Below are 72,089 nucleotides of genomic sequence, written 5' to 3' on the forward strand. Positions count from 1 at the left end.
TTGTCGTTGAATCCACTTTTCTGTGTCAGGTATGTTTCTAGTTAACAGCTGACAAGAGTGTCAGATCATAATCAAGACGACACCTGCTGGGCCTACCCAGAAGCCCCTGCTCATATGGGCCGCATTACCGGTCACTCTAATTGGCTGGCCCCCCTGTGAGAGCTAACACGTGTCCACTGTGATTGGTCGAGCTGAAATGTTTTACAGTTTTTCATCTGTGTGTCCTAAAGAGGAAATACCCAGAACAGTATGGAACATGCAAAGTTAAAAAAAAAAAAAAAGTTCTACTGAGTTGGGTTTCATTATAGAAAGTATGAACACGGCCTCAATTCATAGATATATAAATACAGATAGACTTAATTTCAAACATAAGTGGGCAAAAGAAAGGACCAATTTAACCCATAAAGACCCAAACATCCACTGTCGACTAAAACCGTCTACTAAAGTGAACTGTTTAATACCTGTTGATTCATTAATCCTATGTAAATAATTGGTGTAAAATACAGTTTGTCATCTTTTCATGGTCATCAGATATGACCCTTTTGGACATTCAGAGGCTCCACAGTTACCATGGAAACACCGTCATCTTCTACAACATTGATTCACCAGTAAAACCCATGAAGCTGGATTAATGACAGTGGATGGACACACTGGATATATGTTCAGTTAATGAGAGATTTTACTAAAAAAAAGTCATGTTTTCTTCTGTTTTCTCTGTTTTTGACATAATAACCTCAACTTGAATTTGAGCTTTTATGGATATCAATCATGATCAGTCAGTTAAATACAGAAAAATACATGATTTTCACGTAAGAATGTAAAAATACTGAGCATAATATTAGAATAAATGGTGATAAATCTTTTTAGAAAAATTATAAATACAGAAAAAAAAAATTTACATACACCGGTGACCAAAATCCTTTACTGATATAAAAAGTTAAATAACTGTTGATCCATTAATTCTATCAACACGTGTAAATATCTGGTGTAAAATGGTCATGGTCATCAGATATGACCCGTTTGGACGTTCAAAGACTCCGTAGTTAACCATCAACTTCAGTCTGACCTTTTATGAACATCTATACCAGGTGTGGCCAACCCTAGTCCTGGAGAGCCACTATCTTGCAAGTTTTAAATGTTTCCCTCTTCCAGCACACCTGACTGTCGTTATCAGGCTTCTGCAGAGCTTGATGATAGGCTTATCATGTGAATCAGGTGTGTTGGAAGAGGGATACATCTAAAACATGCAGGATAGTGGCTCTCCAGGACCAGGGTTGGCCACCCCTGATTTATATAATCAGTAAATTAAAAATAGGAAAATACCGGATTTTCACTTTAACCCTTTCATGCATGAATTATGAGAACTTTAATTAAGATTTTTTTTTTTTCTGGAGTGTATTCCTAGTTTACTCCTCTTTAGGCATGAAAAAAAATATCAATGCGATTGATTTTTTGTTAATCTATTTTTCATGGAGTTAAAAAAAATGTTCACTCAGCTGGACACCATGTGTTTAATTTTAGGGTACGTTTACACGGCAACACTCCGCAAAGATTTCTCCTTTGCGTTATAAACTCATTCCGCGTTAAGACGAAGCCGCTATGATAACGATCTGCATTAACACGAGTCTGCGAGGACGGCTGAATACGCTGTAGTGGCCATGCCAGACCAGTAGCTGGCGATGTAGAGCTGTAGTGAAACAGTGGCGGTAAAACATGTGCCTGGTCACAAACGATTTCCGGTTTAGACAGCCTTTAAATGAGGAGAAGAAGAAGAAGAAGAGGCGGACAACACTATTTACAAACAACAATGGCGAGTGGTCGTACAAAGACGCAGGACTTCTTTGTCTGGACAGATGAGCTCAGCACAGTTAGCAGCACGTATGTTGTTCTGAAACCGGCCATTGTTGTTGTGGTTGTTCCTTCTTTTTCTGCAGCTTTATTGTGTCATAGAGGCTGGCAAACCAGCTTGGAGGTGCATTACTGCCACCAACTGGCCTGGAGTGGGTTAACTGGCGGTTCTTGGCTGCGCGCGCATGCGGTGATGTCATATTTTACACCGGAACGCTCCGATTCGCATTAACACGGAGCTGAAATGCGGAGCATATCGATAACATTCCACCCTGGACCCTGGTATCAAAAGTTTCCGGATTCAGGCACTCTAGGCACCGTTTCCATGTTAAAGCTCTACCGTATGATGTGGCATTTTTACACTTTTCTTTTGTCATCTTAAAATGCTCCTAATAAGTGTGTGTCAAACTAAAATGTAAAAGAAATCCACCAGGTATTGAAACTCAAAAATGTTTAATTCTCATATATTTCTGATAAAAGTCTGACCAATCATTTTAGTCGGTCCGAATAAAATAATTGGCCGAACCTGACTGAGCCTCCTGCCAATCATCCATTACGGCCGTCCAGCATCCGATCCATTATCTCCGTCTCACATCCGATATGTGTTCCTCTGAATCTGATGCTTCACTGGCGCTGCTTCTCCTGTCACTGACCACAGTCTACTGTCTAGGATGTGTTTGGATAGAACTGACATGCACATGTGGAAGGTAAAAAACAGATTTATGAACAGAAACGACAACTGAGGGGAACAAACGGGAGTCTGATGAATGAAGGATGGAGATAAAAGTCCGGAAGTCAGCTGTACTGGACTGAACAGGTCTGCATAAAGCTCAGCTTTTATGACGGTGGGACTCATACAGGTACATGTACATGGTGTCACACATGTAAGATGATGTAGGATGATAATTCTATGGACTATGAAACCTCAAATGTCCACGGAAAATTCGTGGAGGCCGCACGTTCACAGTGCGTGCGCCCATCCCCTGGGCACTGCAGTGAAGACACTGACCCAGTACTGCACAGACCAGGTCTACTGATGGAACAGGAGCCACGGGCCCGCGGCAGGTGGATGATGCATCTGATTACTGAGGGAGGGGTCCGCGGACACGCCAAAACAGACCGGACCTTCGCCTCTGCTTCCTCCTTCGTTTCCATCGCGCATCAGATCAGAGGAGGAGGAGCCTCAGAGCTCAGGCAGAGGGAAGGGGGCGGGGCTTTGGAGGGAGGCGGGTTGTTCATGTTCAAACTTTTACTAAGTGCTGTGAGATATGACACATCGGTAGGTAGAGCTTTAACAGAAGGCTAATACGCGATGAAATCTTCCCGGAGTCGACTGAATCCTACGCCGTGTAAACGGCCCCTTAGAAGCAAAGAAACATGTATTTACAGATATACTATGTGAAAACTCATTCATTCATTCATTCATTTTCTGAACCCGCTTTATCCTCACTAGGGTCACGGGGGTCGCTTGGAGCCTATCCCAGCTACATAGGGGCGAAGGCGGGGTACACCCTGGACAAGTCACCAGTTCATCGCAGGGCTGAACATATAGAGACAAACAATCACTGTCACATTCACACCTATGGGCAATTTAGATTAACCAATTAACCTATTAGTGCATGTGTTTGGATGGTGGGAGGAAGCCGGAGTACCCAGAGAGAACCCACGCAGACACGGGGAGAACATGCAAACTCCACACAGAAAGGTCCCACCCCCGTCGACTGGTGTTGGAATCGAACCCAGGACCTTCTTGCTGTGAGGCACCAGTGCTAACCACTGCACCACCCCATTATGTGAAAACTATGAAATAAAAACATTTTTAATGCTGCTAATCTGATGTTTTCTCACATTTTAACATACCTGCATGCTGATAATATGCCAAAAAAAAAAAACTTTTATTTTAAAAAAACAAACAAAACAAAACTGTTTATTTCAGTCTAGTAACAGTTATCAATTTTTTACACTCAAACATGTTACTGCAGATCAGGTTTATCTAGAAGAGCAAAGTTACAGTAATGGTATGAATTGCAGTGTATGGGATGATGCACAAAACAACAAATCCATAAATATACAAAAAAAAAACACTTTTGATCAGCTGTCCACTGTAGCGACCACTATGCATGAAAGGGTTAAAAAACACACAAATGCAGTTGATAATATTATAATAAATGGAGATAAATCACTGTAGAAAGCATAAATATAGAGAAAATTTAACCTTAAACTTTAACCTTGCGTTTCCGTTAAAATCATATAATTTTTGGTGCATTTATAAAATTATGCAGCTACTTCAAAGAAAATAGTTTATTTTTTAGTAAGGAACGAAACTGAATCATTGCATAATGGAGAAAAAAAATACACTGGCATGTGTAGGCTTAGAAACAAGCAGATTATGAAGAAACTATCGCGCTGACCTGTGTGGATCCACAGGTTGTAGATGTGGTAGTTTTTATGCTGTCGTGTATTCATGCATGCTGTACCGCATTTGTCCAGCAGTCACTGCCAAAGCCTTCTGGGTATAGCGATGTGATTGTAAGAATATTGTACTCCAAAATTACTAATATCTCCCAAAATATTGGTCCTATCAGCTTGCCGTTTTTGCTCGACTCTTCCTTGACCAAAAATACATAAGTATGACAAACTGCAGCTGTGAACTCTTTCTGGATTTTGTGTGAATCCTGAGACACACATACAGGCACACATGCACGTACACAGAGGCCGCTTGGCTTTTATAATATAGATGCAAATTAAGTTTGTGTTCATTTGACAAAAAGGCACAAGACGTCAGTGCAGTGTATGATACTCAATTTGACTGATGAAAAAGCAAAAAAAAAAAAAGGGGTTGAATGTGTGTACAGGCTGCACATTTCACACAGATGGAAAATCTAAGAATGGCTTTAGGTGCACAACAATGATGGTGAAATGTTCAAAAAATATTTGTTATTCATTTCCATTTCCATATGTTCTTTATGGTTTTTGGCAAGACAGCAAGGATCCACTACCGCTGGTCGACAAATGTGTGAGAAATTATTGAAATCCATGAGGGAGGGATTTAAATATTTCACTCTCTACATCACAGAACACAGTGAAGCAACGTGTAACAGACAAAGGCACAAATCTATTTGTACTAAATCATTTTTATAATTAGGTGTTCACATTTAATGTATTAATTAGTGTTTTTGGTCTGCTTTGTATGTTTGTTTGTTTCTTTGTTTATTAACACTACAGTATAGCAGCAAAACTACTGGTTGAATTCATACCAAATTTGGTTTATAGATTGCCAGTGAACCAGAATAGATATAATTACATTTTGGGTAAAGTAGGTTGAAGTTAAAATTTTGTATGAATTTTTAAAATCTTTTTTCTTCTCCTATTTACTGATAATGGGCAAAATTTCACGTCTATAAAAACATCCATTTTTTTCAATTTACTTCAAACTTGGCACATATATAGAGGCAATTGATAATTGCCGTAAGATTGTGATGAGAAATATAAAGGAAATAATATAACCAACGAGGCTGTGATTGATCAATAATAGGCCTAGATGATCTTATTATTAGGCTCTAAATGTTGTCCTAGGCTAATGGTTCTAGTGTTGGTGTCGTGCTTGTTGAACTGAGGGGATCGAATGGACGAGTTCGAGCCCTTTTTTTAACCCTTTCATGCACGAATTATGAGAACCTTAGTCAAGATTTTTTTCTTCAGTGTTTAGCCATGAAAAACACAATGCGATCGAGTTTTTTTTTTCTATGGAGTTACAAAAATATCCATGCATTTAATTTTTGAAGTAAAGAAACAAGTTTAAAACCCAATATCAGAGAGTGATATGAAAACAATGAAATAAAAACATTTTTAATGCTGCTAATCTGATGTCTTCTTACATTTTAACATATTCTAATGCTAGTAATTACTCACTTCATGGAAATACAGGGTGGGGAAGCAAAATTTACAATGAACATTTAGTTGTTTTTTCTCAGCAGGCACTACGTCAATTGTTTTGAAACCAAACATATATTGATGTCATAATTATACCTAACACTATTATCCATACCTTTTCAGAAACTTTTGCCCATATGAGTAATCAGGAAAGCAAACGTCAAAGAGTGTGTGATTTGCTGAATGCACTCGTCACACCAAAGGAGATTTCAAAAATAGTTGGAGTGTCCATAAAGACTGTTTATAATGGAAAGAAGAGAATGACTATGAGCAAAACTATTACCAGAAAGTCTGGAAGATACTATTAAAGAAGAATGGGAGAAGTTGTCACCTGAATATTTGAGGAACACTTGCGCAAGTTTCAGGAAGCATGTGAAGGCAGTTATTGAGAAAGAGGGAGGACACATAGAATAAAAACATTTTCTATTATGTACATTTTCTTGTGGCAAATAAATTGTCATGACTTTCAATAAACTAATTGGTCATACACTGTCTTTCAATCCCTGCCTCAAAATATTGTAAATTTTGCTTCCCCACCCTGTAATATGCAAAAAAAAAAACCTTCTTGTCTAACAAATAACAATTGATTTACACTCAAACATCTTAGTGCAGATCAGGTTTATCAAGAACAGCAAAATTACAGTAATGATCTGAATTACAGCGTATGGGATGGTGCATAAGCGTCCACTGTGTTGGCTGATATGGAACTAAAACAACAAAACCCATTAATATACAAGAGAACAGCTGGAGTGGACAGTGCATGAAAGGGTTAAACTATGCGATACTCGGGAACGCCCCCTTTTTCTCGGTACCTTCGTGCCGCTGAGTTTATATTTGATATTCAAGTGTGTGTGGGAAATTTGCTGCTACTATTTGATTGGGTGGAAATTTGCATATAGGTGGGGTAATGTTGATTGGCAGGTCAGTGAATAACGCTCTGATTGGTTATTCGCTCGGACATCAGAACAAGGCCAAAACTCGTAATTCGTAACTTGTATTTGGTGATCTGTAACTTCAGTTTCGTAACTCGTAACTTCAGTTTTGAAACTCGTAACTTCAGCGTTGCACCTGAGGATGGCAAAGTTGTGCCTCTATCAGATTTAGTTGTACATGTGAACAAAACATTCCCAATGATACAAATATGGTCTACACTTGCACAAATTATTTTTACAACCTCTTTTTTTTTTTTTTTTTTTTTACGTGTGTTCAAAACTTTTCCTCAGCTACAAATCTGATGACACGGACTTGCTTCCATAATTGATATGCAGACATCAGCACATGCATAGACATGATGACATCAGCTGGATCGATGCCAAAATAAGCTACAATATGTGCAAGGGGCGGGGTTTGTTGTGCCCGGAACCACCTGTTATAAGTTAATATTAGTCTTAAATTTTTCTTGTTCTAACTTTACCTTACGTGTGTTGACTGTCAGGTATGGATGTAAATTAACCTCAAAAGACAAAACATCAAATATGTGCTCATACTGTCTACAGCAGGGGTGTCAAACTCATTTTAGTTCAGGGGCCACATTCAGCCTGATTTGATCTGCAGTGGGCCGAACCAGTAAAATAACAACAGAATAACCTATAAATAATGACAACTCCAAATTTTTTGTCTTTGTTTTAGTGTAAAAAAACAACAACAAAACATTAAATTATGAAAATAATTACTGTTATAAATTATCCCCCAAAAAAAATAAAATAAAATAAAATAAAATTGAAAAAACTGAAATTTAAATTAAAAAATGGAAGAAAATTTAGTGCAATTTTAACAGTATTCTGCCTCAACTTATCATTTCTACATGTGCATTATGGATCAGATCTACAAAGACACTAAACACTGAGGAACAGGCAGAAAACTGTTAAAATTGTGCTTAATTTTCTTTAGACATTTCAGGTTGTTCATATTTGTTCAGGTTATTCACATTTAATTGTTTCAGGATAGTTTGTAAATATAAATATTTTCATATTTTAATGTTTTCTGCACCAAAACAAAGAAAAAAAAATTAAGTTGTTAATTCTAGATTATTTTTTTTTAGCTTAATTCAAGATTTTTTTTATTTAATTGAAGATTTTTTTTTTTGCTTACTTCAAGATTTTTTTTTTTTTTTACTTAATTCAAGATTTTTTTTGCTTACTTGAAGATTTTATTTTTTTTTACTTAATTGAAGATTTTTTTTTTTTTTTTTGCTTAATTCAAGATTTTTTTTTAACTTAATTGAAGATTTTTTTTGGGCTTAATTCAAGATATTTTTTTTTTTTTACTTAATTGAAGATTTTTTTTTTTGGCTTAATTCAAAATTTTTAGCTAAATTTGAGATTTTTTTTTTGGTTTATTTGAAGATTGTTTTTTACTTAATTGAAGATTTTTTTTTTTGGCTTAATTCAATTCAAGTCTGGAATTTTTGCACTTGGCAAAAACATCCCATGGGCCGGATTGGAACCTTTGGCGGGCCGCATTTGGCCCTTCCGGTCGCATGTTTGACACCCCTGGTCTACAGTCAAATACAAGTAGACGTACATTTAGCTGCTTTCTCCTTTAACCCGTAAAGACACAAAAAACCCTGGCGATCAAAATCATCTACTAATCTGAAATGCTTAATAACCTCTGATTCATTAATCCTATCAATACATGTCAATAATTGGTGTAAAATACAGTTTGTCATCTTTTCATGGTCATCAGATATGACCCATTTGGACGTTCAGAGGCTCCGTAGTTACCATGGAAACACTGTCATCTTCTACAACATTGATTCACCAGTAAAACCCATGGAGTTGGATCAATGACAGTGGATGGACACACTGGGTTTATGTTCAGTTAATGAGAGATTGGACTGAAAAAGACACTTTTTCTTCATTTTTCTGTGTTTCCGATATTATGACAAGTAACTTTACTCTACTCTTTACGCTTTTATGAACATTTACATGATCAGTAAATTAAACATGGAAAACACCTGATTTTTACTGAAGAAGTGCAAAATACAGAGGATAATATTATAATAAACAGTGATAAAGCACTTAAGAAAAGTTAAATATAGAGAAAAATTAATTTGGGAACCACTGCAAAAGTAGCACTGGGTCTTTATAGGGTTAATTTGCATTTTCCATACTGTCCTAACTATGCATCTTATTTGGGGTTGTATGTGTGCATGGGTATTTAGCATAAATAAAATGAAAGTACAGCTTGGAAAATTTGTTTTGAGGGAAAAAAAAAAGTGTAATTTTCCAAATGGAAAGACATGGCATCATGCAGGAAAACATTCTTCATATTCTAATAAATGAACTCTAGGCCACTTCCTTCAGGCTGCAGCCATAAGCTTGTGGTTTCATAAAATGCAAAATGTTGCTACATCATTTGTTTTCTGAATGTTTTTGCACCCCAGGATGAGGTCTGTGTAGCGTTCTCTGTAATTTAGTCGCTCTGCCAGCCTCCTCTGTCAATCCCATGATCCTAAGGGAAACATTCTCCTTTACCCCTCAAACAATGCCGTGCCCTTCTGGTACATATTTTACAACCAAATGGTGTCACGGGCATGCAACAATGCCAGAACACATTACACAGGAAAAAACATAGAAAATGAAATGCACGCACACGCTAAGACAAATACACAATAAAAGTCAATAAAAGTGTTTTAGGACACACAGGAGAGCAGAGTTTTAAGACTTTCTTCCTGTTTTCACCTAACTTTTCAATTACTATCACTGTTCTCTGTGTGTGTGAGAATGTATATATCAATGTTTAGCGCCACATGCTCGTTTCAGAGCGCCGACCCATCTGTGAACATCTGCGAACATGTGTGTGCGGTGAGTTCCTACAATCGAGAGCACAATTAACGACCTCTGTTCTCTAGTAGCCGGCAGCAAACGTGGAATGTTTCGAGTTAGAAGGAGAAACGGCGTGAAAAGAAAACTAAAAAAAAAAAAAAAAGGAAGAAAAAAAGAAACACTAAGCGTACTCTGGCTCCGTGGTAGTCTCTTGCGACAGTGGAGGTCAAAGCTCTTGCAAGCCTCATTTCCATTCCGGCTTACACACTGAATTTAATGCAACACTTGTGGAATAAAGTGATTTTTTTTTTTTTTCCCCCTTACCTCGTTGAACTTTGATTCTATTAGAGCTGCCTTTCTTCAATCTGGGGATCCAAACGGGGACAGAGCTGTTTTTAATTGGGTCGCCAATTATCACGGTAAAATACATGACAATAACATGATATGTGAATTCATTTGCTTAATTAAAGGAGAAGAGTGTGTCCCTGGAAGAGTTTATGAACCCTGACCTCAACAAAGCAATGAGAAATGCAGAAGAGAGGTGTCATTTGTAAGAAAAAAAACAAAAACAAAGAAAAACCAAAATGTGATGAAAATGATGTAAATGAAAATGAGACAAAAGAACACAGTTTCATCTGCAGAAAACTCAGTTGTCTTTACATGTTCAATTTTTTTTCATGTCTTTTAGTTGATGTCTGTGTGTTTCTGCTTTATGTATTTATCACATTTTAATTGCATTTTAAAACTGTATTTTATTTTGTATTTTTAATTGCTTTTAATTGTATCTTGCACTGTAAAGCACTTTGGGACTCTGTGAAAAGTGCTCTATGAACAAAACTTACTTACCTACTTGCAGGTAACATTACTGAGTCATGTCAGAAGGGATTTTTGTGGTATATATATTTTTAGTGACTGACATTTTGTCATTATAATAAAATATGTTTAATTCAACAATGACATGACAATGTAAGAGTCAGTAAAATATAAGCATTTTAAGACATACTTGGGTCCTGAGGAGACATTAAATAGATTTTTTTAGAGTTTGGTTCTAAAATGAAACCAACGTGGAAGTATTTTTAAGTTGTAATACTACTGATGGCTTCCATAGAATTACATTGGACTTACATTTAATTCATTCTGGTTTCATTTTTTAATTTGGAACCTCTAATAAGGGTTCATCTTTAAAATTTTCCTCAGTTAACTATATCTTAGGCCAAATGGAAGTTTTAATATCTGCTGTGGGCTTTTGGAGTTTCTATTTATGTAGCCTCTTAAACAGTGCTGTTCCATCTTTGTTGCCATGGTGATACTAGATGACACTTGTAGCAATATACACTATTTTGCTACAAGTATTTGCTCACCTGCCTTGACTCACATGAATTTCAGGTCCATCCCATTCCTAGTCTATGGGGTTCAATATGACGTGGGTCCACCCTTTGCAGCTATAACAGCTTCAACTCTTCTGGGAAGGCTGTCCACAAGGTTTAGGAGTGTGTTCATGGGAATTTTGGACCATTCTTCCAGAAGTGCATTTGTGAGGTCACACACTGATGTTGGACAGAAGGCCTGGCTCTCAGTCTGCGCTCTAATTCATCCCAAAGGTGTTCTATGGGGTTGAGGTCAGGACTGTGTGCAGGCCAGTCCAGTTCATCCACACCAGACTCTGTCATCCAGGTCTTTATGGACCTTGCTTTGTGCACTGATGCACAGTCATGTTGGAAGAGGAAGGGGCCAGCTCCAAACTGTTCCCACAAAGTTGGGAGCATGGAATTGTCCAAAATGTCTTGGTCTGCTGAAGCATTCCCAGTTCCTTTCACTGGAACTAAGGGGTCAAGCCCAGCTCCTGAAAAACAACCCCACACCATAATGCCCCCTCCACCAAACTTCACACTTGGCACAATGCGGTCCCACAAGTATCGTTCTCCTGGCGACCGCCAAACCCAGACCCGTCCATCAGATCACCAGATGGAGAAGCGCAATTGGTCACTCCAGAGAAGGCTCCTCCACTGCTCTAGAGTCCAGTGGCGGCGTGCTTTACACCACTGCATCCACCGCTTTGCATCGCACTTGGTGATGTACGGTTTGGATGCTGCTGCTCGGCCACGGAAACCCATTCCATGAAGCTCTCTGCGCACTGTTCTGGAGCTAATCTGAAGGACACATGAAGTTTGGAGGTCTGTAGCGATTGACTCTGCAGAAAGTTGACGACCTCTTCGCACTCTGCGCCTCAGCATCCGCCGACCCCGCTGCGTCAGTTTACGTGGCCTACCACTTCGTGGCTGAGTTGCTGTCGTTCCCAAACACTTTCTTAGAATACAGCTGACAGTTGACTGTGGAATATTTAGGAGCCAGGAAATTTTGGACTGGACTGCACTGGATTTGTCGCACAGGTGGCATCCTATCACAGTTCCACGCTGGAATTCACTGAGCTCCTGAGAGTGACCCATTCTGTCACAAATGTTTGTAAAAGCAGTCTGCATGCCTAGGTGATGATTTTATACACCTGTGGCCATGGAAGTGACTGGAACACCTGATTCTGATTATTTGGATGGGTGAGCTAATACTTTTGGCAATATAGTGTACGTCCATGTAACCAGCAGAACGTCAGCTAAAAGCAAAACAAAACCAAATTTTGGAAAATAGAACAGAACTATAGCACATAAACGGACAAATATATAAACCAAGCTAACAGTCTGAGACCAGCGGATGTCAGGAACAATTTCATGAATCAAGACAAACAATAAGACAAACTTTGCTGCGCTAAGCTAACACTAAGCATATCCAACAGTACAAGCACCACTAAAACTCACTGAACAAGACAAAGAAGAGTAAAGGTCACATAGATCACATTATGAAGTAATTATTATGAATGTTGCCTTAACTTTGAGGTTTTCTGATCAAAATTTGGTTTTATACGAATGTAGTTTTGCTATCAATTAATCCATTATTTTGTGTTCATGCCGACTAGAAACCAATGGTAAACAGGTTAATAAAATACATTTCCATTGTAGCTGTGTGTGGTGAGTGGATCCCACCAAAAAGACTGTAAAATGACTTTGTTACACAGAGCTTCATTAAGCTAGCACTTAGCATTAGCTCACTCTTCAGACTTCCTTGATCCTTGATCTTTTGTTCAAATATGGTAACTTCGGTCTCCAAATAGCCAACATGGTGACATCCAAATTGCAAACAGTCATTCATTCATTAATTTTCTGAACCCGCTTTATCCTCACTAGGGTCACGGGGGTCGCTTGGAGCCTATCCCAGCTACATAGGGGCGAAGGTGGGGTACACCCTGGACAAGTCGCCAGTTCATCGCAGGGCTGACAAATTGCAAACAACAGGCTTCAAAACAAAATTCAGAGACCAGTGGGTGACATCTGGCTCAACAGTTAGGCCAGATTCTCGATAAGTCGGAGGGGAAGGGCTAAAGGGGAGGGCTGTTTGTGTTTGGCCCTTGAGACGGAAATTTTTCAGGACCACACTACAAACAGAAGGGTATAAGAAATCTCCCATAATACTGTTCGAATCATTGGCAAGATGGAGGTAAACACAGCAAAAAAGTGCAGCAGCGTGATGAAAAAAAAAAAAAAACACGCAAATGTTCGTATTTTCTTCGTAAAAAACATAATCTTTTGTTTTACCGTTTAATGCCGTTTCAATGTGTTATAGCTCGCATTTCTGCAGTTTGGGGTCGATAACCATTAAAAGATGACCACAGCCCATGGAACAGAGATGGTTACAGCTACTGATGGCATGGTGAATTATTTCGGAAACAAAGTTGTCACATCTGTTTATAGCGGCATCGATGACTGCTGATGACGTCACAGGTCTCCAAGGGTTGTCTCATTTCAAACCCTACCCCTTACAACTCCGGTTCAAGGGGTAGTGCCAAGTGGGTGAACTGGGATTGGGCCTATTTCAAATTGAATTAATCAATGTTTGGCTTTCTAAAAACCATGAAAAATGCCTGGAGCACAAATTGAGATTCTTCCTTGAGCTGTAATGCTTCGTCTGTATCACCCTTATCTAAGCTGATGATTACTAATTAACCCTTCACTAATTAACCCTTTCATGCATTAATTGTGAGAACCTTTGTCAAGATTTTTTTCTTCAGTGTTTTTATTCCTCCTTCGGCATGAAAAAAACAATGCGATCAAGGTTTTTTTTTTTCTGTGGAGTTACAAAAATATCCATGCATTTAATTTTTGAAGTAAATTAACGTGTTTAAAACTCAGTATCAGAGAGGGATATGACAACAGTGAAATAAAAACATGTTTAATGCTGCTAGTCTGATGTCTTCTCACATTTTAACATATTCTAATGCCATTAATTCCTCACTTCATCGAGATAATGTGCAAAAAAAACCTTCTTGTCCAACAAATAACAATTGATTTACACTCAAACATGTTAGTGCAGATCAGGTTTATCAAGAACAGCAAAGTTACAGTAATGGTCTGAATGTCAGGATATGAGATGATGCATAAGTGTCCACTGTGTTGGCTGATATGGAACTAAAACAACAAAACCCATTAATATACAAGAGAACAGCTGGAGAAGAACTGTCCACTGGAGTGACTTATGCATAAAAGGGTTAAATACAATCTATAATTTTGACACAAGAAATGGCACAGAAATCTGTATGTGTTTTTTTTTTCATCATTAATCACTGAATGTTTTCCAGAGAAATATGACTTATGTAGAAACAGGACTGTCTGACTTTGCAAAGGGATGTTTTTACTCTGCAAAGGGAAGAAATTTCCTATCAGTAAGCCTGGTAGAATGTGTGTGTTATTTTCTGACCCAACGACTGAGGCAATCTATGATCCAGGAAAGTAATTTATTTGATTAATCGACTATCAATCTGTTCCTGAGAGGACACATCAGCTACTCTGGGTAAATGGAGATCATGTTTGCGATTGCTGCTCAGACTCTGAAGCCGCATTCCAATTCTTGAAAACGCTGCCTGCAAATCGTGACCTTGAATTGAGTTTACAGCAGTGGGAGCGCAGTCAGACTCAAACCACAGTCAGTGAGCTGCACACTGAGTTAATGACACTTTCTATTAACTTTTATTGGTTACACACATGTAATGATATTTAATTGAGTACAATGTACAAGGTTTAAGGCGCTTTTTCCTTTTTTTTTTTTTTTCTTTTCTTTTTGGACAGTGTTCTATGGGCTGGTACTTCTGTCAGAACACTATGTGAGGAAAAACATGATTAGAATGAGTAGAATGTGTAGTGAGTCGTTTCACAGGGACTACAGGAACAAACAAAAAAACAAATGCGCCTATTTCTTATATATTACTAATAAACATGTCTTATTTTTGTACAACTATGTAGAAATCAAAGTGTATTTTACAATAAATGTGCTGCCAGCCTTATATTTTGCTCCAATTGTAATCATTACATTGATTTTTTTGCAGTGTAATAATTTGTCATTGATGGATCTGCTGCTCATTTTACCCCTCCACAAAATCCAGGGCTTTGCCTCCAGAGATTTGAGTTTGTATCCAAACTCTGGTAGATTTTAAGGTTTTAACAATAACAATACTTTGGCGAGGGGTAGAGGAAAATAAGTCATGGTCTGGTTTAAGTATTAATAGATACGATGGATCCATCCAAAGCCTCATATTAAGTACTACACACACAAGAGCTATAATAATGTTCAGCATCAATTTGTGTAAATAAGTAGAGGGAATCTCCCAGGGTGTGAATACATCAGTGACGTGCAGTGGGGTTCATGGCTGGGGAGGCACTGACTCTTTCAGAGCCAGATCTACAAATATATGGTGGCCTGAGAAACTGGAATAGAGAGAGTGAGCAAAAGGAATGGCCTGGGTATATGGGTTCTGCATCAAGTCAGCATAGGTAGACTGGCAGGAACTCAACAGGAAACCTTCAAAAAGAGCCATTTCAAACTAAAAATAAAAAAGTTTATGGTCTTACCTTTATTTGCACATGAAATCCATGTGCCGATCCTGGGGAATTAAAGTGTATAAAAAAGAACGAAGAAGATTATAAGCGCATGAATCTGTGGACTCACTGGCGCCATCTATCATGAGGCAGGGGTACTGTTTGCCTCCCCTACGGACTTTTTCACTGCAGTTTTATGATTAACCTGCGAGCCTAAACACATTACGGAAATACATTCCATACGTTATGCAGATTATGGAAGGATAGAGCATATAATCAGAGTGTTTGAAAGCATTTTAACTGCGATATACAGAGGGACAGCGACACAATATTTTCATCGGGTACCAGCAGAGTTCATGAGGGGAGGAGACAGTTCTGCGGGAGGCACAGCACAGCGCTACCTCACAACGCATCTCCTCCCTGTATTTGAACAGAGCATGCGGAAATTCTGCTATTCTAATTGACAAAAAAAATAAATAAATAATAATAATATTGGATTCGAACGGAAAATGAGTTTATAGGACATACCAGCTGACAACTATCAACATTTATTATATTTTATAGTCAAGTTTTTTTTCTTTTCAAGATTGACAAGGAAGGCTCTGCCTCCCCTGCCTCCTCTGACAACGTCACTGGAATACATAAGCCCCTCCCCCAAGTGGCTACTGTCCAATCCTATTTAGCAACCGTAACTATAGGAGAGCTATCAGAGGGGTCCGAGCTAAATAAGGACACACTAGTCGCTTTTCCATTGGACATCTGTGCAAAACTTTACTGATATTTACTAAATGTCAAAAAAAGACAGAAGTGCGTAATGTCGGTTTTTCCATTAAATCTCAAATACGATGATTTGTTTATTAATTATCGCAAGATGACACGAGATGTCATTCCATAAACATGGTAACGAACGTAAATATGGTGTTGATTTACAGATATATTTATTATTATTATATATTACCCCTCTATTTCGTACTCAATTAAAAAATGATTGGGTTTCCTGTTCTTCTTCTTCTTCGCTTGTAACATACGTCAAGATCCGTTTTTTTAATTCACCTGACTCTAGTTGCGAAAAAAAAGGTCTTTCCATTGCAGTTTTGCGTGACATACCATTTGTGCTACACCTGAAAAACCACCTCTTACCAGCGCAAAAACTTTTAATCTAAAAATGAGACTTTTGGTGAAATTGTCGTTTTTCCATTAGGTAAATTTTGATGCGTAAGTTATATTTGCGCAATTTGAGGGTCAACTGAAAAGTGTCTAGTGATGTAAAATACTGTCATGCATAAATTTATAATTTCATTCCTACTTAGATTATCTGTCATGGAACCCCTGTGTCTGACAGCAGATTTAATACATGTTTATATGATGGTCAAAAATTTGTTTTCTTAATGTGAAATCTGCTGAAATGCACTCATATCTGAGCATTAACGACCTTGTTACCTTTTAATAACAGACAGACTGAAAATTTAGAAGGTTCATTATTAACTTAGACACTAAGAATAATATGTTGTGTATGCTTAGTTTTAGGGATGCTCTGATACCGATACGAGTATCGGCATCGGCTCCGATACTCAGTGTGTGTACTCGTACTCATACTCGTAAAAGATATCTGATACAAATGCTCCGATACCACTTACAGCCATGTGACATTCACAGTTCAGTGCAGCAGGTACGTGGCAGTGGAATAATGTGTGTGGAGTGTGAAGAGTGTGGAGATTTTTCAAAATAAATGACGGTGATAAAAGTAACGCTGACTGCAAGTAACGTTAAAGACACAGACAGATACAGACGCAGCGTTCTGTCCGTCCTCTGCGTACATTCCATCCGTTTTCCAGGTGCTGGCGGATGCGTATGCAGACAGAGAATACCACTGGGAGTACGGAGCGGTGCGGACCGCCGCCAGCGGAAGTGAAAACAAAACTTATGGCTCATTTGTCATTTCTCTTCCTGCTGAAGCTAAACTTTTAAACCTTACCAGTGAAAACGCTGCAATATTAGTATCACATTAGTGTTACCTCTGTCGTCTCCATGTTTGTTATTACTGACTTTCTTCTTCTTCTCATCAAACTTTCCTCTTCTTCCTGGTATTTGTCCAGTATGGTTAATTCAGAGCGGCGCCCCCTGGTGGATTAATTGAGAAACGCTCATTCCAACACATTAAATGTCGGTAGCAGCACTTTGTTCCAGTCAGACTAATGACAACGACAATAAAGCACATTTACAAAAGGAACTAACAACTGGAATGGGATTATTAAGTACTGGTATCGGTACTCGGTATCGGCAAGTACTCAAATGTAAGTACTCGTACTCGGTCTGGAAAAAAGTGGCATCAAGGTTCAAGGTGACTTTATTTGTACCTGTGGGTAGATTTGTTTGCAGCAAGCTTTCACTCACTGCCGGTCGCTACTTAGTTTGGTTATGTCTGAGAATTTATTTTATGACATTATAATAACTAAACAGTCAGACATGATTAGCTATTCTCAAAAAAATAATATCTAATCTGTAGTAATAGTTTTGAAATATCAGAAAGACATAGATATAAAGGGCCACAATCTGCATTTAGAACTAATTTTATAATCTGGCCTTAATAAACATCAATAAAAACTTATTCAGTTGCTATAAAGTACGACACTAGGAACATCAGCTAGCTTAGCACACAGCCATTAACAAAAAAAAAAAAAAAAAAAAAAAAGGAAAACATGTCTGAAACCAGTGTTTTTGGTGTTTCTTTTTTGCAATGTTTAGTAGATCCACAGCCTTAACTTATACATAACTATCTAACTTAATGTAAATATTAATAACTTGAGATAAAAATGTTCAACCATCTTTTCTTGCTAACAACTGCATGCTACAGGAGTTAACATTAGCTAGTGTTGATCAAATTAACCCTTTCATGCACGAATTATGAGAACCTTAATCAAAACTTTTTTCCTGAGTGTTTTTATTCCTCTTTAGGCATGAAAAAAACAATGTGACTGAAAACTTTCTTCTTAAAAATGCATTTAAAAAATAATAATAAAATAAAAATAATTTTTTAAAAAAATTAAAAAATACATAAAAAAATAATAATGAAAAAAAAAAATATATATATATCTTATGAACCTATTTTTTATGAAGTTGCAAAAATATCCACTCAACTGGACACCACACGTTTAATTTTTGAGGCACAGAAACATGTATTTACTGATAAATTGTGTGAAAACTATGAGTAACGCTTGTAATTCTGGGGGTTTATGCTCAGAAGAGATCTACATAATGTTACCAATTCATGTCAGAAAAGATATGTAGTGTCTTAAAACTCTGATAAACATATGTGTAAAAAAAAAAAAAAAGAAAGAAAGAAAGAAAGAAAAAACAACGAAAAGAACAACAAAATCCATGAATATACAAAAAAACAGCTGTAGAAGAGCTGTCCACTGGAGTGACCAGTATGCATGAAAGGGTTAAACAATTATTGTGAAGATAGCTCTTCTAGTCCTCTCTGTAAACCTCACTCTGCTATTTAGTAACTGCTACCACAGATATTTGTATTTCGTTTCCTGTGGAATGTCTCTAATAGGCGTGATGCAGAGTGCCAAAGCTTGACAGGAATAACAGCAGTAACAATAGAGTGACAGGACTCAGCAAAGGGTCAGTTGATATTCTGTTGCTTTCATACCGAACATACTTAGGACAAAAGATGAAATTTCAATCTGGCCCATTTAACTGTTGATGACAGTATAATGGATAACCTGTGGCTAATTATTCTAAGCTTTAAGCATGTGTATCACTGTCAGTCAGCTGTCTTAGTTTACGGACATCACTGAATGTTCTCCTTATGCCTCTGATTATTAGTCTGTGGTTTAACAAAATGGATTATTTAGCCGTGATGAGAAAGATTTGTGACATGCTTGGTGATTTTAGTGATTTTTTTCCTTTGGCTTTGACTGTAAATAAAAGATATATAAAATTATGTCCATGGTTTGACTGTAGATCTGACGAAAATAGAAACCCTTAAAAATGTCACATCTCTCAAAATGATCAATAATTTCATGTTAGATCTAATCAGATGGCATCACGATTTGCTAGTCTATCGATAAGATGTTAAAGATCATCACAGATGTCGTGTGATTATTAATAGTTTTCACTAAGCCGTTGTTTATCCAGTGATCTGAGTCCCTTTTCCCATGAGTCTCCATTCAGACACATCAGACTCTGGTCTCCATTCAAAGACCCCAAGGCCATGACATGGTTATACCCAAAGATTAGAATCATGCGTCTGTAATCAGAAAATCATTGTTCACTTGATGGCATCAGATTTACTAAAAAAAATCCTGTGCAGGGCCTAATGTTTTACTAATTTACATGTTGGCATAGAATTTCAGACGCTGTCATTGTGATACATTTTTTGTCACAGCTTTACAGATTTCTCCCCATTTCAACCCAAAACCTGTTTTCTTTCCCAAATTCTCACCAAATAACTAACCCTAACCCTAACCCTAACCATAAAAACAGAGATAAATCAGATGCTTTCACATGCCATCATAATAATCTGTTCTCTCAGTTATGAGCAGTTATGGTCAGAAATGTGTTTTTATTGATTTATTTAGAAGCCACAGTAATATTGATCTTCGGAAACCACAGTCTAATGAGTTCATCCAAATAACAACAAAAATCCTTAATACTCATGAGTATAAACAGACATAATAATAATAATAATAATAATAATAATAATAATAATAATAATAATAATAATACAGATATACCATATAATGTAGATATAGATAATATACAGTAAAATCATAAAAACCTTGACCTTTGACTTCCTCCTACCATCTTTTCAGTTCATCCTTGCTCTGAGTGAAGGTTCACACCAAATTTTCTGACATCTTGTTAACTATTATTGAAATATAACATTTTAAACACAATGTGGAGCCAACAGACAGACCCATCTTCTTTTTTGTCGGTTGAAAATCTACAATCACCAATTATTTATTATGTTGAAATAAGATGAAATATTGACAACATTATGATTGTAAACACAATGTATTTGCGGTAAAACTTAGTCAAATATTCAAGGTTTTGTGTGTCAACTCGTGTAATCACTTACAAATATTGATTAAAAAACATCGTTGATAAAGAAGCTAAACAGTGAATCAAAAGCTCTGATATATATATTTTTTTATCATTGTATTGTCTGGATATAACCGTGTGTGGTTTCGTAGTGTCTCTCCAGGCTTAAAAACACCTGCTCACTGTTTCCTTTGACTGTATTTATTTAATTATGTGACCACTCTTCTCTTCCAGCTCTTGCTTTATTTAAAGTGGTTCAGTGAACAGTGTGGCTGGATTATATCAAAACTAGAAAGTCAGTTCACTTCCCCATTGGGTGTGGAGACAACCAAGTTTGGAAACACTTAAACTGTCTATCTCAGTCTCTCTGGACCCTCATCAGAGGACGTTTACTCCAAAAAATCAGCCTTTGTTTGGACATTGTGGAGGAGCGCTTTGCTCACTGGACAGGAGGAATGAACAAAGCTACAATAAATAGACCTTTTTTTGACCTGCAAATATGCAAACAAATGTATCGGCATTTACTGTCAGTGGTTTATTTTTAATGCAAGATCTTCAGAAACGAATGCGAGATTTTATATTATGCTGAGACAAAGCATCATAATAAGATCTGGAAACAATTGTAATGTTTTCAGAAATGCTGACTATAGGCAAAAAAATAAGGTTATTTGGATATTTTGTCCGTATCTCGAATTTCATTCATGCTGTTCTGATCAAGAAAAATCCCTTGGTTTTTTTTTTTTTTTTTGTTTGTTTTTTTGTATAAATTTGACAATGAAAATAAAATAACCACTAGCTTTTTGACTAACACATGCCGAAGACGTGGACTTTTGCTATATTTAACCCTAAACACGATCTTTTTATAAGCCTTAAAGGTCTTTGCTCTTTTCCCGGATGATTTTCATATTAACTCTCAGCTCCGAAAACGTATTTGACAAAACATCAAATGTGTATAAACCTGCAAAGAGTCCTGTTATATTTCTTTTTATTTCACACTTCATTGGTGATAACAAAAGCCGCCGAGGAGGGTTGGAGTTTTTCTAAATGCTGTAGTGCTTCTTTGATGGCTGGAGTCCAGAAGAATCATTCACATCCCGAGTGATTGGAAAAGTAAAGAGTAATTTGCTCCAATCAGCCGTGGTGCTGTTACAACAGCCTCCTGGGTTCTGCTCTGTCATTTGCAATTCTTCACCTTCTCTCTTCTTCTATCTGTCTTATTCACCTCTCGGCTTCCTTTTTTCAATTTCAGCCCTGACATCAGTTTTCAGCTGCTCTTTTCCTGTTTCTTTGGTGTTGTAGACATAGCAGATTCTTTTTAATATAAAACCACATCTGCATCCCTGATTCTGCTCTCTGTTTCCTCCTTTAATCTACTTTACATCACTTGCGTCACTGCTGTTTTTGTCTGCATGTCATTTTGACTCTTCCTTCCCCTGAAACCCTTCTACTTGATGATTCTCAGAAAATCAGCCATTGTTTAAACTTAGCAGATTGGCTGTCGTACAGAGTGGTGTTATACAGCTCGGAGGTATGAATGAAACCGCCGACCACATAATGACACAGAAGAATGCGATGTCTAACTTAAGGCTTTCCTATAAATTCACTTAAAGGGATACCTGACAGTTGTGTACCATATCCGTTTCAGTGCCGTCATCTCCTTCTGTCTTTCAAACTCCCTCCATCTTCCTTTAGCCAGAAAACATTGCTTGAAACACTGTTTTTAAAAAGCTATTTGTTTGTTCTTTCTTTGCACCATCCCTCTCTTTAGATGATTTATTTGACTGCAATGCGGTGCTCAGCTCCAGTTTCAGGCAGTTCGGCCAACGTAAACCTTGTCACAACTCTGAATTCCTGACTAGGCTACAGCTTCCAGGCAGAGCTACAGTGGATCAGCGATGGATAAATACACGAGATAAGCCGTGGAGAGTCATGCATAGCACACAGGTTGGGTAAAGGCCTCCTAACCGCAGATGATAAAGCATGATGGGATGCTTCATCTGACAGCGATGGGTAAGTCGAAGAGGTGTTTTGCCAACATTGGTTCCATGCTATGCGGAAAAAGTGCAGCGGCAAGACTTTAAAACTGAGTGTACAAGCAGACCACTGTTATTTCTTCTCTCAGATGTTACAAAGTCTTAGTTTAGCGCAAAAAATCACACAAAGCACCGTTTTAGTTTAGTGGGTCGAATGAAAGGCAAATGAAACTGGAGCAGCGATACTTCAGCCTCTTATACTGACTTTGACAGAACCGGGGCCTGTTTTGTCTACCAAAACTAGCCGCAGGAATCTAATCACTTTTAACAGCTGGCATTACCGTGATTGCACACAATAACACAACTGTCGAATATCATTAATCATAATATCTCAAATCATGCGGTCTTTGTTTCACACTTGTCTTGACTTGTATGAGCAGCTCTGGCGAGGAGATAGAAGTCAATTGCAAAAACAATTTTCACATCAGGAGAAACTGTGGAGCAGTGATCCGGACTGTTATAGTTTGTTGTTCGAATTATTGGCAGACGCTGAAGAGAAAGGATCACAATGTCATTCAGCATCACATTTAGTGGGATAAGTTTTAAAGAGGGAGAGATAGTGGACTATGTGGGGAATCTGAGGGTGGATTCACACCTACTTTGTCTGGTCCATTTAAAACGGGCCAGAGTTCATTTCCCCTAAATGCTTGGACTTTCTTTTAGGTGTGAATACAAACATGCAAACTCTGATTCGAATCAAACAAGCGGACCAAGACCACCTCTTCTAGGAGGTCTTGGTCCGTTTCCAAACAGACTCTGGGCCAGTTCACTTCTGGGGGGAATATAACTGGCCTTGAGCTGAAACAAACCAAGGAACCGTGCAGTGTTTTGTGCTTGACGAGCCACCGTAGCCATGTGGCAATGTGGGTAGTCAACATTGTGGATGTAGCCAAGCTGCATGGGTAGGCAGAGCTAATAGCAGCAGCCATGAGCCGTGGACGGACGTGGAGCCATGAGGAGATCGAATGTCTCATTGACATTTGTTTCGTACTGCCTGTAGGACCTCCATGTTTGTTTTCATCAGCACCCACTGTCTCTGATTCACGCTGTCCCCATCTCTTCTGTCCAGTGCCGTTCGTCACATGCTTCATTTTACAAATTTTGGTCCACTAGCAAAATGTGCAATTAGAATGCGATCCAACCCAAACGAAAACAATAAAGTCCGCATTCGATCTGAACCAAATAAGAGGACCAAAGATTCAAGATTCAAGAGTTTTATTGTCATATGCACAGCAGAAACAGGTAGTTATACTATGCAATGAAATTCTTATTCTGTTCATCTCCCTAAAAAAACACAACACACTAAAAATGAATAAGAATAGGGGAAACAATAGCAATAATAAAAATCAACTATAAAAAAATTAAAACAGTAAAACAATTAAAACCAGCAGTAGAGTGTTCAGTGCACCAGCAGTAAAGTGTTCAGTGCATCAGTATGTGCTTGTGTTGTGTGGGGGATGTTTAAGTGATTCATTGAGAAGCCTGATGGCCTGTGGGTAAAAACTGTTTGGCAGCCTTGTGGTCTTAGACTTCAAACTCCTGTAACGTCTGCCTGATGGTAGGAGTGTGAAGAGTGAGTGTTGTGGATGTGTACTGGGACTTTCCAGTTGTGAATACACCCTAACTTGACCAACATAAACACCAGTGTCACATGGCCTATCATCTGCTTTATCATTGCTCTGAGGTCAACAAGGTTATCATGATGCTTTTTCATCATCATACATCAGTTATAGAAGATGCATGGTCCTTCTCCAAATCATCTATCCAGCTGTCATAAAGTTTCTGTTATGATTTTCATGGAATCATGTGGAACTATATGACAAGAACCAAAGATGAACCCATTAAGCTTTGGAACAGATCCATCAAAAAGGACAGAGGCTGGAATATTGTTCATTTTCTTTTCTTAACACTGGAACAACTTAAACCATGGCATCCAAGCAGTTAAACAATTAATTGGCATGGATTAATGGAGCTTTATTACCATGGTAACAGCCAGTTATCACCCCCCACTGAGTGACAAAAATGAGGACAACAGAGGTCAAAATGTGCGGTTTATTTGTGGTTTAATACTATTGTTGGAAGAAGAAATGAGTAAAACAAAGAGCTTTGATTGCCAGGAACTGAAACAAATCTGTTTTTCCAGCTTCATGGGCTGAAAGTTGTCCAAAATGCACCGCAGCGTTGTCTTTGTCCTCTAATATCTGTGACTATAGGCCTTGTTTTTACTGCCACATAGCTTATATTGATAAGATGTAAAAGCTACTTTTTTTCAATGGTAACAGTAACTATGGACCACCTAAGCCATTCACTATAACACACACTTTAACCCTTTCATGCATGAATTATGAGAACCTTTGTCAAGATTTTTTTCCTGAGTGTTTTTATTCCTCCTTAGGCATGAAAAAAAAAAAACTGATTGAGTTTTTTGGGGTTTTTTTTCATGCAGTTACGAAAATGTTGAAGTAAAGAAACGTGTTTAAAACCCAATATCAGAAAGTGAGATAAAAACAATGAAATAAAAACATTTTAATCCAGCTAATCTGATGTTTTCTCACATTTTAACATATTCTAATGCTAGTTATTACTCACTTCATGTAGATAATATGCAAAAAAACAACCTTTCTGTCTTACAAATAACAATTGATTTACACTCAAACATGTTAGTGCTGATCAGGTTTATCTAGAACAGCAAATTTACAGTAATGGTCTGAATGTCAGTGTATGGGATGGTGCATAAGTGTCCACTGTGTTGGCTGATATGGAACTAAAACAACAAAAACCCATGAATATACAAGAAAACAGCTGGAGAATAACTGTCCAGTGTAGTGACGACTATGCATGAAAGGGTTAAATGAGATACCAGTCATGCTCATAAAGGCTTAAAGAAAGTTACATAACTCCACTTAAACTCCACACTGGTTTCCTCCAGTTTCCCCCACCATCAGAACCAGGTATTCATAGATTAATTCTCCTGTCAATGTCTGTGACCAACGTACTGATGAAGATCTGAAGTTGGTCCCTGAGCACCTTCAATGGCAGCTCACTGCTCCTAATGTGCTAATGTGCTAATGCTAATGTTAATGTTAATGCTAGGTGTTGTGTGTAATGAGATGGGCAAAATGCAGAGACTGAATTTCCCTACAGGGATAGTGAAATGAGTTACTCTAATATAACCTATATAACATAAATGCAGTGATTAGAGTCGTTTTCAATTGTCAGTGTTTCACCTGCAGTTGATCATGGTCTACAGGGACACATTTAGGAAAGAGACACATCAGAATTATCACAGAATAAAACCATGACAATAATTTAAATATAGCCTACAATTAAACTGATATTGGTGATATTAATTCATACTTTTTATGGGCTTAAATGCTTTTAAATGCTTTTTGTGTGTTTAAATGCTGATTTCCAGCTGTTTATCACTTCATTTTGTGCAACCCTAAAACAGCTACTTAGACATAAATCATTCTTTAACCCTTTAATGCATGAATTATGAGAACCTTTGTCAAAATTTTTTTCCTGACTGTTTTTATTCCTCTTTAGGCATGAAACAATGCAGTTTTTATTTATTTATTTTTTTAATAATAAACCTATTTTTTATGGAATTACAAAAATGTCCACTCATTTGGACACCATGTGTTTAATTTTGGAAGCAAAGAAACATGCATTTAAAACACAATATCAGAACGTGATCTACTATGTGAAAACTATGAAATAAAAACATTTTTAATGCGGCTAATCTGATGTTTTCTCACCTTTTATCATACTATAATACTACTTATTACTCACTTCATGGAGATAATATGCAAAAAAAAAAACTTTTTGTTTAATAAAAACTGTTAATTTCAGTCTAATAACAATTAGCAATTGATTTACACTCAGTCATGTTACTGTAGATCAGGTTTATCAAGAACAGAAAGTTACAGTAATGGGATGATTTACAGTATATGTAAGTGTCCACTGTGTTGGCTGATATGGAACTAAAACAACAAAACCCATGAATATACAAGAGAACAGCTGGGAAAAAAAAAGAAGAAAAAAAAGGAAAAAAAGAAAAAAAAAAAAGAAAGAAAAAAAAGGAAAAAAAAGAAAAAAAAAAAAAAAAAAAAGAAAAAAAAAAAGAAGAAAAAAAGAAAAAAAAAAAGGAAAAAAAGAAAAAAAAGAAGAGAAAAAAAGAAAAAAAGAAAAAAAGAAGAAAAAAGAAAAAGAAAGGAAAAAAGAAAGAAAAAAAGAAAAAAAAAGAAAAAAAAGAAAGGAAAAAAAAGAAAAAAAAAGAAAAAAAGAGAAAAAAAAGAAAAAAAAGAAAAAAGAAGAAAAAAAAAGAAAAAAGAAAGAAAAAAAAGAAAAAAAGAAAAAAAAAAAAAAAAAAAAAAAAAGAGAACAGCTGGAGAAGAACTGTCCACTGGAGTGACCACTATGCATGAAAGGGTCAATTGACCTTCCCCTGACCTGGACAACACAGATAAAGTTCTGACAAACAAAACATGAAATGGAAGATATGAAGCACCTCATGAAAGCCTGACTCTACCTCAGGGAAATCCATAAATGTTCAGTTTGACACATGCAGTGTAAACTAATACTGGCTAGCTATAATAGCTAACATGCTAACAGTAGCTAGCACCACAATTCACTGTTTTCCCATTTTTTTAAGACTTATATCTTTTCTCATTAACATCTACTTCTGTTCTTTATCATTTCATATTATTAAATCATGTCTGCTAGTTTTTATATTTGAAAATACATTAAAGGGGTCATGTTTTGCTAAACCCACTTTTATTAGTCTTTGGTTCATTTATTTTTGCCCCGTTTCCACTATGTGGTATCGGCTCAACTCGGCTCGGCTCGGCCTTTTTTGCGTTTCCATTACGAAAAAGGACCTGGAATCTGGTACCCGGTACTACTTCTTTGGTATCACCTCCGCCGAGGTTCCAGGACTGGGGACCAGATACTAAAACGTGATGTGTACACACTGCAGACCACTGATTGGTCAGACAGTTTTCTCTGTGACCCGCCGTTTTACAAAAAATAAATGCGGAAGTGGACAGTAAATATAGCGGTACATTAATCCATATGATAACAGCCCAAAACTACACCATGGTCGGTTGAGGAGATTCAGTCGTTGGTGGCCGATGTAAAAATTCAGACGAGACAACAGACAACGAGCGAGTTTATCAGCAACTCTCTGAGCAGACGACACGGAAGTAACACGCCGCATCCAGGTACTGTAAAGTGGGTAGTATCTTGTAATGGAAACACTCTCCAGGAATACCGAGTCGAGCTGAGCCGAGCCGAGTCGAGCTGGTTCCACGTAGCGGAAACGCGGCATTTGTGTATTTGGACCCTAAAAGTTCATAAAGTTTGAATTTGAATCCTCCAGGTGCTGAAAAGCTATCTTTATATTCATTTTGGCAAAAATCAGGTGGTTGCTACAACCTGTTTTAATTCCTGCTTAATTTGTTACATTTTATAACTAGTTACATCACTACATTTGCACATATAAGGAGTACGCAATAATAGTTTATCATCTGCAGCAGTTGGAATAAAAACTGAAAATATATCTAAACTTCGAGCCGATTACCTAAAATGATCAGTTGTTGGTTGTATTAACGAACACAAGTGGCTGAACGGGACAGAGCAGCACAGCCAACAACCTGGAGGGGGCGGGGCCTGAAGTGGCTCGTTTGCATTTAAAGGGCCAGCACCCCAAACCACCTTTCTGCTGTCATTACTCAGAAATAGGGTTGAAGATGGACCTGTGGAGTTGAATTAATGAAGAATTCAAACCTAAGTATAGCATTTACAGTTTATGTAGACCACAGGGAAATGTTTGAAAAAGCATAATTCCATTTAAAAAAAGCAGAATATCACTCCTTTAAGGCTATATGTTCTTAGTTTCAGTGTTATTTTGTGTCAAAGACTCTCCAAATTGTTCATAGCATTTTAACTGCATTCATTTTAAAAAATATGAACTACTTTCCACAATAAATAACTAGAAGCAGCATGAGTGAAGTATCTTCGATTAACAAATACACTGACAAACATATGTGAACAAATATTTTGTCTATACTTAACCACAGTAAATGTTTTTTTTTTTCCTCAATTCCAAGTGTTTTTGCTTTACATTAAGACCATAACTTTGCCATTTTCCCTTAATCTCAGTCGTCTGTCATGTGCTATGATATGCTTCTATTTGTGTGTATTTTAGTGCACATATGATACATGTCCTATATGAATATGTGCATGCTCTGCTTGTGTGCGACCACCTTTGTGAGTGTGTACTTGTACACCATGTGGCCACTAACTGCACTGGACCAAAGCCTGGGTCTAAGTCCTGAAAACACCCTGGCTGCTTTTTCCAACCAGTGTTTGATCAGGCTGACAGGAGACCATTGTTTAGGCCTGGCTGGTGAAATCTTTGTGACTGAGTGGTACTTGGCAGGAAAATTGCATTTCTGAGAGTTAGATACACAAATGATGGCTTAGATCAGGTCTTTCAAGACTTTTTTCATTCTCTGACCTAAGCGAGACAAGTCGCTGACCCTTTCACAACAATAACATAGCCTTTGTTATTCAGGGACCTCCACTGACACATTTGAGTGTTGCCAATGTCATATTTTACAGTTTTACGATTTCCATAGTGATTTCTCAGGGCTTAGACATGGTTGCATTGTACTGTGCCCAAATGTGATTGTCCTCGTTTGTCCATGTTCACATTAAAGGCCCAGGAATGTCTGTCGTCAACTGGTCGAGGTCTTTGGGGTTGTTTTATTTGGGCAGAATGATTACACAAGCAAGAAGAACTGGACTACATTCAACGTATTTTCATAAAGTATGGATCTCCTAGTGTAAACATATCCTTAGAAATGATGAATGCTTAGAAAACATATATGCACAATTGCAGACCAATGAGGACTGTAAACTCTGATAGAGTGAACATTAATGGCATTTAGGCCATAACTGTGTGCATTAGCCTGAACTGACATTATTCTTATTCTTACATTTACACAAAATGTCTTCAGTATAAACATGTTTCTCTCTCTTGGTTTGGAAACATCTAATTTCTGCGACATTTTCACCTTGACTGAACATGATCTGCCTTTTATGAATGCACCTGAACTGCACATAACAAACAGGATCAGGATAAACTTTATTGTCCTATAAAAAAATTGTATGTCCAATTTGTTTTTGGAAATTTGTTTTGGACAACAGTGCTACATATTGCTGTACACATTTGGACACATACAATCACAAAACAACTCAGTCACAAAATCTTGAAGTCAGCATAATTACAATCATGTATTATACCTAGTTCATATATTGCACCCTTCCCTCCAAGATACAATAAATAGAATAAATATGAGATAAGATAAGATAAAATAAGATAAGATAAGATACAGTGATCCCTTGCCAATTCGCGCTTTAAGTTCCGCAGTTTTAGTTATTCGCAGATTTTTTGTAAGTGTTATTTTATATAAAAATGTTAAAAAAGAGAGCGAGAGAGAGAGAGAGAGAGAGAGAGAGAAAATGTAGAAATGTCAGTTCATGCATGCCCATGTACGTGTGTTTGTGTGTGTTGATGCTCAAGACCAAAGAGAGAGAGAGAGAGAGAGAGAGAGAGAAAGAAAGATAACTGATTCGTTTTTTGTGCGTATGAGAGGAAAAGAGAGCTGGGAGTAGATGTGCGTGTGTTCGTGTGTACGTATACGATGGATAAGTGTCACGAATGAAGAGAGGAGAGAGTACGTATCAGCTGTTAGTACGTATGCACGTGTGTGTGTGTTTTGTTTACTTATTCATAAAATATATTTATTTATATGTAATTTCTTTTATGTAATTTATACATGTAGTACGTATTATCATTTGTATACATGTACATTAAATTTATGTATATATTTTTGTGCATGTACATGTACATATCCGACTGACATTTTCTTGTTATTAATCATTCTTTTCTTTCAGATGTTTTACAGTATGTACATGTACATGTATCCGATCTATATATATATATGCATGTATACATGTACTAATCATTGTTTTCTTTTATATATATCTCATTTATTTCATAATTATTACATGTGCAGTACTTATATACTATTTATAGATACATACATACATGTACCTAGGTCTAGGATAGGCTTGGAGGGCTCCGGCTCCAGTTCGCGGATTTTCGATTTTCACGGGGGGCGCCGGTCCCCATTAACTCCGAAAAATAAGGGATCACTGTATTCCTTTATTGATCCCACAATGGGGAAATTCACAGTGTTGTCAGCAGCAAAAACATACACATAAACATACACATACACGTAAAACAGTCATATAAATTTGAATAAAAAAAGTGTTTAAAAGGTGTTTAAAAGTAGAGTGCAAATACGGTTTGATATGAATGTAGTGCAAATGGTAATAAATATTAAAAAAAAGTTAATTTGAAAAGGGTTGGAGTAATTTAATTCTTTAAAGAGTCAAAATTTAAAAAGCATTGAAACACATGAAGAGTAAGAACATGTGTAGTTTTAACCCTGTAAAGCCTGAACCATTAAATCATTGACAAAAAAAATCCAGTTCTTTGAAACTGGAGCCTTTATTGGTCCTTCTGAACAACCCAAAAAAGATTTTTTCAAATATCAATTTCCATGAACAGTATGTGTTTCAGTTTTGTATCTTAATTGATACATCGGGTCTCAGTGCTCAAATATTATTTTTGAACAAAGAAAAACATAATATAACACGAACATGTCTAACAAATTGATAATTCCTTTACAAAATTGTCAAAGTTCTACCTCCTTCCTCATTAACCCTTTCATGCATAGTGGTCACTACAGTGGACAGCTATTCTACAGCTGTTCTCTTGTATATTCATATGTTATGTTGTTTTAGTTCCATATCAGACAACACAGTGGACACTTATGCTTCATCCCATACACTGACATTCATACTGTTCCTGTAATTTTGCTGTTCTTAATAAACCTGATCTGTAGTAACATGCTTTAAATCAGTTGCTAATTGTTATTAGACTATAATTAACAGTTTTCGTAATCAAAAAGGTTTTTTGGGTTTTTTTGCATTTTATCTCCATGAAGTTAGTAATAACTAGTATTAGAGTATGTTAAAATGTGAGAAAACACCAGATTATTTGCATGAAAAATGTTTTTGTTTCATAGTTTTTCTTCTTGCAACTCCTTTTCGAGTGTAGCTGAATGATTTTGGAATTTTGAATTTGCATGTATTCTGTAAATGCTCGAAATAAACAAAAAATAATGAATGAATGAACAGTTTTCACACAGTATATGAGGTTCTGATGATGGGTTTTAAATACATGTTTCTTTGCCTCAAAAATTAAATGCATGGTGTCCAGTTGAGTGGACGTGCTTGTAAATCCATGAAAAACAGGTTCATAAAAAAAAAAAAAAAAAAACAGAAAAAAATCAATTGCATTGTTTTTTTTTATGCCTAAAGAGGAATAAAAACACTCAGGAGAAAAATCTCGACTAAGGTTTTTATAATTCGTGCATGAAAGGGTTAATGACAATTTTGTAGTGTCACTGGAAAGGCCTCTGGTGAACGAATTCCTCCCCCCTGGTGGATTATCTGTGTATTGCATGTATTTAATTGTATACATCAAGTTTTTAAAGAATATATTTATATATATATCACATTGATCATGTAGAGGGCTTCAAAACTCATGTATCAAATATGATACGTTTGGTGTTACAGGGTTAAAAACCAAACCACTGGTTACTGTCTACATTTACTGTCTATATTTGTGCTTTATGTTTTATTACTGACTGTGTAAATGTTCATCCCTGTGCTGTTGCTAAGTCTCCTGCTCTGTTCGTCCACAGATTTTCACATCGGTTGACATTTCTGCATAAATCTCTCCTTTGGTGGTTTCCATTTGATCTTTGTGCGTACATGTGTGAAAACCAAACGTGCGATGGTCTATGCTCTCAGAACAGCCTCCAAATGGTGGTTCAGAGTCAGAGCAGGGGTTGGTAAAACAGCTTTTTGATACGCTTCCTTATGAAATGATTTACACAAGGATCTGACATTTTCAGAACTTAATGCCCAATCCTAAAAAAAGAAGATATCTTGCACAACAGATCTTTGGAGATCTCCCCAAGATTGTTAAAAACATTACGTCCATATCCATGAGAGAAAGACTGGAAAATGAAATGCATATCACTCCATTTTACTCATGTTTATTATGTTTTTTGGGATGAAGCTGCACCTGAAACATCAAATCCAGGTGAATAAACCAGTGTATGACCTGCAGTAGATGGAGGTCAGTATGGATACCTTTGGGAGACGGACCGGACCGGTGTTATGGACAAATCCACATCATGTAAAGAATACACTTCCAGAACCAACATTTAAGGTAACACAAGTTTACAAGTGAACTACAGCTTCATGACAGATTTTAGCCTCTGAGTCTGATACGTCCAGTATTATCCACAGCGCCCACCGGTTGGATAACAACAACTATGGTTTGTTTAATATTTCATCTGCTTAAAGAAAGGAAATAAATCAACAGGAAAAACTACTTTGTCATGAATAAACAGATTACTTTTAATCACAAATTCTACATTTCATGTTGCAAAACATAATTAGACTCACATAAAAATGTATATATTTCCAGATTTTTAACCAGGACTTGGGCCAAAATATTAAGTCTTTTTTTTCAGTGTTGTAGATGATTCATTATTTTTTCAATTTCTTTCTTTCTACATTAATTGAAAACAAAATATGGTTAGAAACTTATTTTCTTGATTGAAACTGTACATCATTTGACTATAGGAACCTATCATGTATTGGTTTAGAGCAGGGGTGTCCAAACTTTTTTTCAAGAGGGCCAGATCTGATAATGTGGACATTGCCAGGGGCCAGTGGTCCCTTCAGACGTTTTTTAAACAGTAAAAATTACATATAAAAGCGCTGTTCTACAACAATTTTATTTTCATTGTCACAATATCATTTTTTTTAAATGGCAATGTAACCAAATCTGAGCCACTCAGGTGTGAACAAATTAAAAAAAAAAAACATTTCTGCCTTCCTTTCACATCTGGAATCAGATAACATAGAACAAACTGTGTGGAGTATCTGAAACGTCCAAGAAGTTGATAAAAATCTTAACCCCACATTCATTTTAAACATGACTTATATGAGTAATCATTACTCATATATTACTCAGTAATGCAAAGTCTGTTAACATTTAAGATGAAAACATTTGACTCTTACTCTTGTCTTTCACAAAATAATTCAGAAAGTAATATTTGTGTCACATCTACAAGTACATAACACCAGCAGTTAGAGGCAACTAAGCTGGCAACTTGGTATCCTGCCTTGGTGGTGAATTCATTGAACTCACAGGTTCACATGAAGAGTCACTGTTGTGAGTTTAAAGCAGCTGGAATTTGCTTCAATTTTTCGGAGCGCTCACTCCCTGCTAGCTTGTCGTATTCGTTAGCATGTTTTGTCTGCTAGTGTCTCTTTACATTGAATTCCTTAAACAAGACAACAGTCTGTTGACAAATTAGGCAAACACAATCGCCTCGATTTTCAGTGAAAAAAAATTGTAATTCCCATCTCTCCTGGAAGCGGCGGCCCTCACTGTCAACTTTTGTTTTTTTATTTACAGGCGCCATGGTTAGAAATTAGCGAAAAGGGTTCACGGCAAGGTCACAGAGCCAGATAGAGTTAGAGTGGTGCTGCCACCATGAGGTGAAAGGAGAAACTGCATTTTGAACCTTTTATGATTCATGTACTCAGTTCAACAGTCCAAACGGGCCATAAATAATACATTCTAAAACCCAAGCTGTGGGCCGTATAAAATCTGACCGCGGGCCATGATTGGCCCCCGGGCCGGACTTTGGACATGCCTGGTTTAGAGTCTGGTTTCGACCGACTTGATATGTAAAGTGTCATCAGATAACTTTTGTTATGATTTGGCGCTGTATAAATAAAATTTGATTGATTGATTGATTGATTGATTACTGTAACATATTATTTATAGCACAGGTGTCAAACATGCGGCCCGGGGGCCAAATCTGGCCCGCCAAAGGTTCCATTCCGGCCCTTGGGATGAAAGTGCAAAAATGAACCTGAACAGTCCAGATTGTCCAAATCATTTTGGTTCAGGTTCCACATACAGACCAATGTGATCTACAGTAAAAATAACAACACAATAAACCATAAATAATGATAGCTACAAATTTTCTTTGTGGAAAAATTATGTGGAAAAAATTTAAGTGAAAAAAATAACATTACGTTGTGAAACTAGAAGCACTCGGAGAGCGCAGACCTCCGCCAAGGCTGATCAGTGGCCCCCCCTGTGGGCCCCCCCACCCCCGATCACCACCAAAATTTAATCATTTCTTCCTTATCCCATTTCCAACAAACCCTGAAAATTTCATCCAAATCTGTCCATAACTTTTTGAGTTATATTGCACACTAACGGACAGACAAACAAACAAACCCTGGCAAAAACATAACCTCCTTGGCGGAGGTAAATATTTACATTTACAAAACTATTCTTTCACAATAAAATGCAAATAAATACATAAATAAAAACAAAGATAAACAACCTGAAATGTGCCATTTTAACAATATTCTGCTGTTACTAAATGTTTTGTGCATTTATGGATCCACTGTGATCTGGAGTTGCGTTAATAATAACAGATGTAATATTGTAGAAATTGTTCAAATTTTAGTTCCAAACTCCAAAATTTTACCATTATTCTGCCTGTTACCAAATGTTTATGTAACATTGTGTGTAATGTACATATATAAATAATAAGTTGAGGCATAATATTGTTAAAATTGCACTAATTTTCCAAATGAAATTTCTGTTTTTTCAGGATATTCACATCTTTTTTTTAAATGTAAATATTTTCATAATTTGTTTGGGGGGGGGGGGGGGGGTTGTGCTAAAACAAAAAGAAAAACTTGGAGTTGTCATTATTTTACTGGTCTGGCCCGCTTGAGATCAAACTGGGCTAAATATGACCCCTGAACCAAAATGAGTTTGACACCCCTGATTTATAGGATATTATTATTGTTATTTTATACTATATATTTTTATTCAAGACAGATCTCAGTTTTCCCATTTTACTACTTTTAATTTTTCAGAAAGAAACAACCCAACCATATGTCAACTTGATGAAAATGTAAATGAAGTGGAACATTTACTCAGACTGGAATATTTTATTGTATATTTGTCTGGAGAGGACAATGATATTTGTCATTTTCTAAACATTTTCATTTTGAAATCATGTAAAAATCCTCCCTTCCTACTATTCGCTGTACCACTCCATTTGTCAAACATATTTTCTAATTTTACTCCATGTCATCTTCATGAGACAATTTTTTATGAAAATGTGCAGAAAATGGATTATACATGACCGAATTGTTCCCACTGGGTTGTAATCAAGAGTTATAGCGACACCATGTTCCTCACAACTGTCCTCTAAACCTCACAGTGCGGTTAAACATCGCGCCAAACGTTGAAAGCCACGTAATTTATGTGCAGCTCAGGAAATTCTCATGAGACGTAGCTCGTTTCTTCTGAGGGAAAAGTTCCAGCTCATAAGCAGGAGAAGAGTCTGACTTGGACAAAGAAGACGTCTATGTGAAGCACGAAGGCCAAACAGGGGGTTAAAGGGGGATGAAAGCGTTGGACGAAACTCAACTTTACGATGAAAAATGAAGACAAATTACATCAGTCAAACAGACGAGTAACAGATCAGCATCGATGAAGCGCATGCACAATAAGATCTCATCCTGACGGTGTAATTATCTGTCTGTCTCTGGCGTTTGTAGCCAACATGGAGGAAACCACTTCCCTCCACCACAACGGACAGAAGCACGGAGGAGATAAAGACAGACTGGAAATACCTTCAGGGTCTCCTTCAATTTCTCTGTGTCAAATATCTGTCAGTAGTGGACGGGATCCCAAAAGAAGCTTAAACGAAGATGAAAATAACATATTCGTCAAATCCTCAGCTTCCAGATGCACTGTAAAAACAGAGACAGGGTTGAAATAATGCCAGGTTAATAACATGTTACTTATTTATCAGGGTTTCTGCAGGCTATTAAAAAAAGTCATTGAATAGATTTTGCGAAAATTAACACCTTAAATGGCATTAAAAAGCATTACATTTGATTTCCAAAGGCATTAAAAATTAAATACACTTGATTATTTTGATTATATTAGCATTTAATGATTTTGATCGGAAGTATAGTGTGATGATTGACAGGTGGAACCCTTTAATTGGCTATTGTTTTTGGCCGATACACAAAGTCACAACACCGGATGCTTGGAATACAACGTGCTGTGAGCGTGCTCATGCTGTGGCGAAGGAGCGGAGGGAATATTGGCAAATGTCGTAAAAATGGAAAAATGCAAGTTTCAGCCTCAAGCCTGTTTAACCCTTTCATGCACAGTGGACAGTTCTTCTCCAGCTGTTCTCTTGTATAGTCATGGATTTTGTAGTTTTAGTTCCATATCAGCCAACACAGTGGACACTTATAGGGTGGGGAAGCAAAATTTACAATGAAAATTTAGTTGTTTTTTCTCAGCAGGCACTACGTCAATTGTTTTGAAACCAAACATATATTGATGTCATAATCATACCTAACACTATTATCCATACCTTTTCAGAAACTTTTGCCCATATGAGTAATCAGGAAAGCAAACGCCAAAGAGTGTGTGATTTGCTGAATGCACTCGTCACACCAAAGGAGATTTCAAAAATAGTTGGAGTGTCCATAAAGACTGTTTATAATGGAAAGAAGAGAATGACTATGAGCAAAACTATTACGAGAAAGTCTGGAAGATACTATTAAAGAAGAATGGGAGAAGTTGTCACCCCAATATTTGAGGAACACTTGCGCAAGTTTCAGGAAGCGTGTGAAGGCAGTTATTGAGAAAGAAGGAGGACACATAGAATAAAAACATTTTCTATTATGGACATTTTCTTGTGGCAAATAAATTCTCATGACTTTCAATAAACTAATTGGTCATACACTGTCTTTCAATCCCTGCCTCAAAATATTGTAAATTTTGCTTCCCCACCCTGTATGTAACATCCCATACACTGTAATTCAGACCATTACTGTAAATCTGCTGTTCCAGATAAACCTGATCTGCACTAACATGTTTGACTGTTAAAAAAAAAGAAAAAAAAAAAGAAAAGCTAATTATTATTAAACTGTAATTAACAGTTTTGTTTTGTTTTTTTAAACAAAAGTTTCTTTCTTTCTTTCCTTTTTTTTTTTTTTTTTTGCATATTATCTCCCTGCAGGTATTGTTAAAATGTGAGAAAACATCAGAGTAGCAGCATTCAAAATGTTTGATCTCATTGTTTCCACACAGTATATCAGTAAATACATGTTTCTTTGCTTCTAAAATTAAACACATGATTTTGTAACTCCATGAAAAATAGGTTAAAAAAAAAAAATCACATTGTTTTTTTTTTTTTTTTTTTTCCATGCCTAAAGAGGAATAAAAATACTTAGGAAAAAAAAAATCTTGATTAAGGTTCTAATAATTCATGCATGAAAGGGTTAATAAATGCACTTTTACAGATATTTCCTCGGATTACATATATTTTGAATGAATGAATAATGAATGAATGAATAAATTTATTTTTGGTTTTACATCAGTCATTGTACTCAGTACATCTCTTGTAATAAACATAAAAACCAAAAAAGGAATAGGCTAGAAGCAAAAGCTTATTTTTTGCCCATCCTTTCCAACTAATGCACTGCTTACATCAATTTAAATGTGTACAGCATCGAGCATTTACACCATAATAATAACAAATAATTTTTTTTTTTTTTTTAAAGTCAACAACAAAAACACATCTACCATCTCAATTCAATATTTCTGAATAATTTAAACTTAAAGTACTATTTTTTTTTTTAAACTTCGCCAAAGGAGTGGATAACTTAAATGCATTATAAGGTCCATTCCATAATTTCACACCCACAATCCCAATTCATCTAGACTTCACATCTACCCCCACTCTAATCCACTCACACATATCAAAATCTCCGAAATTCGAATTACTCTCTCTTAATTCCAAGAAACCACACCTGAACTTTGTGACAATACTATTTTTATCCTTCATGTTTTAATAAAGAAGACACAAACTTTATAACAAAATGTAAATTTAATGTAAAAAAAAAAAAAAAAAAAAGAAAGAAACAGTAAAGGATTAGTGTAATTTTTCATCAGATTTTTTGCTTTTATTGATAATATTTGAGAACAATGAACAATTGATACTGTTTAATCATTTCTGTACTTGTGAGGTATTCATACCATGTATTTAAAGTGATTTTATTGAGTCCAGAGGAAATGAATAAATAAATTGTGTCTGAAAAGTGGTATTTCATATAATACTTGTATTTTAATCCAACTTTATAGGCAACAGTGTATTTTAATTGGTGCCAAAACTACACCCTGAGGTGAATCTTTAATCCTCCAAAGAGAACATCGCCTCATATCACCTGTTCTCCAAAGGTTTAGCATGTTCATATGACAAAGAAGTGAACATAGGCACACAGAGATTAATTAAATTTATTTTCTCTATGGGCTCTGTTTGTTTATCATATCCAGTGTCAATCTTTGTATTATGAACACATTATTGAAATTATAAGTGTTATATTTGTTAAATGATGAAAAGTTTTATGAATGTTGAAAAGTTCTATAAAGTTAAAAAATAATAATAAAATTTTTAAAAAAAAAATGTATTAAATACTTCAATAAAAGTTCAGATAAATTACAGGACACAGGATGAATATTGCATCATAATAATTAAAAAAAAATTTTCAGAGATGTTTTTTTTTTTTTTTTTTGCTAAAATTAATATATTTAACCCTTTCATGCATAAGTCACTACAGTAGACAGTTATTTTCCAGCTGTTCTCTTGTATATTCATGGGTTTTTTTGTTTTAATTTCATATCAGCCGACACAGTGGACACTTATGCACCATCTCATACTCTGACATTCAGACCATTACTGTAACTTTGCTGTTCTTGATAAACCTGATCTGCAGTGACATGTTTTAGTGTAAATCAATTGTTATTTGTTAGACAAAAGTTTGCATATTATCTCAATGAAGTGAGTAATTACTAGTATTAGAATATGTTAAAATGTGAGAAGACATCAGATTAGCAGCATTAAAAATGTTTTTATTTCATTGTTTTCATATCACTTTCTGATAATGGGTTTCAAACATGTTTCTTTTCTTCAAAAATTAAATGCATGGATATTTTTGTAACTCCATAGAAAAAAAAAAATTGATCACATTGTTTCTTTTCATGCCTAAGGAGGAATAAAAACACTGAGGGAAAAAATCTTGATTAAGGTTCTCACAATTCATGCATGAAAGTGTTAAACATTAAAAAAACAAAACAAAAAAAAACATGGGGAACAATTGTGAATTGATGTTGCATTTATATATATTTTTTTCTTCAATAAAATGATTAAAAACAAACAACATTTCAGCACCAACCACCACTGGTTATCTTGTGAAATATTTAGGCTGGATTAACTACATTTTATTTAACAGGTTTTAATTCATATTAGAGAATTTTAAATGTACTTATTGACTGTTATTTAACATTTTAAGTAAGAAATGATCATGTTTGGTTTTTACAGTGCATGTAGGGATTTTTACTTTGCAGCTTTGACAGAAAATGAAATCCATGTGGAGCAAAAGCTGTGGACGAAAAGAAGACAAAAGTGCTGAATAACCATCTTATTGCTCTCCCGTTTACGCCACAAGATCCCAAACAATCGGACGAGGACAACCGACCCCAACGGAGATGAGTCAGTCCTGGGCTGGAAACGCCAGGATGTTGACTTTCTTTTTAACCTTTATTTATTCAGCAAAGCCTGCTGAACATGCAATCTGTTTTCACCCGACCACAACCACAGTCGTCCTCTTATTTCTTATTTCTGTGACTGTTTAGCTCCTCTGCCACTGCTGCTGCTGCTGCTGCTGCTGGGGGTTACCTGCCATGCTCTTGTCAATATCACAATGTTTGGAGAAATGAGAGCATTACTCATTCTTTCCTGAATGTGTTTTGCACAGCTAGCATGGGGATTGAAGCCGGCATTCTTCCAGGTACAAACCACATGGAGAGGCTTTACTGTGCAACAACAATTGTGTTAACTCGGTGCTCATAAAGTATATTAGTATAGTATAAAAGGTGCTACTTGTAACATTTTGTTTTTCTCAAAATTAAGACCACGTTTCCTATAAACCCTGTTGTTTCCTGTGGCTTGTCCTGAAACGTCTGCAGGAGGATGAGAGCCAGTAGCAGCCCTCGATAAAGACGAGTTTGACAATTTGAGCAATGATAGTTATGTTATGTGCACTGCAAAAGTCCTGCTGTGTGCAAAATAAAAGAACAGGTAGAAAATGGCTAAAATGTGTTCATTTATATAGTGAAATCAACTTAATTGCGAATGTCTGTTAACGCATTAAACACAAACGACTTATTTCCTTTCCAAGTTATTGCGAAGATCGAGGAGAATGAACATGTGAAGGCAGTTTGAATTCCGTGTAAGAAGAGTTAGGTTTTTCTTTTTTAAGATTTAAATTGCTTCATGTTGTCTGAGAAAACACATATGATCTCTAAATATGCAAATATATGGGTGCTTCTATGAAACTGGGTTCATTTTGGTATCTGGTACTTGGTCAGCTTTTTAGACTCAATAATAAAAAAGAAATTTAGAAATATTTCCCCCCAGGATGTACCTAATGATGACGTCAGATAAATGCAAAAAAAATTATTCTCTTGCTCTGAGCCATCCAATAATTAATGAATTTTTAATAAAATATTGGGGCCAAAAATAGGTCCAAAATTAGGATATGAAAAGCTACCTAGATGTCAGTGTATTTGATCTGAAAACTTGGCTGATAATGGTCTTAAATAGACTATAAATAAAGACACTGTGTTAAATGTGACGATCCTAGTGGTTTTTCTAATCCAGACATGCAGGTTTTTCATGAATCTCAGTCTCATTCCAGGTTTCGTGTGTAACCCATCATGTCCACTCGCGTTACATGCAGAACCTGCCCATTTAAACACATATAAATCGCGAATGATTTTGCAACAGCGGTCATTTTTGTGAAACACTGTGTCTTGCATAATTAGTTCAATCCCCAAAATGTACCTGTGAGAGAAGAAAAAGATGTTTAAAAAAAAGTAGAGTGTAATTTTCATGTCCTTTTGAACATATATTGTATTAAATATCATGTAAAATAACATAAAAATGTGTTTTATCTGAAAAATAGTTTCTCTTTTATCTCAATAAATATTTATTTTTCAAATAGACTCAAAGTGCTTCCAAACTCGCTTCATAACATTAGTCTACATGTGGTTTGAATTTTTAGCCCCCATGTCCTGTTTTTAAGGACCAGTTTCATAGAAGCACCCAAATGTATTTTTTTAAATAGTTGTATGACTTGCTCTCTGAAAAGACCAGTTCAGTTCATTTATTGTCGCAAGTTTCCACATCACACCTGTAAAAGTGAAATATTACATCATTTACTTACATTACTCTGAAATATTTGTGTTGTGTCGTTTTCTGGAATTAACTAAGAGTTGAGTGTTTGAGATCAGCTTTTATAAACTTATTTATGCACATTTAGAAATTTTGCACCAGAAAATATCAATGAAAACATAAAAACTGAAGAAAAAGATACATTTTGCAATTTTTTTTTTTTTTTTTTTTTTCATTCAAATGAAATGATGTTTGTCATTTTTCATAAAGGAGTAAATGCATAGAGGAAATAGAAAAACCTTTCTGGAGCATATAACAATTAACTCTGATTGATCACCTGTTTTTCTATATATTCTGATAATCAACCAATTAATCAATCAGATTAATCAAAGTTTATTTATATAGCATTTTACAACAACATGAAGAAGACCAAAGTGCTTTACATCTAAAAGCGTGATTAAATTATAAGATAGAAACAGGTTAGTCAAGTACCATAAATATGCATAAAACAATAAGACACAACCAAGGTTATTATCATTAACGAAAACGAACGAAATGACGAAAACTAAAAATGAAAATTATTTTTGTTAACTGAAATTTTTTATTTTTGTGATTTTAGTGATTTATTCCGAACATGCAATGAAATTTAACAAATATGCACTTGCTAAACATACATAATAATACAAATATCAAGAATCATAACAATCTTAGTCAGAAGAAAAGCACAATATAAACAAACAATAAATAAAAACTCAAATTAAAAGAAAAAAAGAAAAAAAAAAACGATAACTAACTGAAACTGTATTGTGTGCTTACAAAACTCACTAAAACGGATAAAAATTACATATAAAGTTCCCTAAGTTTTCGTCTTTGCCAATATTGATATAGGATTGAATGTGAAAATTCTGTGTAAGATCAGCGGTATAAGAGAGGTATTGAAGTCGGGAGGCCAGCGGTGAAAGAATGGAAAGTTTCAGTTTCGTTTTCACGTAAGTGATGTTGTGTATGGATCGCACCCCCACCTATATTACCCCCTCCAACCTGCTATAGGGAATTTAACCATCGTACTGTACGTATGTTTGTGTCTGTGCTCAGTCAGAGCCGCCCTAACCCCACCCCCAAATAAAGTGTTCAGGGTAACCTCACTAATTTCTTTGGATAGGATGGAAGATAAAATACAGGGTGACACAAAAAACGGGAACTTTTTAACAATCCAGTAAAACCTAGAGTAATGGAAGAAAAATATTTTATTCATAGTAATTGAAACCTTAAAACATGCCATTTAAGAAACGATGATGGAATTTTCATTTTTAAAAAATTACTTCCTGTAGATGGCGTCCTCCTGTACGAATGCATTCTTGAAATCTGCTGTTGAGATTCCTCATTGACCGCTGCAACATCTCAGCTGGGATACTGTGAATTTCATCCTGAATTCTCTGTTTTAACTCATCCAGAGTTCTTGGTCGAGTCGTGTACACTTTACTCTTGAGATAGCCCCACAAGAAAAAATCACAAACGGACAAATCTGGCGATCTAGGGGGCCAGGGAACGTTACCGAATCTTGAGATCACACGGTTACCGCACAATTCTCGCACAGCCGCCAGTGGTTACTAAAATGGGGGTGTGTTTACTTGCTCAAGGTCACTGTCTCACAGTGCTGCCACTTGCTCATGTCTGCCAATACGCACTTCAAAAATTCCCGTTTTTTTGGGTCACCCTGTATTTGTGTCTTGAAAGAAACTACAATCACACTGTTTTGATATTATGATCGAGGAGCAACACTTTTGAAAAACATTGCTTTTCTACATTTGAAGTGCTAAATATGGACACTGTACATTTCTTCTACATGTAACAGACTCGCACTACCAGTCAAAAGTTTGGACTCACCTGGTTCTTCATTATTTTCATGACTATTTACATTGTAGATTCTCACTGAAGGCATCAAAACTACAAGGTGACACAAAAATACGGGAACTTTTTAACAATCCAATAAAACCAAGAATGATGGAAGAAAACTATTTTATTCATAGTAATTGAAACCTTAAAACATGCCATTTAAGAAACAATGATGGAATTTTCATCTTTTAAAAATTACAGGGTGACCCAAAAAACGGGAATTTTTGAAGTGCGTATTGGCAGACATGAGCAAGTGGCAGCACTGTGAGACAGTGACCTTGAGCAAGTAAACACACCCCCATTTTAGTAACCATTGGCGGCTGTGCGAGAATTGTTCGGTAACCGTGTGATCTCAAGATTCGGTAACGTTCCCTGGCCCCCTAGATCGCCAGATTTGTCCATTTGTGATTTTTTCTTGTGGGGCTATCTCAAGAGTAAAGACGACTCGACCAAGAACTGTGGATGAGTTAAAACAGAGAATTCAGGATGAAATTCACAGTATCCCAGCTGAGATGTTGCAGCGGTCAATGAGGAATCTCAACAGCAGATTTCAAGAATGCATTCGTACAGGAGGACGCCATCTACAGGAAGTAATTTTTTAAAAATGAAAATTCCATCATTGTTTCTTAAATGGCATGTTTTAAGGTTTCAATTACTATGAATAAAATATTTTTCTTCCATCACTCTTGGTTTTACTGGATTGTTAAAAAGTTCCTGTTTTTTTGTGTCATCCTGTATATGAAAAAACTGAAACTAAAACTAAACTAAAACGAAGCATTCAGAAAAAATGACAACTAATAAAAACTAGCAAACCTGCTCTAAAAACTAATCAAATCTAACTGAATTAGAGAAAAAAAGAGTCAAAACTAAATAAAACTAGACTATAATGAAAAATCCAAAACTATTATAACCTTGGACACAACACACAGCGATAAAAAAAAAAAAAGACCACAGATTAAAACCTAATAGTGTCTCAGTGCTAAGGGTTCAAAGCCAGTCTAAACAAGTGTCTTTAACCTGGACTTGAACAGGGACAGGTCAATGAGGACTTGAAATAATGTATGAAAACTGTCTGTTCCATCACTTCTGTTCCTTCATCCACTTTTCATGGTGTAACAACTGTGTCCATGAGTTTATACAACCCATCCAGTCCATTCTATCTGTACATGTGATGATAAAAGCAGAGGAAGTGGATGAAGCCGATAAGTCTAAAAATTAGAAAAAGGAGCTGGCAAACAGCATCTGCCAAAGTGGATTTTTATGAATTCTCCTGATATAGAATAAGGCTTTTATAAAGTGTTTTACATCTTCACACTGTGCACTGTAAGCCTGGACTTTGTATTTACTAAAACGCTTTAATTACAATGTTCTTAAATGATTTAAGTTTTATGACATTACTATAAAATATTAAGTATATTCTACTGATTTGTAGACATTGTCAATCGTACAAAAAAGTTTAAGTTGAATGAATTTAAATCACTAAGTTTTAGTCATGACCACACCTTTTTTTTCCACATTGCATTGTGGGTATTGGGCATGTTGTTGAAAATGTGTTATTTTTCTGTGCAGGGGTTCAGCGGGGTTGTGGTGTTAGCATTAATTTTGACTTAATGTGTGTATGTCAGTGTTTATTGGCCTTTTTGTGTTTGTTTTTGAATTTTTGTAGAGCTGCACCATGAGTCAGAACCATAGGCCAAACAATTGCTTTCCTGTTCATCCATAATTTTTGTTAATTAATGTAAATTTTAATGCATTTTCAATTTTAAAGCACCTCTCATACTGGTTAATTACATTAAGCTAATTTCCTGCTGAACTTCCATCCATGCTATGGTACAGTATATGAAGCATTTATATTGCATAATACTTTAGTTTAAATCAATTTGGAATTGAGCAAAATGAACTGACATTAAGTCTAATGATTGTACAAAATAATTGACAGTACAACAAATTTTATGTTAAATTAACTTGGCATTTAGTGTGTTGTGCTTAAAATAGCAATTCCATTCAAGTAAAGTGTATAAGTTTAATACACTCAAGTTTTGATTACTCAATTACTTAAATTTTTTAAGGTAACTGGTTTCCTCAAATTTTTTAAGTAAACTCAATTTATCCGGTCTTACAGTGTAGGTTTTTCATTCGTCATTCTTTTATCTGTTCTATCCCGTTCAAATGAAGGTAAATAAAGGAATGATGAATGTGGACACTCAGCTGAATGATGTAAACAGACCAGGAGCTTCAACAGTATTCCATTAGTATTAGAAACAGGAAAACGCCTCAAATGATGATCTACTGCAGGTAAAACACTCATTGTATGTGTGTGAAATAACTGAATTTAACTCCTTCTGAATGCTAAATGGTGCCTCATTACAAGAAGGAAGTTAAAGTAAATGAGCGTACAGGCTGTTTTGACCATGATCTCAGACTTAACGCATGATAAACAGCAGAACAGAAAAACACACTGCAAAAAAAGGCCTGTACAAAAATAAGAAAATTAAACTCATTATGGGTTAAAATGTCTTATTTCAGGTAAAATTATCTGCTAGTGCAAAAAGAAAATTGCACTTTTGATGTTTTCAAATATTATTGCAGGATTATTGAATGGTAAATTTTTTATTTTAAGTACAATATATTTGTTTCAAGTCTTCCTAGTAAGATTTTTTTTTAAATCTATGGATGGACATGTTTCTGGATGTTCATTTTAGAATAGAATAGAATAGAATAGAATAGAATAGAATAGAATAGAATAGAATAGAATGTCTTTATTGTCATTGTACAAGTACAACGAAATTAAAAAGTGCAATTCTCCTATGTGCCATAAAAAAAGTACAAATAATGTATATGAAAGAGTATAAAAACTTAAATATAAAAAGGAAACCCTGACGGCATAAATATCTAAAAAGCAGAATTAAAAAAAAAAGAGTGTTACTAGAAGTATAAAAGACACATAAAACATCATATACTCTGGACAACATTCAGCATTCCACACAATTAATTAATGTCCAGCAGTATTCAGTGATTTTTATCACTGAATACTATTTTTTTTGGTTTGTTTTTTGTTTTTTTGTTTTGTTTTTATTCAATTTTGAGGGTGCAACACCAGAACTGAGGTCAACCTTACTAAAGCCAACTCTGCTTTGGATCCAAAACTGGTCACATTAGTGAAGTTAAACTGTATTGATTTTATTACTGCATGATTATAGAAAAAAAAATCAGTTTTATGTGATATGAAGCATTCTTAATGTTAATTTTGCTTCACTTCACCCCCTTGAACCCCCACTGGTGCTCCATCCCTGGACCCCACCATTCTTCTGTGCCCCCTCCTTCCATCTTCTCTGGATCCACCACTGGTAATAAATTTGTTAAATTGTAAACAGACTTTATATACACCCTGTATAATAACGAGCAAGGTAATTACAGCGTGTAAAGACAATAACATCTGATTTATAGACAAGGAAGTGAAAATCCCATTCTTTGTATTTTATCGGCTAGTCCTGGTCAAATCCAGGTCTGAGTCGTCCAATCATAACTGAAGGACTGGTTGAAACCCTTCACCCCTCACAAGTTCTTGTTCTAGTTATTGCTACCATTATAATTATCTCCATAGTTGTTATTGTTAGTATTGTTGATATTTTCTTGTGAGGGTCTTTGCCACCTTCTTCTTCCTTTTTCTCCACCCTTCTCTTCTCCCCCTTTCTTTTCCTCCCCCTGTTCCTTCATGTCAGGTCTGGCATCGAAATGTGGTTCGACGAAACTCATAGCAAAGACAGTAGAATATTCAAGAGAGCCTCATGTACTTACCATCAGTAGTATTTATGTTTATGTTTATGTTTACGCATTTGGCAGACGCTTTTTTCCAAAGCGACTTACAGGGGAAAACCAATTAAATCACTCAATCAATCAAATTTTATTTATATAGCGCCAGATCACAAGAAAGTTATCTCTTGACATTTTATATATCGAGTTGGTCAAAACCAGACTCTAAGTCAATTCTACAGAAACCCAACAGAATCCTCCAGGAGCAAACACTTGTGACTGGTGACAGTGGCGAGGAAAAACTTCCCTTTAACAGGCAGAAACCTCGAGCAGACCCAGACTCCTGGAGGATGGCCGTCTGCCTTGACCAGTTGGGGTTAAAGAGAGAGGGTAGAGAAGGGGAAAAAGAGAGAGCGATAGAGATAGGGACTGGGGGAGAGGGGGAGAAGGGGGGAGTAGGGGGAGACACATGGAGGCGGTTGAGGATAAGTGAGTGGTGATGATGAGGGCAGGGAAGAGGCCGGACCACCGCAGCAGGTCCAGAGATAATCGTGAAAGAATCTGTGGTTATCCTGGGAAAAACCTTATTAGAATATTTAAAATGGAATGTTTGAAAGTGCTAGGACAGGAGGTGCTCTCGGAAGAGCTGGGTCTTCAGGAGCTTCTTGAAGATAGGCAGGGATGACTCTGTTCTTGTAGCACTTGGTAGAGCGTTCCACCAACGTGGAACGACCCATGAAAAGAGCCTGGATTGTCTTGTACAAGGTCTGGGGACCACCAGACTACGTTCCCCAGACGAGCGGAGTGGTCGTGGGGCGACATAAGCTTTTATTAGTGCACCTAAGTAGACAGGAGCAGACCCACGGAGAATTTTGTAGGCTAGGATTAAAGATTTGAATTTGATGCGGGCAGCTATGGGTAGCCAGTGTAACTCAATGAGTAAGGGGGTGACATGTGCCCTTTTAGGCTGATTGAAGACCAGACGCGCTGCTGCATTCTGGACCATCTGTAGTGGTTTGACAACACAAGCTGGGAGGCCCGTTAGAAGAGCATTGCAGTAGTCAAGACGGGAGATAACCATAGTCTGCACCAGGAGCTGGGTGGCCTGTTCGGTTAGGTATGGCCTGATCTTTCTTAGGTTGAACAGAGTGAAACGGCATGATCGGGTGACAGAGGCAACGTGATCCGTGAAGGTCAACTGATTATCAATCATGACTCCCAAGTTACGTACTACACTGGTAGGAGCCAGAGGTATGGAGTCAAAAGTGATGGAGATGTCCAGCTGTATGGTTGGCTTAGCTGGGAAGACCAGCAGTTCAGTTTTGGACAGGTTCAGCTGAAGGTGATGGGCTTTCATCCATGCAGATATGTCAGAGAGACAATCTGAGATCCGCACTGAGACTGTGGAGTCATCAGGTGGGAATGACAGATAGAGCTGGGTATCATCAGCATAGCAATGATATGAGAAGCCGTGTGAGTGGATGATCTGACCGAGTGAGGTGGTGTATATGGCAAAAAGGAGGGGGCCCAACACAGAGCCTTGGGGGACCCCCGTGGTGAGGCGGTGAACTGCTGATGTGTGCCCTAGCCAGGACACACTGAAGGACCGACCAATTTGCTCACTATTATAAAATGATCGTGACTTGGTCAGGAGCAGTTTGTAGGTTTTACTGGACACACAAGCAGCTGCATGAATGGAAATGGATTTAACATGAGGAAAACATAGGAGAACATTAGCCTTTCATAACGTTAGCCTTTCATAACATTAGCCCACTCACATAGTTTAACTATTGGTGACTAAATCTCTTCTCTAAATGTGCAGTCATGTGACCAGTAGTTTAAAACAGTGACTCATTCTGAAACATCCTTCAAACTTACCTCAGAATTATGGATTCCATGGAAGTAGGTTCTCTCAAAATGTGTCACTCACTTGAAAGACGTTTATTCTGCCTTTCTTGTTCACATTTCCAATAATTGCGCATCTTTCAATGAGACGTGCAGTGACCTGTCAATCAACTGAGGTGGCACTGGCACCTGAGGAGGTGTCCAATCAGGTTCCAGAGTTGGCTAGCTCTAGTCAGCAATATTTTCCTCAGAATGACCCGCCTTACTCTGCCTCTGATTGGCTCATCAGTCCTCATGCCTAAAGTTAACCAATCTAATCAGTGAAGGTACTGGGTACTAGCCAATTAGAGGCGGAGTAGAGAGGGTCGTGGCATCACCATCTGAGGGGAAAAAATAGGCAATTTGGCTCGGATACTACTGAATGGTGCACATTAGGAGGATTTAGAAGTGGGTATACACAATGATGACTGAAAAATAAGTAGGTATACGTCATATACCCTGGACTACACCACTGAGTGCTGGACAAGACAAGTTTAAGAAAAAAAAAAACAAACAAACGACTTAATGCATCTATTTATGTTCAAGTATGATGGTGGACAAGACAAGTTTATAAAAAAAAAAACAACTTAATTGATCTATTTATGTTCAAGTATGATGCTGCACAAGACAAGTTGAAGAAAAAAACAAACAAACGAAACAACCGACTTAATGCATCTATTTCTGTTCAAGTATGATGGTGGACAAGACAAGTTTAAGAAAAAAAAAACAAAAAACAACTTAGTTCATCTATTTCTGTTCAAGTATGATGGTGGACAAGACAAGTTTAAGAAACAAAAAAAAAAACAAATGAAACAAACGACTTAATGCATGTATTTATGTTCAAGTATGATGGTGGACAAGACAATTTTAAGAAAAAAAAACAAAAAACGACTTAGTTCATCTATTTATGTTCAAGTATGATGGTGGACAAGACAAGTTTAAGAAACAAAAAAAAAACAAATGAAACAAACGACTTAATGCATGTATTTATGTTCAAGTATGATGGTGGACAAGACAATTTTAAGAAAAAAAAAACAAAAAACGACTTAGTTCATCTATTTATGTTCAAGTATGATGGTGGACAAGACAAGTTTAAGAAAAAAAAACCCCAAAAAATGATTTAATTGATCTATTTATGTTCAAGTATGATGGTGGACAAGACAAGTTTAAGAAAAAAAACAAAAAACGACTTAGTTCATCTATTTATGTTCAAGTATGATGGTGGACAAAACAAGTTTAAGAAACAAAAAAAAAACAAAACGACTTAATACATCTATTTATGTTCAAGTATGATGGTGGACAAGACAAATTTAACAAACAAACAAAAACAAAACAAAAAACCCTGACATAACCACACGTCATTCTGTTTTACTTGTTCTACTTTCAGCCATGAAACACATGTGTATCCAGAACATCCTGCTATGGTTTCAGTGAGGTCATCATGGGAGACGTCCAGCGAGTGTGTGTGTGTGTGTGTCGTATATTCTCACATTTCTATCATTACTGAGACGCTGCCTGTGTTCTGATTAGAGGACAGCCGATACTCCGACATCACTGGTTTCCATGGGAGTTAATTGGCACAAATTGCCCAGAGTGTGGCGGTCATTTCCTCATTAAGTGCTCAGGGAGGTCACCGAGGCTAGCGTTACACCGACCACATCGAGTGTCTTCAATCAAGTCCTCAGATTACCAGAGTGTTGCCGCGGCCTGGAAAGGATCAAAAAGAGGTTTTTCTTTCCTCTTCCTTTCTGTTTTTTTTTTTTTTACTCATATTTGTGGCTTCTTCTCTCTGTTTTGTTCGTCTTCTCCGTTATAGCATCTCCGTTTCTGTCGTCCTTAATAAGATATATTTACTTTACTCTGTGTCTGTGATGTACTTGAGGATTTTTGCAGGTTTCCCAGGAGAAATCACAGCTCCATCTGTCATCTCTCCCTGTCGCTTTTCCCTTTTGTCTTCACATTTTTCACTAACTTCAACCCAATCTTCATGTCCTCTGGTTATCCTCTTCTTCCTGTCTATTTCATCTTCTCATTTATCTGTCGGTAACTCTATTTCTGAGTTATTTTATTTGCCCTCTAGAGTTTTTTTTTTTTAACCCTTTTCTCCTCAAGTCCCGTGCTGTGTTTTTGGCACTGATTTGAGGAAAAAAATGGGGAAAAGTGGAATAAAGAAGAGGAGAAATGATGACAATATGGAGGAATAATATAGAAAATACAGGAGAACAGTCTAAATGCATGACATGAAAAAGAAAAATAACAATATCACCTTTAACTCTGCTGTTACTGTAATACTCATTAACCCTTTAACCTGTCAGAATTATTTCAGCATCTGTTTCAGGTTCATCAAAGCGGCTGTGAGTATGTGCTTATGTTCTTTTTCTTCAGTGATTTTGCTTTATTGTGTGTTTTAGGGTCAAAACGGGGTGAAAAAGACAGAGAGGAATTGAAATTTGACAGGTTTTTACTAAATTAGACCCTCAGAATGTACATGAATAAGAGATTTAGGATGTAGAACTTAAACTGGAACACACTGAACATGCATTTGAAATTTAGGCTCAGTAGTTTTTGTTGAAATAATAATAATAATAATAATAATAATAATAATAATAATAATAATAATAATAATAATAATAATAATAATAATAATAATAATAATAATAATGATGGATTACATTTCTATAGCACTTTTCAAGGCACCCAAAGCACTTTACATTACACTGGGTTACAAAAAAATGTTTTTTGCAAGTTGTCTAGGTTTTTTCAACTGAATTAGGACCATTTTGCACCGCTAAATCAAAAAATGACATCTGTTTTTCTCAATCAGGTCAGGTTTTTTTGCTAATTTGATTTTGAAAAATTTGATCTTCTCACAAAATTGATTACATTTTTGTGACTTTATCAGTTGATTTTTTTATATAGTTCTCACCCAAAAGAGGTTTTAAGAGAAAAAAAAAAATCATTTTCTAACAGGATGTATTTATTAAGTGTTACAAACTTTAATTCCTGTAAATTGAATAATAGATACTGATAAAGGTAAGTACATGTAAATTGAACATTAAATTGTCATTGTGCAAAATTCAGGGCATGAACTTTCGTTTCTTCGAACCCCTCGAATGCTCAGCAGCAGGGATGTCTCTCTTCAGAGTCCAGCAGTAATCAGCCATCATGACTGCATCCCAGCATCCCTGATACCTGGCCTCCATCTCTTTTATGTCCTGATGGAATCTCTCTCCCTGCTCATCACTCATTGATCCCAGATTCTCAGGAAACCGATCCATATGTGAGAACTCGTTTATTGCAAGAAATATGAAAGAATTTTGTATCATATGATGTGAAAATGCCCAGAAATGTAAGCAAAAATGTTAAAAAAGCCAATATGTAGCATAGTTCAGAAAGTTGACCTGATTGAGCAAAATTAATGTGATTTTTGGATTCAGCACACCAAAATTATCCTAAATCAGCTCAAAAAATTTAAACAATAAATTTGTTGTTGACCAGTGTTATTGACCCATTATTCATTTGCTCTCACATTCACATTCTGGGGCTCTTCTCTCTAAATCAGTCCAGTTACTTTTTGACACATGGCTGAGCTCCAGAAAGTAGTTACACAGTCAAAACTCAGTACAAACAAAGTCCAAAAAAAAAAAAAAAAAAAAAAAAGATAATCACCACAACTCTGCAAAAAACAGTAAAAACAAAAAACAACAAGGAATATAGTGTAATTTTTTATTTTTTTTTTATTTTTAAAAAGCCCAAAAATTCTATTTTTATAGACTGCTCTGTGTTTTACCCCCCCATCTCACAGGGAACAGGGTGTGCACTGAGCATGCTCAGATGTCTACGGACAGAACAAGGTTTATTCTATTTGGAAATGTTTCCTATTGAGCAAATAGTTGAATTTCTATGAATATTTAAAATAAATCTGTATTTATTTATTAATTTATTTTTTATTTTTATTTATTTCAAACATGAAAAGAAACAAAATAAAACAAAAAAAGCAAAATAAGACAAAAACAAAATGACATTTAACTGTACAGAATCTGTTGAGAAGGAGTAGGAAGGAGTATAAACTTATTTAATCCCACCCCTCAAGTGCTTTTACACCTTTATCACTAACTTAATACAAGAATCAAACACATACACTTTTTTCCTAATTTAGCGTTCAACCCACAACTAATACATAATGGAGTTATTGAATAATACACAACAATATGTTCATGGTAGTTCAGTCATACAAACAGACTCAACAATTCAACCATTTTCTTCAATAATTACATCATATTTATCAATTCAACATTATCCGTAAACAAACAGCCCTTATTGTCATATTCAATACTGTACCTCACAAGAATCATTTCTTTATATCTTTTTAAAAACTGAATTATGTTACGTTATCCTCCTGAGACCCAGCAATGCATTTTTGTCCTCTGTAGTGAACAAGAGTTTCACAGCTTAACTTAAAAAAAAGAAAAAAGGAAACAAAAAAGTTCACTGAAAAGGACATTATATTAAAAAGAAATTGTAAAATGATGAAAATGTTGACTTCCTGGGTTTCAGGAGGTTATCATACATTCTGAACACTCACCACAGACACATCGGGGGTCAAAGGGTTGATATATTTTCCTCATATGATGAATTATTCAAGTAAAACTTTACATCCTGTTTTAATATAATGATTACACTGGGATCCTCCTCCGAGGATCCGACTGATAGTCGAACCTCGGATTCAGGAGGAACAATGCGGTTTTCGTCCTGGTCGTGGAACGCTGGACCAGCTCTATACTCTCCATCGGGTGCTCGAGGGTTCATGGGAGTTCGCCCAACCAGTCCACATGTGTTTTGTGGATCTGGAGAAGGCGTTCGACCGTGTCCCTCATGGTATTCTGTGTGGGTTGCTTCGGGAGTATGGGGTCCGGGGCCCTTTGCTAAGGGCAGTCCAGTCCTTGTATGACCGAAGCAGGAGCCTGGTTCGCATTGCCGGCAGTAAGTCAGACCTGTTCCAGGTGCATGTTGGACTCCGGCAGGGCTGCCCTTTGTCACCGGTTCTGTTCATAATTTTTATGGACAGAATTTCTAGGCGCAGCCAAGGGCCGGAGGGGGTCCGGTTTGGGGACCACAGGATTTCATCTCTGCTTTTTGCAGATGATGTTGTCCTGTTGGCCTCATCGAACCTGGACCTTCAGCGTGCACTGGGGCGGTTTGCAGCCGAGTGTGAAGCGAGCGGGATGAGGATCAGCACCTCCAAATCCGAGGCCATGGTTCTCGACCGGAAAAAGGTGGTCTGCCCTCTCCGGGTCGGTGGGGAGTCTTTACCCCAAGTGGAGGAGTTTAAGTATCTCGGGGTCTTGTTCACGAGTGAGGGAAAGATGGAGCGTGAGATTGACAGACGGATCGGTGCAGCGTCTGCAGTGATGCAGTCGCTGTACCGGTCGGTTGTGGTAAAGAAGGAGCTGAGCCGAGAGGCGAAGCTCTCGATTTACCGGTCAATCTACGTTCCTACCCTCACCTGTGGTCATGAGCTTTGGGTCATGACCGAAAGGACAAGATCCCGGATACAAGCGGTCGAAATGAGTTTCCTCCGCAGGGTGGCTGGGCGCACCCTTAGGGATAGGGTGAGGAGCTCAGTCACCAGGGAGGAGCTCGGAGTAGAGCCGCTGCTCCTCCGCGTCGAGAGGGGCCACCTGAGGTGGCTCGGGGATCTGTTTCAGATGCCTCCTGGACGCCTCCCTGGGGAGGTGTTACGGACATGTCCCACCGGGAGGAGACCTCGGGGAAGACCCAGGACACGTTGGAGAGACTATGTCTCTCGGCTGGCCTGGGAACGCCTCGGGGTCCCCCCAGAAGAGCTGGAGGAGGTGTCTGGGGAGAGGGAAGTCTGGGCATCCCTGCTTAGACTGTTACCCCCGCGACCCAGCCCCGGATAAGCGGAAGAGAATGGATGGATGGATTACACTGGGTTACAAAAAAATGTTTTTTGCAAGTTGTCTAGATTTTTCAACTGAATTACGACCATTTTGCACCGCTAAATCCAAAAATGACATCTGTTTTTCTCAATCAGGTCAGGTTTTTTTGCTAATTTGATTTTGAAAAATTTGATCTTCTCACAAAATTTATTACATTTTTGTGACTTTATCAGTTGATTTTTTTATGTAGTTCTCACCCAAAATAGGTTTTAAGAGAAAAAAAAATCATTTTCTAACAGGATGTATTTATTAAGTGTTACAAACTTTAATTCCTGTAAATTGGTTTATTTTTGCAAGATCTTCTAGTCGAAGCCATTTCATTCACCTGTAATATTAAAAAAACCATTAATCATAAATTGGCAAAAGTAAAATCTTCAGAACTCATTTATTGTAAGAAATATGAAAGAATTTTGTATCATGTGATGTGAAAATGCCCATAAATGTAAGCAAAAATGTTAAAAAGCCAATATGTAGCATAGTTCAGAAAGTTGACCTGATTGAGCAAAATGAATGTGATTTTTGGATTCAGCACACCAAAATGATCCTAAATCAGCTCAAAAAACTGAAACAATAAATTTGTTGTTGACCAGTGTTATTTTACATCAGTGATGGTTTTACTAACACTTCTCATATATGTTGTAAAAGTAAAGACATGGTCCACCTGATAATAAAGTGAATAATAATACGATAAAAATATGGGAGGTAGAAAAAGAGGAGGATGGAAAGGAAGTAACTGCAAAACCAACTAAGAGATGAGTGAAACCTAGAGGGAAACGAGGGAAATTCTGGAGCAGCAAAGTCGAAAATAGCAGCGGAGGGAGGCACGAGAAAGGTCAAAGCTTGTAAATGTTGGCGCTTCATCAAAAAGTCAGACCAGAAGATTGTCTTCCCCCAAGACAGAATATTTAGGACTTTTTGTGGTATTAAAAATATGTGAAAAATGACATGGTTGTCATAACATTTGTACAGGAAAATGTTTTTTAAGAATGATGGCTCCTCTGCCCGCCGCTCCCAGAGTGAGATTTAGTGTGCGCTGATGTCTGGATGACTAATGATATTTCCATCGTAGCAGAAATTATTTAAAAAAAACGGTTGATTTTTTGGCTCAGATTCAGAGCTTTATCATCAAACTGTTTCTGTGTGGATGCTGAGAACAGAGCTTTTCACACACATTAAAGCCTCCGCAGATGCATGTTTACTGATCTGACATTCAGATACAATGAAAACACAGATGCAGAAACATATTTCAGCGCACACACACACACACACACGCACACGCACACATTTTCTGTGCAGACCTGAAGTTGTGTGTCATTTTCTTTGTGTTGAGTGATGCAGACCACAGAGGAAGGGAATGTTTCTGCTTTACATCCACTTTAAACAATGAAAAGCCAAAACCCAAGCCCACGCACAACTTCTAATACACACACACACACACACACACACACACACACTCCAATGCACTGTTTTCTCTTGTACAGACATGCATACAATTATTCATATGCAATGTTGAAACACAGACACGTTTCACACCAGCTCTTTGATTTTATCTTTTTTTGGTGGACATATATCATACTGTTTGTTTTATATTTTACAGTTTTCCCACCGTGAAGCCATTATTTATGTGTATTAAATGTATTAAAATCCCAAACTGGCAGATTTATGACTTGACCATCATGGTTCTAAGTTGTTATTATCTACACATTCCCATGTGCATGATGGCTGCGTCACATATGTTACATCTGTGTGAAGTATTTGTTTTGCATGTACGACATAATGCAATTCATAGACAGGATGCACATGAATAATAGGGGTACTATGGGGATTAGTGCATTGTTATTAAAGTTGTGAGTTATCCTTATTTAACTAGGAATATTCAGACAAAATAGATTTACGTTCCACCAGATTCCCCCCCCACCCAAGTTATTTTATTGAGTTTTTTCAAGAGGGAATGAAAACAAAATTGGCAGTCTAATAAGTAAAAGGGTCAAAGGATGTGAGTATATAAAAGTGAGAAATCAGTAAAAGGTTTATAAGCTTAATGGGAAAAAAAGAAAGAAAGGAAAGAAAGGAAAAGGAATGAAAAAAATAAAAACCTTTTACATGATTCTTGATTCAGTCCAACAAAAAATAGAGCAAGGACAAAAAAACTGGGACTTTATTTATTTATTTATTTATTTATTTAATTACAATTTTTATACAGAACAGTTTCATAAGACATTATACAGGACATCAATAGTACAAAGTCACTGTTCTCTTTTTTTTTGTAAACAAAAAAAAGAGTATTAATAATGCTCACTGAAAGGAAGAAAAGGAAAGCACAAAAAAGGACAATAAATAAAGTAAATAATTAAAAAAAAAAAAAAAAAAAAAAAAAGGACAATAATAATGATATTTCCAAGTTTGCACACATAGCTAATCACACTTTTAGGACATAAGACAAAGAAAATTATGCATAAATAAATAAATAAATAAATATAGTAGCACACTCAATGCTATGAGGATGTCAGATTAGGGCTGATATACACTTACAGATTAGTATATGAAGGAACGACTGCTTCACAGGAGGGGTGAGTTGAATGAGGCTCAGACAAAGGTTTAACTTTATAAATGCCAGCTTGTATTTTTACAAAAATTAGAAAAAAATAAAATAAATAAATCTTAAATAAAAGTTCTCTCTCTCTTTTTTTTTTTTTTTGGCACCTGTAAAAACACGTAGACTCAAGGATCTCAGGAAGAGACTGTTCCAATATTTTCTATATTTGTTCCACCAGAAGTGTAACCTCTGCTACTTTAGGAAACGTCTACGTGTTGCAAAGGACAAAACAGTGTCTCTTTATCTGCCCAGGAGCCCCATAGAATCTAAGGAGCCAGGGTAAAAACCCCAACTGCTGGGAATGGGGGGTACCCTACAATTTAAAAGGGACTTACCACTTGAAGTCGGTGTCGGGGGAACACAACAGGAGAATGAAGAAAAATTCACCAAGAGAAGGGTTGAGTTTTAAAAAAAGTCTAGTTCAGAATCTGGTTTATTAAAACAGCAAAAGTTTACAAAAAATCAAAACTTGTGAATTATCAGAGAAGGCAGTTTACCACTAGTTTCTCTGTAAAACACACACTTGTCAAAAATAAGGAAAAAGGAGCACACCGAGGGAGTCTCCTTCATTACTTTTAATAGTCTTTAGTGACTTTGGAGACTCCCATTATTCAATGACGTTACTCGTCGTCTGCTTATTATTGGTTAATCATAGTTACTGGGCAGAACACGTCAGTCACTCCATAAGCTAATTCTAAGAAAAGTACATGCTTTTGCATGTGCACCACTTTTGCTTAGTACCTGCACTGTTAGGCTAGCATGTCTGAACCACAAAAATCCCCTAGTTCATATTCTGTTTTTTCTGCTCTACGCTCTCTTTACCACAGCTACTTTCTAAAGCTGTAAAAGTAGATCTTTTAGGTAGAATCTCACCTCTGCTCTGAGTTCATCGCAGGCAGGTGTTTGTTCAATCAAAAACACACACACACACACACAAATCAAACCTGACTGTTCAGTACCTCTTAAAATAAAAATACAAGATATAGCTGGAAAATGTAACCCAGAATATAACTGAAGACTTGCAAAAATAAAAAGACTCTTCAAGCAAAACAACTTTGTAATGTAAAGATTAAGCAGACAACTAATGATGTTACTTTTCCTCTCCTCAGTTTTGGTTCATGATGCATGATGTATGATATTCACCTGACATTGTAAAATTTAAAGTCACATTCAACTACCATTTAAAACGATCTGTTTAACACACCAACAGTTCTCAGTAACAACTGTTTTCACAATCAAAGTGGCAACAATTCTCTTACCTGGGTGCACCCGATCTAATACAATATGTATACACACAAAGTTGTACTTATAGTCATAGGACAAAGAGAAAAAAAAAAAAAAAAAAGAAGAAGGAGCTTAGCACTTATATTTGTATTGAATGTATATTATAAATTAAGCACAGCCCAGTTGCCAGTAAAAAAAAAACATACTTTCTCTACCTCCAATCAGAGCATTCACATTACATAAACCTAAACCTACATGGGTGCTGATGTGAACTCCAGTGTCTGGTGGAAAAGTCCCTGTTTCATGAATCCATCATCTTCTCCAACCTCCTCCTGCCCTTTGAGAAAAGACAAAAAAAAAAAATCACATTGAGATGATCTGTATCCAGATTTACAGAAACGTACAATGGCAACATTTTCCTCTGGTGACTGGGTTGAAAACTAAGAACAGAAAAACACAGATTTAGGAAAGAGAAGAAGAAACGGATCATTTAATCATGCGCTGTAATTTCAAGGAGAAGGTGATAAGATGAAATACCCAGACACAGAGAAGGATGTGTGCCCCATTTATCAAATATGTGATCTGTGCTTCAGGGAGTTCCCTGACCACCCAGTCGACCGGTTTACGTCTCACCCACGGATACAGGAACGTTTAGTTTACCTCACCATCCCAACAAGTATCTGACATATCAAACGACTGATCAGAGCTGTTCTTGGCACATCCACCGTCGCATTCAGAGAAGATACAGCTGCCCTGCACCGGTGACTTCCAGGAACTTCACTGAGGTTGAGCAGTCTGATTATAGCTGCTGAATGTGGGGTCTGAGAGGTTAAGAAAGGACACATTTGTACTGGAGGACGACCGTCTGTATCACCTACAACGATCTGGTTTGTAAAAGTGAGGCTCACTGCTTTGATATACAGCTTTTATATCGATTCAGCAGAGAAAAACACAAAAGTACGTGCTTCATTTGACCAACTTGCAACAAATCAATCACAAAAATCAAGTTATTAAGTAGAAATGAACGGAATGATAAACACAAATCAGTATGAGATTTTCTGTAGATTAGATTAGATTCATGTCCAAGCATGAAAGAATTTAAAAAGAGGTACAAAGACACAATTTTTCAGAGGTACAGGGATGAGGGAGGTGTTGGGGATCACTGGGTGTTCTAAAAATGAACAAGTATGTGGTAAGTGTGTGTAAATGTATGTATAGGTGTGTATGTGTGTGTGTATATGTGTGTATAGATCCGTGTATGCATATGTATTGACATATATGTGTTATTGTATTATGTGTTTATGTAAATCATATTATATTTGTTCATAATAATATAAAGCCAGAAACCTAATTATTTACTAGTATCAGTCATATTATGGTATATAGTGTATAGATATGATTAGATGAGGAAGGTTATTATTGTTATTAATTATATAAGGAGAAGGGGTGGGAGTTTATAAGTTGTACTTCTTCTCACTCCTTTTCGAATATGTATTATATGTCTTATGTTTAAGTGTTTTGTTTATTTATTTTCTTCTGTTTGACGTTCATGTTTGAAATAAATACATCAATCAATCAATCAATCAATCAAATTAGATTAGATTAGATATAACTTTATTGATCCCTTGGGCAGAGCCCTCAGGAAACTGAGATTCCAAAAGCAGCACAACACCAAATGTACACATATAAGAAATATTATAAGAAAATAGAAATAAAATAACTACAGAAAACTAAAAAAAAAACAAAAAAAAAACAAACAAAAAAACAGTAATGAAAAAACAGGCAGTTGCACATTGGAAAAGTACTAGTAAAAACAACAAATAAAAGAGTAGTGATAATGAAGTAGTAGTAACAATAATAATGAATAATATGCTATGGTATAATATTATAATATGCACAAGTATGAATATTATACAGGGTGGGGAAGCAAAATTTACAATGAACATTTAGTTGTTTTTTCTCAGCAGGCACTACGTCTATTGTTTTGAAACCAAACATATATTGATGTCATAATCATACCTAACACTATTATCCATACCTTTTCACAAACTTTTGCCCATATGAGTAATCAGGAAAGCAAACGTCAAAGAGTGTGTGATTTGCTGAATGCACTCGTCACACCAAAGGAGATTTCAAAAATAGTTGGAGTGTCCATAAAGACTGTTTATAATGGAAAGAAGAGAATGACTATGAGCAAAACTATTATGAGAAAGTCTGGAAGATACTATTAAAGAAGAATGGGAGAAGTTGTCACCCGAATATTTGAGGAGCAGTTGCGCAAGTTTCAGGAAGCGTGTGAAGGCAGTTATTGAGAAAGAAGGAGGACACATAGAATAAAAACATTTTCTATTATGGACATTTTCTTGTGGCAAATAAATTCTCATGACTTTCAATAAACTAATTGGTCATACACTGTCTTTCAATCCCTGCCTCAAAATATTGTAAATTTTGCTTCCCCACCCTGTATATATAGTTAAATAATCACAGAATACATTGTTATGATAAAGTGATAACAGTGCAGTAGTCAAATAAGTAATTAGCAATATGAATAATAATAATAAGATGAAGCAATAAGAAAATTAAATTGATAACAACAACAAGCAACAAACATTGCAATCTTGGCCCTGAGCAAACGGGTAAACTAGAAGAAAATATATGAGAATTCACTTAATAATCTGAAACTACTTATGTTCTGAAAGGGATTTGTTCTAAACTCCCATTTTCACAAAGAAAAAAAGAAAAAAAACTTTGTAAGCAGAGGGTTGGAGAATGCATTTGTATGTGTTTGTGGGAGGAAATCTTGTAAATGCATGACATGGTATGCATATGTTCAATATGAAATGTTTCAGGCATGTTTCGGATTAAAATCAGGTCCACAGTCTGAGTTTAGTTTGACATCTTTGCCTGTTCCACGTCTTTGTTTGTGTTTTCATTAACTGTGACTGATTACAGCCATCAGACAAAGAAAAAGACATTCCACATATTGTGTTTTTAATCTACAAAGAAGGCCGTAAATGCGTGTAATAAATGAACTAATTTCCTTTCTTTTCCCTCGGTCGTCGGCGCTGTACACGTGTGCCGTTTCAGCTTCCAGGCCTCGTATTGATTTCACTTTATTTATGTTTTGATTTGCTGCATTTTTTCCAAATGAAATATGTGGTCAAACTGATGGATATGTTGTGCTCATGTGTGTTCTCGTGGACGCTCCTCCTCCGCCTGCAGGGTTCGGTTCTGTAATCAGCTCCACCTGCTCCCACTCACCTGTTTCCGATCCGCAATCAGTGGACACATAAAGGCCAGCTGACTTCGGACAGCCCACGGTGAACCCCAGTGGCCTGGATTAATCACAGAGATGGCCTTGTTTTGTGTGGGAGTGGACGCTGGGACAGACAAATGAGTAGAGACAAGAAATGTAAAAACTGGATGGTATGTTCACACCGACACTGGAGGAGTTAAGTTACATTACATTACATTACATTACACATTACATTAACCCTTAGGGGTCTGAGCCTTTTATGAGTACTTTAGATTTTACCTTTATATACTACAGTCTACTCTCGTTATACCGCCAACTTCCGTTCACGGCCAAATTGGCGGTATAGCGAAAATGGGTTGCGTCCATAATGTGCATGTCTTTACTATATGATGTCTATGCTGCCTCCGTTAACCCGTTCTAATTGCGTTTCTAAATAAATCTTGATTCTGTTATGTTGTAAGGGATCATTTAAAGTGGGGAAACATTTTAAGCATTATTATACCGTGTCGGGAAATGACACCCCATCATCTTGAGGCTTTGGCTTAATCCCACGTCCTCTTCCCGACATCCTGACCTACTGAGTGTTCTGCGATAAATGAACGGTGGCCGTTCCGTAGACCTACTCGTAGCTTGTCGCGATCAGCGTCTGGCGCGTTTGTTTCAGTGCATTGTTAACATTTATGTGTACTCGATGGCAATCACGCTGGCGGTATAACGGTCGGGAAATCAATGGTATAAGTGTTGTTTGTGCATGGAACTGGGCTGGCGGATGGCGATAGGCGGAAATGGCGGTAGCTAATGGAATAATGCATTGGGGATTTTTGTGCAATGGTTTTGGTCGGCGGTGAGCGAAAATGGCGGTATAACGGCGGGCGGTTTAACAAGAGTAGACTGTATATAAAGAAATGTTTCCTATACCCATGTTTGGTATCTTTTTTTTCAGCACAACTTCATCTATCTCATCTGCCTATTATTTTGTCACTTTAACCCTTTCATGCATACTGGTCACTACAGTGGACAGCTATTCTCCAGCTGTTCTCTTGTGTATTCATGGATTTTGTTGTTTTAGTTTCGTATCATCCAACACAACACCATCACATACACTGCAGTTCATACCATTACTGTAACTTTGCTGTTCCTTATAAATGTGATCTGCAGAAATATGTTTTAGTCTAAATCAATAGCTAATTGTTATTAGGCTGTAATTTAAACGTTTTCATAATCAAAAAGAAACACACAAATGTAGGTATTTTCTTTGTAAACAACTTAATAATTTGATCGACTCTTCAATGCAAGGATGTCCAACTCCGGTCCTTAAGGGCTGGTATCCTGCAGGTGTCAGATGTTTCCCTCTTCCAGCCACAAGTGATGGGACTTTTGTCTCTTTGAAGAGAGCCATTCACTGAAAAGAGCCATTCAAAAGACTGGCTGTTTTATGTTTTTTGCATTATTTTAACCCTTTCATGCATACTGGTCACTACAGTGGACAGTTACTCTACAGCTGTTCTCTTGTATATTCATGGGTTTTGTTGTTTTAGTTCCATATCAACCAACACAGTGGACAGTTATGCATCATCTCATAAACTGCAATTCATACCATTATTGTAACTTTGCTGTTCTTGATTGGTTCTTGAGTGGAAATCAATTGTTAATATTTATTTTTTGCATATTATCTCCATGAAATGAGTAATAACTAGTATTAGAGTATGTTAAAATGTTAGAAAACATCAGATTAGCAGCATGACAAATGGTTTCATTTCATAGTTTTCACTTTCTGATGATGGGTTTTAAATACACATATTTTTTGGCCTCAAAAATTAAACACATGAAACACAATTAAACACATGATGTCCAGCTGAGTGGACATTTTTGTAACTCCATGAAAAATAGGTTCATTAAAAAAAAAAAAAAAAAATCAATTGCATTGTTTTTTTCATGTCTAAAGAGGACGAAAAGCACTCGGGGAAAAAAAAATCTCGACTGAGGTTTTCATAATTCATGCATGACAGGGTTAAACTACTACATCAACACAAAAGGCCAAAAAACACAAAAAATATAAAATCCGACTTGAAAAATGGATATAATTTATTGCATAAATAACACAAAGATTCTTAACAAACCCTTTCAAAGACTTCAAAAGTGAATATTGGTTCTAAATATTGGGTATATAAAATCAAAATTGTAATAAATTAAAACTATACTTAAATATTTGACATAAAAGCAGATCTTTACATTGGTGTTTTCTCCGGTTTTCTCCTCCCCCCACCCGGTCCTCAGGTGGGGGTCATCCTCACCCTTACCTGTAATGCTAATGCATTCTGTGGGTTAGAATCTGTAAATTCTGTCAGTTTTTTCTGTTTTGAAAAAGGACGAAAAATGACGAAGATATGATAAGAAATATAACACCCCACCACCACCACCTCATTTTCATACTTTTATTCACATTTGTTTGCTCCGGTTTCAAACCGGTTGTATTTGCTCTGTCAACATCAAATAAAAAGTGGGAGAGTGTTTCAAATCTTTCAAATGCAAATGTCCCCAGTGGTCTATGTGACTGATTTCTGACGCTACGACATGTTGAAAATGTCATGTGATTCAGTCATGGGGCTGTGACCGTGGATCAACAAGGGTTAATACATAATATTTCACAAAATAAAAAAAAACCCAAAATAACAAAACAATTGTTGTCAGATTCCACTGGAACATTTACATCTGTAGCAGCAAAGGCTAAAAATCAGACAGAAAGCCAGAATTTGAACCCCTGTCACTTTTTCTTCAGTTTTTTTTCTGTTTTTGATATAATAACCCTCAACTTTAACCCTTTCATGCATGAATTATGAAAACCTTAATCAAGATTTTTTTCTGGAGTGTTTTTATTCCTCTTTAGGCATGAAAAAAAAAAAAAGCGATAGATTTTTTATGAATCTATTTAACCCTTTCATGCATTAATCATGAGAAGCTTAATCAAGATTTTTTTTTCCTTGGTGTTTTTAATTCCTCTTTAGGCATGAAAAAACAAACAAACAATGTGATTGAATTTTTTTATGAACCTATTTGTCATGGCGTTACAAAAATATCCACTCAGCTGGACACCATGTGTTTAATTTTAGAAGCAAAGAAACATGTATTTAGTGATATACTGCATAAAAACTATGAAATAAAAACATTAATACTGCTAATCTGATGTTTTCTCACATTTTAACATGCCTGCATGGAGATAATTTGCCAAAAAAAAACAAAACAACCTTTTTGCTTAAAAAAAAAACAAAAAAACAAAAAAGGTTAATTACAGTCTAGTAACAATTAGAATTTTTTTTAAAACTCAAACATGTTTCTGCAGATCAGGTTTATCTAGAACAGCAGATTTACAGTAATGGTGTGAATTACAGTGTATGGGATGATGCATAAGTGTCCACTGTGTTGACTGATATGGAAATAAACCGACAAAATCCATAAATACACAAGAGAACAACACTTTTGAATAGCTGTCCACTGTAGTGACCACTATGCATGAAAGGTTAATCACAGATTTACAAAAATGTTCACTCAGCTGAACACCATTTGTCTAATTTTAGAAGCAAAGAAACATGTATTTACTGATATACTACATGAAAACTATGAAATAAAAACATTTTTAATGCTGCTAATCTGATGTGTTCTCACATTTTAACATACCTGCATGGAGATAATATGCAAAAAAACAAACAACTTTTTGTTTAGAAAAAAAAAAAAACCCAAAACTGTTTATTTCAGTCTGGTAACAATTAGCAATTTTTTCCATTCGAACATGTTACTGTAGATCAGGTTTATCTACAGTAAAGTTACAGTAATGGTATGTGTTGGAGCCAAAATACAGTTTTGCTTGTTTATTCTTCTTTTTTGTTTTGATCTTAATTTACTAATTGTTTAGTGGGTGTGGCTGTGATTGTCACAGGTGCAACTCATCTTGGGTGTGGCAAACTTACATATACCTGCTGTGTGAGGTGGGCGAGGTGTGTGTGAGGACAGCCCCAAACAATTTTCATACCGTGTAACATGAAAGCAAGAGGTTGAGTTGGTCAGCGTTTGGAATGTTTTCTTTTGTATTAAGAAGCCTTTTTTGTTTATATGTCGAGAGTATTTAGAAAGACAATCGTGAACTGTGATGAACACTTGGACTTTATACTGGAAAATAAATGGATTGGCATATCCAAACACAAAGAAACCCAGCCGGACATTCACTCATTCATGCGTCGAAAATACAACAGAATGAACCCTTCCACGCATTTGTAGTGGCTAAAGGTAAAGCCACTACAGTATGAATTGCAGTATATGGGATGATGCACAAAACAACAAATCCATAAATATTCAAGAAAACATCTTTGATCAGCTGTCCACTGTAGAGACCACTATGCATGAAAGGGTTAATCTGAACTTTAATGAGCATCTATATGATCGCTACATTAAATATAGGAAAATACCTGATTTTCACTTAAGAATGCAGAATACTGAGCATAATATTAGAATAAATTATTTAAAAAATTGCTTAAGAAAAGTTAAAAAAAAAAGAGGGAAAAAAATCATTTTGGAACTGCCACAAAAGTAGCACTGGGTCTTCATGGGTTAAATACATTTAAAAATATTTCACTTCTAACGGCAGAGAAAGGAGAATTAATTAATAAACTTTAATCACGACTATATCATTTTGACAGATACACAAATTAGTTTCCAACTCTTTCTTCTCCTCTACACCTTTCTGGAAGGTTCCTCAGAGTTCACCTTCCTCTGTTCTGGTCTCACTTTCTTCAGTCTCAGGTTTCATTGCTTCGCGCTGATTATATTCATCAAAGAAACCATAACAGATTACACCCACATGTAAGCACTCAGAGTTCAAGAGGCAGGGTGGATGCACGTTAAAAGATTTTGACCAGATTTACTCCCAATTAGAGAAACACAAATAACATAAATCCAAGTGTGTGTCATAGTTTTCCCTCTGAGGCTCTGCTAATCCAAAAATGTATCGCCCAGGGTAACATTTAGTCCAATCAGTCGGAGAAATTTCGCAGGCCAACTTCATGCTTTGTCAGAGCTGAGGTAATATTAACAAACGGCTCATGAAGTTCGTCTCCATAAAAGTCATAATGAACTAGTTTAATTGCTCGGCTGTCAGCGCCGCTACAACAACCCTGAAGTTTAATGAAGCAGCAGGAGTAAACAAGTTGAAAAGTGAATTAATTTACTATGAAACATAAAATATAATGAAAATATTATTAAAATAGGGAGACTTTCCAATGTAAAGTAAATGATGTAATGAGTAAAGATATGAGAAAAGATTACACCGGCACTCGAATATGGCAGATTAATAACCCGAACGATAAATAACCTACAGTATATGCATTTGGCACAGGCATATAACGTACATAATTCATGATATACAGAATTTAAAAAGCAACAGCAGAAAGATGTTTGACTTTACATCAGCTTTAGGTTGAAAAGATTTAAGATGAGGTCTTATATCTATACATTTATGATCTGTCCACACTAATACATGTGTTTTGCCTTTTTTTTTAAAAATAATTTTTATTTTTGCTTATGAAATCACTATGAGAAGAAACTACAAGTCACCAGAAATAATAATAATAAAAAAAAAACAATAAGCAAAAACCAAAACAAATGAAAATAAAGACAATAGCCATGAGGGAAAAAAAAAAAGATGAAAACAGACACAAAGCACGAGAGAAAAAACAAAAGACAAAATATACATATACTGTATCTGTATGTATACACACACACACACACATACACGTTAGAAGACAATAGATAGAAAACAAAGAGACTTGACAGAAAAATAAACACAAAAAAAAAACATACAATAGCCAAAAAACAGATTAAAAAGACAAAACCAAACAACAAAAGTACCTTGGAGTCCAAAAATACCCTCACGTCATTTTACATAAAAAACAAAACAAACAAGAAAACAAACCAAAAACTAGAAAAGCACTCGGAGAGCGCAGACCTCCGCCAAGGCTGATCAGTGCCTCTCCTCCTCTCCCCCTCTCCCCCCCCCCGTGGGCCCCCCTGTGGGCCCCCCCATGCCAAGGAGGTTATGTTTTTGCCAGGGTTTGTTTGTTTGTCTGTCTGTCTGTCTGTTTGTCTGTCTGTTTGTCTGTCCGTTAGTGTGCAACATAACTCAAAAAGTTATGGACAGATTTTGATGAAATTTTCTGGTCTGCCCCCCCCCCCCCCCCCCCCCCCCCCCGATCACCACCAAAATTTAATCATTTCTTCCTTGTCCCATTTCCAACAAACCCTGAAAATTTCATCCAAATCTGTCCCTAACTTTTTGAGTTATGTTGCACACTAGCGGACAGACAAACGGACAGACAAACAAACAAACCCTGGCAAAAACATAACCTCCTTGGCGGAGGTAAAAATACAGCACATCCCAACAGGTTCCATCTTCCTCCTCCTCTCAGTCGACATCAGTTCCACCCAAGCTCCTCCCACTTTTGACAATGCACGTCTATCCTCTTTATGTTTGTGGCTATAATTTTTTCAATTACAAATTGTTGGTATATTTTCTTCTTTTTTTTGGATCAATTTTTGTAATTTATTGTCATTGTGCAGCTCCAAAAGTACAATAGCAAAAAAAACAAAAAACAAAAACAAAAGAAAGAAATTCACATTTTATGATACAAGATTTTGGGACCCACACAGCCTTTATCGGTGGAAGTCTCAAATTAAAATCTTTACGCTCCAGTGTGACATTAACAAACAGCAGCGATAATGGAGTGTGGATTATAAAACCTACTCATTGCAGTTGGCTGGGTCTTACCTACAGCAATCCTACAGGTTGGTTCATGTTCACCCACTGTGTTTGTCACATCCTGCAGCTCGAACACAATAAGAAAATGTGATCCTGATTGTTTACTGTACAAGCCTGTACCTGGCAGGACGGAAGAGAGAGAGAGAGAAACAGCATCTACACCAAGACCAAGAACCATTAGTGGTTGTATTTAGCTTCCTGTTTGACAATAGTGTTTTAGTTTGGATTGGGAGAAATTAGCTACGTTTGGTTTTTAGTCTTGAACAAGAGAAAAATAAGGAACTACAAAAGTACTTGGAGAGTGCAGACTAGGGCTGAAAGTTATATCGTTATCGTATCTATATCTAGATATGAACATTCAAGATACTGATATCGAAAAAGCAACGATATAAATGATATAGATTTCCCCGTGCTTGCCCTGTATACACAGCTCTGGAACTCACAACAAATTTCATTTTTATTTATTTATTCGTACTTTATGTTAATGTTGATGACTGGCAGTGAGTTCTTATAAATAAAACTGCACTTTCCACATTCTTTTGTATTATGATGTTTGTATTTTTCTGGAAAATGCTTGGTTTTCACCGAACCCGTAGTCATATTGTATCAATATCGAGATATCTGGCATGAATATCGAGATATGAAATTTTGTCCATATCATTCAGCCCTAGTGCAGACCTCCGCCAAGACTGAGCACCCCCCCCCCCCCCCCGAATCACCACTAAAATGTAATCATTTGTTCCTTGTGCCAGTATCAACATTTCCTGAAAATTTCATCAAAACCCTTCCATAACTTTTTTTGTTATCTTGCTAACAGACAGACAAACAAAGAAGTCCCCCCGCCCCCAATCGCCACCAAAATTTCATTATTTGTTCCTTGTGCCGGTATGAACATTTCCTGAAAATTTCATTTAAATCCGCCCCCCCCCTCCGATCACCACCAAAATGATCATCTTTTGTTCCTTGTGCCAGTATCAACATTTCCTGAAAATTTCATCAAAATCCTTCCATAACTTTTTGAGTTATCTTGCTAACAGACAGACAAAGAAAGAAGCCCCCCCGCCCCTGATCACCACCAAAATTTCATCATTTGTTGTTCCTTGTGCCAGTATCAACATTTCCTTCAATCCCCCCCCCCCCCCCCGATCACCACCAAAATGTCATAATTTGTTCCTTGTGCCAGTATCAACATTTCCTGAAAATTTCATCAAAATCCGTCCATAAATTTTTTGAGTTATCTTGCTAACAGACAGACAAACAAAGAAGTCCCCCCGCCTCCAATCACCACCAAAATTTTATCATTTGTTCCTTGTGCCAGTATTAACATTTCCTGAAAAATTTCATTTAAATCTGTCTTCCCCTGCCCCCCCCACACCCACCCACCCACCCCGATCACCACCAAGATTTCATCATTTGTTCCTTGTGCCACGATCAACATTTCCTGAAAATTTCATCAAAATCCTCCCATAACTTTTTGCGTTATCTTGCTAACAGACAGACAAAGTAGCCCCCCCGCCCCTGATCACCTCCAAAATTTCATCATTTATTGTTCCTTGTGCCAGTATCAACATTTCCTGAACCCCCCCTCAATTCCTGCCAAAATTTCATCATTGGTTCCTTGTGCTGGTATCAACATTTCCTGAAAATTTCATCAAAATCCGTCCATAACTTGTTGAGTTATCTTGCTAACAGACCAACAAACAAAGAAGCCCCCCTGCCTCCAATCACCGCCAAAATTTCATCATTTGTTGTTCCTTGTGCCAATGTCAACATTTCCTGAATCCCCCCCCCCCCGATTACCACCAAAATTTCATTATGTGTTCCTTGTATTAACATTTCCTGAAAATTTAATTTAAATCCGTCTTCCCCCTGTCCGTCTGTCCCCCCCCCCCCCCCCCCCCGATCACCACCAAAATTTCATCATTTGTTCCTTGTGCCACAATCAACATTTCCTGAAAATTTCATCAAAATCCGTCCATAACTTGTTGAGTTATCTTGCTAACAGACAAACAAACAGACAAACCCGATGAAAACATAACCTCCGCTGTTCCTCGGCGGAGGTAACAAAACCCAGAGGAAGAGGCATAAATGAGGTGTTTTTTATTCCGAGCCTCTACCTGTTTCAGTATTGGGGTTACAGTGGTAAAGGTGCAGGGGGGAAAACCACAGAAACACCAAGAACACTGATTTCCGTTGCAGTGAACATGTCAGGAAAATAGCAACAGTGCCTCTGTAACTCTAATCTAACCACCTCATTCTCCAGGGTCAACAGAGATGTCAGATTTAGCATCAAAGAGCCGAGCAGTAACCGCAGAAACGGCAACAAACACGCCAAAGAGTGTGGGTGTGGCCAGCTTTCATGTGCGGACCCTCAGTGGGCGATGGCGTGTTTGTCTCCAGTCAGATGTCAGATGTAGATGTTTGTATTGACCAGAGGGAACAACAGAGCTTAGATTGTTTCTATATGAGGTAAAACTACTGGAGGTCATCGAGCTGCAATTGACGCAAATAGACGAAACGCAAGGTGTTGACGCATTTGACGCATGAAATAATATAGACTTGAAAAGCATGAAAAATATTAAAAAGGAACCATGAGATGAAGCTGCAGGAGCTGAAATCAGGTGGAATAAAATGGAACAAAATGTGC

General features: G+C 36.6%; 1 long non-coding RNA gene across 1 annotated transcript; it reads right to left on the reverse strand.

Moving 5' to 3' along the window:
* Nucleotides 1-36,796: 36,796 nt before the first annotated feature.
* Nucleotides 36,797-51,744, reverse strand: LOC115427445 (uncharacterized). The gene is made up of 3 exons (XR_003936494.1): nucleotides 51,733-51,744; nucleotides 48,739-48,743; nucleotides 36,797-36,960 (listed from the first exon to the last, which is right to left on the reverse strand). It is a non-coding gene; the product is annotated as an uncharacterized LOC115427445 (long non-coding RNA).
* Nucleotides 51,745-72,089: the final 20,345 nt, after the last annotated feature.

Source organism: Sphaeramia orbicularis, chromosome 10, assembly GCF_902148855.1.
Source record: "Sphaeramia orbicularis chromosome 10, fSphaOr1.1, whole genome shotgun sequence".
In the NCBI taxonomy this organism is placed as follows: domain Eukaryota; kingdom Metazoa; phylum Chordata; class Actinopteri; order Kurtiformes; family Apogonidae; genus Sphaeramia; species Sphaeramia orbicularis.